Below are 72,089 nucleotides of genomic sequence, written 5' to 3'. Positions count from 1 at the left end.
GGTGTTGTTCCCATGTGCCTGCTGCCCTTGTCCTTCTAGGCGGTTATGGTCGCGGGTTTGGGAGGTGCTGTCGAAGAAGCCTTGGCGAGGAGCTGCAGTGCATCCTGTGGATGATACACACTGCAGCCACTGTGCGCCGGTAGTGAAGGGAGTGAATGTTTAGGGTGGTGGATGGGTTGTCAATCAAGCGGGCTGCTTTGTCCTGGATGGTGTCGAGCTTCTTGAGTGTTGTTGGAGCTGCACTCATCCAGGCAAGTGGAGAGTATTCCATCACACTCCTGACTTGTGCCTTGTAGATGGTGGAAAGGCTTTGGGGAGTCAGGAGGTGAGTCACTCGCCACAGAATACCCAGCCTCTGACCTGCTCTTGTAGCCACAGTATTTATATGGCTGGTCCAGTTAAGTTTCTGGTCAATGGTGACCCCCAGGATGTTGATGGTGGGGCATTCGGCGATGGTAATGCCATTGAATGTCAAGGGGAGGTGGTTAGACTCTCTCTTGTTGGAGATGGTCATTGCCTGGCACTTGTCTGGCGCGAATGTTACTTGTCACTTATCAGCCCAGGCCTGGATGTTGTCCAGGTCTTGCTGCTCGGACTGCTTCATTATTTGAGGGATTGCGAATGGAACTGAACACTGTGCAATCATCAGCGAACATCCCCATTTCTGACCTTATGATGGAGGGAAGGTCATTGATGAAGCAGCTGAAGATGGTTGGGCCTAGGACACTGCCCTGAGGAACTCCTGCAGCAATGTCCTGGGGCTGAGATGATTGGCCTCCAACAACCACTACCATCTTCCTTTGTGCTAGGTATGACTCCAGCCACTGGAGAGTTTTCCCCCTGATACCCATTGACTTCAATTTTACTAGGGCTCCTTGGTGCCACACTCTGTCAAATGTTGCCTTGATGTCAAGGGCAGTCACTCTCACCTCACCTCTGGAATTCAGCTCTTTTGTCCATGTTTGGACCAAGGCTGTAATGAGGTCTGGAGCTGAGTGGTCCTGTCGGAACCCAAACTGAGCATCGGTGAGCAGGTTATTGGTGAGTAAGTGCTGCTTGATAGCACCGTCGACGACACCTTCCATCACTTTGCTGATGATGGAGAGTCGACTGATGGGGCGGTAATTGGCCGGATTGGATTTGTCCTGCTTTTTGTAGACAGGACATACCTGGGCAATTTTCCACATTGTCGGGTAGATGCCAGTGTTGTAGCTGTACTGGAACAGCTTGGCTAGAAGCGCAGCTACATCTGGAGCACAAGTCTTCAGCACTAAAGCCGGGATGCTGTCGGGGCCCATAGCCTTTGTTGTATCCAGTGCACTCAGCCTTTTCTTGATATCATGTGGAGTGAATTGAATTGGCTGAAGACTGGCTTCTGTGATGGTGGGGATATCGGGAGGAGGCTGAGATGGATCATTTACTCGGCACTTCTGGCTGAAGATGGTTGCAAACGCTTCAGCCTTGTCTTTTTGCACTCACGTGCTGGACTCTGCCGTTATTGGGGATGGGGATGTTTGAGGAGCCTCCTCCTCCCGATAGTTGTTTAATTGTCCACCACCATTCACGACTGGATGTGGCAGGACTGAAGAGCTTTAGATCTGATCCGTTGGTTGTGGAATCGCTTAGCTCTGTCTATAGCATGTTGCTTCCGCTGTTTAACATGCATGTAGTCCTGAGTTGTAGCTTCACCAGGTTGGCACCTCATTTTTAGGTATGCCTGGTGCTGCTCCTGGCATGCTCTTCTACACTCCTCATTGAACTGAGAATCCCTACATGGTCAGTTTTCGGTAAAATATTAAAATGCCTATGTGGCAAAGAAGCAGAATGCAAAATGGTTAGAAAGGGTTAATTAGTTAGTAACTGAGATTGATACAAGTGGCCTGGCCCTCCTGCTGGGCCATATGTTTGCTTAGTCAGCAGGCCTGCATTGTCTTATCAATGATAGGTCTTTGATGTGAGTCAAGGACTGGTCTGAATGTCTCCATGTTTATGGCAGATCAATATAGGGAACGAGCTTAGCCAAAGTTGAAAGACATTCCAGGTTGGGAGATAAGGAACAGAAGGAACAGGGAAGAACATTCCAGGTTGGAAAGTGAGGAAGTTATCCCCTTTGATGTCTAACAGCAGCATGATCAGCACATGGACGATTTATGATTGGCCGGAAATAATGTAACCTCGCATGGCAACCTGTGCCCGGCTTATGATTGGTGTTGACCCTCGTTAAGTATGTTCCAACCCTATTGATTTGTATAAAAACGTGTGGATTTCTGTATGTTTTTGTTCTTGCTCTGCCAGCATAGAGGGACTCTATCAGGAGTCCAAATCAATGCTGCAGACTAAGAACCCTGCTATTAAAGATGTGTTGAACTTTAAAATGTATTCGACTTCAGTTATTACTGAACCAGACTGAGGGGAAAGAATCCGGATCGTCAGAACCAGGGTTGATCCCCTGGCTTGTTGGTAATGGTAGAGTGAGGAATATGCCGGGCCATGAGGTTACACATTGTGCTGGAATACAATTCTGCTGCTGCTGATGGCCCACAGCGCCTCATGGATGCCCAGTTTTGAGCTGCTAGATCTGTTCTGAATCTATCCCATTTAGCACGGTCGTAGTGCCACACAACATGTTGGATGGTATCCTCAGTGCGAAGACGGGACCTCGTCTCCACGCGGACTGTGCGGTGGTCATTCCTACCAATACTGTCATGGACAGATGCATTTGCGACAGGTGGGTTGGTGAGGACGAGGTCAAGTAAGTTTTTCCCTCACGCACCTGCCGCAGAGTCCAGTCTGGCAGCTATGTCCTTCAGGATTCAGCCAGCTCGGTCAGTAGTGGTGCTACCGAGCTACTCTTGATGATGGACATTGAAGTCCCCAACCCAGAGTACATTCTGTGCCCTTGCTGCCCTCAGTGCTTCCTCCAAGTGGTGTTCAATATGGAGGAGGACTGATTCATCAGCTGAGGGAGGCCAGTTGGTGGTAATCAGCAGGAGGGTTTCCTTGCCCATGTTTGACCTGATGCCATGAGATTTCATGGGGTCCGGAGTCAATGTTGACGACTCCCAGGGCCACTCCTTCCTGACTGTATATCACTGTACCGCCACCTCTGGTGGGTCTGTCCTGCCGGTGGGACAGGACATACCCAGGGATGGTGATGGAAGAGTCTGTGTTGTTGGCTGAAAGGTATGATTTTGTGAGTATAGCTATGTCAGGCTGTTGCTTGACTAGTCTGTGGGACAGTTCTCCCAATTTTGGCACAAATCCCCAGATGTTAGTGAGGAGGATTTTGCAGTGTCGATTGGGCTTAGTTTGCCTCGTGGTCCATCCGGTTTTATTCTTATTATGACTTTTTGTCGTGAGATTGTACATCTGATTGGCTTGCTAGGCCATTTCAGAGGGCAGTTAAGAATCAACCACGTTGCTGTGGGTCTGGAGTCATATGTCAGCAAGACCGGGTAAGGACGGCAGGTTTCCTTCCCTGAAGGGCATTAGTTAACCAGATGGGTTTTTACGACAATCCGGTAGTTTCATGGCCACCATTACTGATACTAGTGTTTTAATTCCAGATTTTATTTAATTAATTGAATTAAAATTCCCCAGCTACCGTGGCGGGATTTGAACTCATGACTCTGGATTATTAGTCTAGGTCTGTTCGATCACTAGTCCAGTAACATAACCACTATGCCACCGTACCCTACAGAAACTGGAAACAGGCCTTCAGGTGACTTCCGATAGACGATTGCCTGAAAGCATTTCTCCCTGTAGTTATAATTCAGTTGATCCAATTATAACTGGACAAAATCAATGACCCAGAATAGTTATATCAGTTGTAACAAGACAGCAAACTCAGAATGAAGCATGGACAGGCTGTTCCTTGTGGTAGTTACAGCTTCCTGCTGATAATTATATTTAAGTTTCTGGCACAAGGCACTACTTCAGGTTTACGGCTCGCAACAGACAATCTGGTAAATTTTAATTTAACCTGCCCGGCGGGAAACTGACACAGTCAGAGCAATGGAAAGTTAAATCGGGCGGCCGAGCAGGTTCAGTTAAAATTACCTCTGTTCATTTCTCCAATGATGTGGAGATGCTGGTGATGGACTGGGATGGACAAATGTCAGGAATCTTACAACACGAGATATGACTGGATATGACACTCGACTCGTCGATCGACAGTTCCGACGGGCCACAGCGAAAAATCGCATAGACCTCCTCAGAAGACAAACACGGGACGCAACCAACAGAGTACCCTTTGTCATCCAGTACTTCGCCGGAGTGGAGAAACTACGCCATGTTCTCCGCAGCCTTCAACATGTCATCAATGATGACGAACACCTCGCTAAGGCCATCCCCACGCCTCCACTACTCGCCTTTAAACAGCCACCTAACCTCAAACAGACCATCGTTCGCAGCAAATTACCTAGCTTTCAAGAGAACAGCGTCCACGACGCCACACAACCCTGCCACGGTAACCTCTGCAAGACATGCCAGATCATCGACACAGATACCACCATCACACGAGAGGACACCACCCACCAGGTACATGGTTCATACTCCTATGGCTTGGCCAACGTTGTCTACCTCATACATTGCAGGAAAGGATGCCCCGGAGCATGGTACATTGGCGAGACCATGCAGACACTGCGACAACAGATGAACGGACACCGCGCAACAATCGCCAGACAGGAGGGTTCCCTCCCAGTCGGGGAACACTTCAGTAGTCAAGGACATTCAGCCACCGACCTTCGGGTAAGCGTACTCCAAGGCGGCCTTCGAGACACACGACAACGCAAAATCGTCGAGCAGAAATTGATAGCCAAGTTCCGCACCCATGAGGACGGCCTCAACCGGGATCTTGAGTTCATGTCACGCTACACGTAACCCCACCAGCGAAAAAAGAGTTATCTGTTTTTAATACAACTGGTCATTCTCTCTCTTTCTCTTCCTTTCGGATGTTTCTCTCTCTCTCTCTCTCTCTCTCTCTGTCTTTGGGTTCTGACCGTTTGTATATTCAGTAGTCCTGTATGTAATGTCTCTCTGTCTGAACACTATTCGACTCCTTTGATTGCCTTGACAACGGGCAGTTGGAAAGATTATCTGTAATCACCAGGCATTGTTCTCTGACTATATATGCGGTAACCTTCATGGAATCCCACACTCACCTGACGAAGGAGAAAGCCTCCGAAAGCTTGTGATTTTCAAATAAAACTGTTGGACTATAACCTGGTGTTGTAAGATTCCTTACATTTCTCCAATGTTTGCAGACTTGTCTGCAGTCCCATGGAACAATACTTAACTATTTATTGATCACTGAGTGATTCAAAAGGGGGTTAGAATTGAAGGGTTTGGGTTCCTGACTATGTGTACAGAGAGGGACAGTCAAGGGAAGGAATTTTAAGCTGCCCATTTGGGATAATTCTGGTTACAACTGATACCCCATTCTATAATGAATTTCCTCCAACTGGAAAATGAGATACCATCCCCACATGGTATTCTCTCTATCTGGCTACACCTCATCCCATGCTTTGCATTTTTGTAGGCATCTGACTGTCCTTCACTTGCAACAAAATATTTGATGTACATTGAGACTTTATAACTTATCAGTCCTATAGATTTTTCACATATTTCAATTCCACTTCTGCTGACTCATGTGCCACAAACTTGGACAAGTGATAGAAAAAAGACAAAGTTGGTTTTGACAGTGACCAGCCGTTCCTAATTTTCTTTTAAAGTTCAAAAAGGATTTGAATTTGCATGTATGAAAGTGCGTAATTTGAAGTGGTTTAAATCTGCCACTATTTAGAGTGAGCAAAGATCTGATACTCTATAGTGGACTGCGTACACCTTTTGTGTTGACGGGAAATTGCAATATTTCCCTGATAATTAGTTATAGAGAGAAGCATTTCCAGATTTATAAACAAAGCTGCTGGTAATTTAAATTAAGTTGATTTATGTTTGCTATTGTGTTTGTACCTTTTTGTTTTCAATGTGTTTCTTTTTAAAAACTTATATGCCAATTAAAACTGTTTGTAAAGGTTAAAGTGGCATTGTACACTCCCAGGGAACCACTCCGGCCTGTGTTAATTAAACAGCAGGCCCTATTTATATTAAGTTGCCATAACTACCCACAGGGTTAGATATGGTGAGAAAAGGGTTTCTTAATTTTCACTAGGTGCAGACGATAAACAACCGCTGAAGTGAGGGAAGAACTTAAAACCATAACGATATGTTTTATTTAACATACGAGAACCTATGGTAAACAGATTGACAGTGCGTTTGCCTGAAGCAGTTCCTTTATTCTGAAGCTCTGTAGTTTCTCTCGTTTGCTTATTGTGATAATTTGCAGCCACTGCCTTCCCCCAAAATTCTTTGTTTCATTTGTCATACAGTACAGGCTGTGATTGGAAGATCAGAGAAGGGAAAGAGAAGCATTTGGTTTCTGCCGGCTGAGGAACAGAGGAGCACAAAACACCCACCAGCTGTGATTTACGTCTCTCTATGGAGCTGCTGCCTGTACAGCTCCTGCTCATTATTCCATTGCGATGAAATTTGAGTGAGAGTAGCTCTGAAGGGCCAATGGTAGCAGGGTGGTGTTGGGAGTGGGTAGGGGCGGGTGTGGGGGTGGGGGGGTGGAATCTGAACACTGATTGTATAGCACAGTATCTTGCAGGGAGAACCAATGAAGCCTAAACCTGGAGTGGATAGACCCATGAATTTCAGAGCAAGAGGAAAGGAAGCCCGAATCTAATTGAATAAAGGCACAGTATGGAGCTGAAGTGAGAGCAGAAGAGCTTCCTGCATGCATGGATGTGTTTAGCTTTGTGAAGATTGCAAAGCTGTCAGGGTAAGTGTTCTTCATTCATTCTGTGTGACACTATTCTGTGCAGCATTTATTTGCAATTGCAAAATACCCATCCTGTAGAAATCTGTGGCATGCATTGCAGAGCAGCTCAGAAAGACAGCCAAAGCTCTCACTGAGAAGTGACAGTTTTGAAGATACGATGCATAATTTTCAACAAGGCCAATAATTTTTCTGTGACTAATACAGTCCTCATATAATGGTTACACTGATTGCCTTAAATAGGCTGACAAGCAGTGAAATTAATAAAGAGGGAGTGAAAGAGTGTTTAAAAGGGAGAGGAATGATAGATTGTAGGATAATTGGAGAATTCTTTTGTTGAATTTCACTGGTGGTCAATCCTGAACACTAAGAGTCTTGAAGTCAGTGGATTATGAGGTATTGGTAACTACACTTCTTATCTGTCCTTTCCACTCTACAGAAATATTGATTTTCATTTTTATTTTTTTAAGTAATGTCGAATATTACAGAGATGTCTCGGAGATTGCAAATGTTGAATTGACTATCTTTGATCCCTATTGCCTGGCTCCAAAAGTTGAATTCCATTCAGCTAAGCCAAGCTACTTGTTTGACTGCCTCGTCCGCTGAATAATGCTTGGATGCTCATACAGTATCTGTGTTTATGTGCACATGAACAAGTATCGGGTTTCATCTGTCTGATTCCTCTGAAGCACGCACAAAAAGAAGGAACACAGCAGAATTTCCTGACAGTTTAATTGTTTAGGGGAAAAAACTAGCAATTACACTGTATGTCTGTGTGATTCTCTCTTCCCCTCCCCACTCCTCCCTACAACAGATGCACATTCTCTCTACTGGTGTCAAACCTGCAAACAGGCTGTTTATTTTGAGGCATCGTTTTGCATTCATTTCAAAAGATGCAATTTAAAGGGCCTTCAGTTTGCTGGATTTTCTTGATTTCTCTGCTGATGATAATTTACCAGAGATAATTTAGGTTTGATCACAGAAGCAATGAGCTGGCTGTAACACGAGCTTTCCTTTCTGTTTGGGAATATATTTTATGGTTTTCTCTGTCGGAATCAGCTTTGCCTCTCAAATCATATTGAATAATATATTTTGTTTTTACTGCAGTCCCCCAGATACGCATGTTATAAAAATAATAATGAAAATAGAAATGTTGGATTGTATTACAAAGATCCATACATGGAAAAAGGTAGTCAAAGGAAGGGTGGGGCCATTTGGGGACCAAAAAGGAGATCTTCTTGTGGAGGCAGAGGGTATGGCTGAGTACTAAATGAGTACTTTGCATCTGTCTTCACTAGAGAAGAGGATGCTACCAATGTAGCAGTAAAGGAGGAGGTAGTAGAGATATTGGATAGGATTAAAATAGATAGTGAGGAGATACTTCAAAAATTGGCAGTACTCAAAGTAGAAAGGTCACCCGGTCCAGATGGGATCCATCCTAGGTTACTGAGGGAAGTAAGGGTGGAAATTGCAGAGGCTCTGGCCACAATCTTCCAATCCTCCTTAGATATACGGATGGTGCCAGAGGACTGGAGGATTGCAAATGTTACACCCCTGTTCAAAAAAGGGGAGAGGGATAAACCCGGCAATTAGGCGAGTCAGCCTAACGTCGGTGGTGGAGAAACTTTTGGAGACAATAATCCGGGACAAAATTAATTGGCACTTGGAAAAGTATGGGCTAATAAATGAAAGTCAGCACGGATTTGTTAAAGGAAAATCGTGTTTGACTAACTTGATTGAGTTCCTTGATGAAGTAACAGAGAGGGTTGTTGAGGGTAGTACGGTTGATGTTGTGCATGTGGACTGTCAAAAGGCATTTGATAAAGTACCACATAGTAGACTTGTTAGCGAAAGCCCATAGGATTAAAGAGGCAGTGGCTGCATGGATATGCAATTAGCTAAGGGACAGAAAGCAGAGAGTAGTGGTGAGCGGTTGTTTTTCAGACTGGAGGGAAGTATACAGTGGTGTCCCCCGGGGGTCGGTGTTGTGACCACTGCACTTTTTGATATATATTAATGACCTGGACTTAGGTATACAGAGCATAATTTCAAAGTGTCCAGATGACACGAGACTCGGAAATGTAGTAAACAGTGAAGAGGATAGTAACAGGCTTCAGGAGGACATAGCCAGACTGGTGAAATAGGCAGACACATGGCAGGTGAAATTTAATTCAGAGAAGTGTGAAGTGATTCATTTTGATAGGAAGAATGAGGAGAGGCAATATACACGAAATGGTTGTTCTCCTTAGAGTAGAGAAGGCTAAGGGGAGATTTGATAGAGGTGTTCAAAATCATGATGGATTTTGATAGAGTAAATAAGGAGAAACTGTTTTCAGTGTCAGAAGGGTCTGTAACCCAAGGATACAGATTTAAGGTGATTGGCAAAACAACCAGAGGCGACATGAGGAAAACATTTTTTACGCAGCAAGTTGTTATGATCTGGAATGCCTGAAAGGGTGGTAGAAGCAGATTCAATAATAACTTTCAAAAGGGAATTGGATAAATACTTGAAGGGGAAAAATTTGCAGGGCTATGGGGAAAGAGCAGGGGAGTGGGACTAATTGGATAGCTCTTTCAAAGAGCTGGCACAAACACGATGGGCCAAATGGCCTCCTTCTGTGTTGTATCCTTCTATGATTCTATGGGAAATTTAACAAAAAGAAAATATCCATTAAAACCTCCAATTATGGTGATTTTGATTTGTTTGGAAAGTCTCTGAGAACTAAGCACTCTCGCAGCTGTTCTCTCGTATGACATCTATGGAAAATGTCTTTCTGCAACTTTGCAGCACTTCATTTCTGAAGTAGAATTAGACACGTGTACAGCGCAGTCTTCTCGTATTATTATAAATTGCTTCTGTCTACCAATGTGCAGAATATTTTTTAACCAGTTCAGGATCAAAATATTATTGTTTATAGCGTTATTTATGAAAGGATTGGAAAATTTTCTTCATGTTTGTACACACGTAGCTAATGGATTCCTGGGAGTAAGGAAATAAGTTAATCGAAGAGATAAAAACAACCCCACAAATGCTGGAAATTTGAAATAAAAACAGAAAATGCTGGAAATATATAGCTCGTCGCTTAGGATCGGTAAGGAAAAAGGCAGTTTGTGTTTTGGATAGGACCTTTCAGTAGAATGTGGAAGTTAATCAGTGTTCCTCTTTCAGATGCTGACTGACCTGTTGTATACTTCCAGAATTTGCCTAATGGAGGAGTATTCATTATTAGTTATGATGTCTTAGTTATTGCTATCACCTTGAAGCTGTTTGAAATTATAATATACCGTTGGGGGGGAAGTTTTATTCAGTTTTTGAGTCAGGTAGCAGCTGCCAGTATACTCCATGCCTTTGATTCAGGAGGGCATCCGTACTGACCGAGAAATGACTACGACATCAAGTTTATTAAGAAACAATTAGGAGGCAATTCAGTAACCAAAACTTGTTGTATTTCACTAATTCAACTTTCTGAGATCCCCTACAGTTTTGTGTTAAGGAGTTACAGAAAATGATTCCCCAAATTTTATGTGACAGAAGTCACTGATCGTGCAAAGGATATTGTAGTGTCGATTTTCCAATATGGGTACAGTTTACGCCCAAATGCTTGGACCCAAAGTGAAGCGTGAACTCAGTTTTTCCATGGTGATTATCATAATTATACACAGCTTTGGTGCAGATTTGGAGAGTTAAAGGGATGTAAATGATTAAAGGGAGATGTCAGAATAGGGGGACAAAATTTCTAATCGCCTTGGGAAAGTCTCAGAAAGCATTTCAACCCGTTAGCGGCTTATGAAAAGGAAAGAGGGCAAAGAGGTGACAGGCAAAGATAAGGGGAAAAGAAATCCAATGAGCAGGCTCAAGACTGCAGTCAAGTGATGGTGCAGCCCAGCATTCTTCCCCCTGTTTGATGACTGCTGATGAGTAGGTGCCACTGCATGAATTGGTTGCAAGGAACGTGGCCCTGTATGCTACATAACAGCACGATCCCTGTAGGTCAGCATTGTAGCATACCTGGAAGAAGATGAAAGTAGGTTTCAGATCACAGCTGACTGGTACTGCCACTAGGCTTTGCCAGGCCTATGCTGCATGGTAACTGCAGGTAACTCTTAACAGTAGATGGCACAGCTCCATGTTTGCTGAACCTGTAAATGCAGTTCCCCACAGTTATTGCCAGGTAGGTGTGACAATGATTGCTCATACGGTTGGTGGCATCTTGGTGGGTACAGCCAATCAGGTTATGCCAGCTGTTGATCAGACATTTTTCATGCAGTACCACTGAAAGCATAGCAGACTGTACTGGAGCTTCTTTCGAGGAAATATCCTTCATTCCTGTTAGTCAGACATTCATATACTTTATTTGTGCCATTGGGTCTTCTGGCTCAGTTTCCTCTGGAAATAAGAGTGCCTGCATGCATTAATCCTCTAGCCAAGTGAGGTACGTGCACCTTTTTCTGTAGATGTGGGTGTGTGGGTACCAGCGAATGGCACAGAACACCTCTGGTGCAGCTTGATCAGTATGGCATCCCTCTATTACTCTTCTTGCGAAAAGATCAGATAGGCAGGTTCCCATTCGGAAACCCATTGGCAGCAGTAATGTGCTGCTGGCAAAAAAATGATGCAGCACAACAATTGGCAGAAAGGCTCAAGACAACCTAAATGCCAGCAGAAAAAAAATGAACAAGAACAATGACTGAAATCCACTTACCTTAACATTATGGTATCCTTTCAATGAACCTCCTCATACTTACCATTGCCTAGAAACCCCAGACATCCATTTTACATGAGCATTGTTATGAATGGATGTCCTGCAAGCTCAAATGTCAGGAAATGGTGTGCAAGATATCTGCCCATATTTTAATATATGAATGAAGCTCTCATCTGTTTCAGGTGAGTGCTTCCTGTCTTCAGTTTCTTATGCATCAGAAATAGACATGTGGGGGGTGATTTTAAACCCCAAGAACGGGTGGGTTGGGGGCGGGTGGGAGTTGAAAATCGTTGTTTTTTGGGTCGCAACCGCAACTCAGCTTTATTTCCGGGTTTAACATCAGAGCGCAAAAGTACAGGCTTCCCACTGGGAATGCAAAGTCCGAAAAATTTGCGGTTGCGACCCAAAAAAAACAACAATTTTCAACTCCCACCCGCCCCCAACCCACCCGTTCTTGTGGTTTAAAATCACCCCCGTGGTGTAAATAGGTGGAGATCTGGAGCAATGGAAATCTGTTCTGTAATACCTGAAAATCAGGTTAACTCGATCAGAAAATCCAGGCTTGTGTCTTCAAATAGTTAATATACAAGATATAGGAAATATGGTGGACAGCTAAGGGATACAGAAAACATTCTGTGACAACCTGACTATATAATGCATGAGATTTAAAGATGCAAATGACCCATGTTGTGATTGGGCTACTGTAGGAGGAATTTTTTGGCCAACTGCCAACTATTGCCTTTATCACAGAAATGCTGTCACATTAGTGATTCTAATTTATTCATCTACAGAAGCGAAACAATACCCCATATTGTGAAGTGATATACTTAGACATGGCCTCTTTGTATGGTACATCACTAGGCCCAAAGTTGGCATGAATTGTTAAGTCCCAGGTAGTCACTTACCTGGGGAAGGCTACACTTGCCTTAGAGGGGGTGCAATGAAGGTTCACCAGATTGATCCCTGGGATGAGAAAGTTGTCCTATGAGGAGAGATTGAGCAGAATGGGCCTATATTCTCTGGAATTTAGAGGAATGAGAGGTGATCTCATTGAAATGTATAAAATTCTTAGAGGCATGACAGGGTAGATGCTGAGAGGCTGTTTTCCCTGGCTGGAGAGTCCAGAACTAGGGATCATAGTCTCAGGATAAGGGGTCAGCCATTTCAGATTGACATGAGGAAGAATTTCTTCACTCAGAGGGTTTTGAATCTTTGGAATTCTCTACCCCCGAGGGCTGTGGATGAGTATGTTCAAGACTGAGATCGATAGATTTTTGGGCACTAAGGGAATCAAGGAATATGGGGATAGGGTGAGAACGTGGAGTTGAGGTCGAAGATCAGCCATAATCTTATTGAATGGCGGAGCAGGCTTGAAGGGCCGAATGGCTTACTCTGTTCCTAATTCTTATGCTTTTTTGTAGCACTGAGCACGACTGTATTTATGTTCTGTTATTCAGTATCACGACAAATGCCTCTAAATTCTTCTGTCTGTGTATGATGAATGATTTCAAAGGTACATGAATGTGAAGTTGCTTTATGGCCACTACGTGCCCAAGCAACCCAGTCACATACCCCAAATACAGCTTCTCCTGATAATTTAAAGTCATTTTTCTTCCCAGAAATTCATATTATCCAGCAATTCAAATTAAGCAATTGCATTAAAATAGCGCAATTCCAATTCAAATTATCCAGTAACTCAAATTAAGCAACTTTGAATTAATAGAAATAGACTGTAAACATTTTTGTTCAGCTAAAATAGTCTTTTTGTTTTTTCCCTCATATTGTTTTGATGTTATTTTCCCCACTGCATTTGGCTCCCCCATGGAATGCAGCATTTCACCCCATGAAGATTAATGCACAATCTGCTCTCAGGAATTTGGTTGTCACTTTTCAGGCCTTTTTGATGATTTTTCCACCAAAAGGAAATGAGTTAAATTGTACATAAGTGATCCGTTTTAAATCAAAGTGGGTTCACACAAGTTTAAAATTCTCCTTATATCCACGTAGGTGTTAGCTGTGGCTCAGTTGGTAGCACTCTTGCCTCTGAGTCACAAGGTTGTGGGTTCAAATCCTCTTCCAGAGACTGTGTGATTATTTCTCTGCCGAGGTGTGATGAAGGGCAGTTAGAAAGATTATCGAAAATCACCAGGCATTGTTCTCTGACTATATATGCTGTGCCTATATGCATCTCTTCACTTCACCTGACGAAGGAGCAAAGCTCCGAAAGCTTGTGATTTCAAATAAAGCTGTCGGACTATAACCGGGTGTTGTGCGTCTCCTTACATTTGTCCATCACTGGCATCTCCACATTAAAATCTAGGCTGGTATTCCAGTGCAATACTGAGGAGATGCTGCACTGTTAGAAGTGCTGTCTTTTGGATTAGATGTTAAACCGTGGTCCCCCTCTTGGTTTTTTTGGTAAAAGATCCCATGGCACTATTTCGAAGAAGAACAGTGGTTCTCAGGTTGTCCTGACCAATGTTTATCCCTCAACTGACATCACTTTTTAAAAAAAAGTATTGATTATCTGGTCATTATCACATTGCTGTTTGTGGGAGCTTGCTGTGTATAAATTGGCTGCCGCGTTTCCTACATTACAACAGTGACTACACTTCAAAAAAGGATTTCATTGACTGTAAAGCGCTTTTGGACGACCTGAGGTCGTGACAGGCGCTATATAAATACAAGCCCTTTTTTCTTTTTTGTGATGCCATTACTGAGACAAAGAGGAGTTTAAGTGTTACTGAGTCAGTGTTAACTCATTATCTTGTCTCAGATTTTCTGCAAACATTCATGTCTATTTTCATTGGGACGAAGGAGGAAAGCTCCGAAAGCTTGTGATTCCAAATAAAGCTGTTGGACTATAACCTGGTGTTGTAAGACTCCTTACATTTGTCCACCCCAGTCCATCACCGGCATCTCCACACCTTAGGAGTGAGTGCGAGTAGGGTACTTGACACTGAGATATTGGCTGTGATACCTCCATCAGTGCCATCACAGTCTATATCAGTGCCATTCAGTAACCAGGCAATTGAAGGCCTACTATGTGAAATGCCCAGACTAACTTGATGTTTGTTTATTTCACTCCTTTCCATGTGTTTAGTGCATTTCCTTAGTGGCCTGGCTGGGTTCAAGAAAGAAACAACTTGTATTTATATAGCGCCTTTCACAAACTTAGGACGTCCCAAACATTTCATAGCCAATGAAGGACTCTTGAAGAGTTGTCACTGTTGTAATGTAGGAAACACGGCAGCCAGTTGACACCAAATTGGGGGGTTTAGTTACTGAGGAGGACTGCTACAAAATGCAAGACGTTAACTAACTTGCAGAATGGATATGTAAATGGAAAAGTAATTTCAATATCGATAAGTGGTGCATTTTGTTAGGCGGAATAAGGAGGCCACCAACTCCTTAGAAAATAAGAGTCTAAGGGCTACTAATTGGGCAGCATAGCACCTGTTTTGTAGGTGCTACGCGGCCTCCTAAGGACCCAAAATGGCATTTGGAATGCGCGCACACACTTCTAGCATGATGTGCGCTGGATGCCATATTGGTAAAGGCGTTTGCGCACGTGCAGATAATGAACACCAGCAGCATGTAAAGTAGGGAGAGTATGCGTTAGATCAGTGTGCAACACTGATTTAAAGGGACAAATGCAATTTTGAAAATCCACGCTCCAGCCATCTCACACAGCTGAACAAGTCGTAAACAGCATGGGGGACCCCCCCACCAGCACTATTTAAAGGGATCATGCAGCAGTTAGAGGTTCGTTGCTGGATTATTGCTTCTGGTTGCAGATGCATTGGTATCTGTTTTTGGAGGTCTCCTATACTTGAATACTAGGACTAGGGGATATAGCATGTTGGCCTTTATTGCAAGGGGGCTGGAGTACAAGAGTAAGGAATTGGTGAGACCTCACCTGGAGTACTGCGTACAGTTTTGGTCTCCTTATCTAAGGAAGGATATACTTGCCTTGGAGGCGGCGCAATGAAGGTTCACTAGGTTAATTCCTGGGATGAGAGGGTTGTCCTATGAAGAGAGGATGAGTAGGATGGGCCTATACTCTCTGGAGTTCAGATGAATATGAGGAGATCTCATTGAAACATATAAGATTATCAGGGGGCTTGACAGGGCAGATGCTGAGAGATTATTTCCCCTGGCTAGAGAGTCTAGAACCAGGGGGCATAATCTCCCGAGGCAGTGGAAAGCAGTAGGGGATGAAGTCAATGCCAGGGGCGTGGCATCACGAATGTGGATGCAATGTTAGAAGAAGTTCAATGCTTTGACATGAGTGGTCAAGGTGAGTGAGATCAACTGTCAAGTGGCAGTTCCTACTAACTGCATCGCTAGCCGCATCCACTGCTCCACAGCCCACATCACCCACATACTAACAAACTCTTTCAATCAGATGAGGAGGAATTTCTTCACGCAAAGGGTTGTGAGTCTTTGGAATTTTCTACCCAGGGGGCTGTGGATGCTGAGTCATTGAATATATTCAATACTAAGATGGATAGATTTTTGGACTCGAGGGGAATCAAGGGATATGGGGATCGGGCGGGAAAGTAGAGTTGAGTTCAGCCATGATCTGATTGAATGGCGGAGCAGGCTCGAGGGGCCGTATGGCCTACTCCTCCTGCTCCTATTTCTTAAGTTCTTATAGCCTGAAATTTAGAACCAGGACTTGCAGGAGTGAAGTTAGGAAATGCTTCTTCACGCAAAGGGTGGGAGAAGTTTGGAACGCTCTTCTGCAAATGGCAGTTAATGCTAGCTCACTTGTGAATGTTAAATCTGAGATTGATAGACTTCTGTGAACCAAAGGTATTAAGGAATATGGGGCGAAGGCGGGTATATGGAGTTAGGTCACAGATCAGCCATGATCTTATTGAATGGCGGAATAGGCTCGAGGGCTAAATGGCCTATTCCTGTTCCTATATTACGATGTTCCTATAATAAAGTTTCAGAACTCTACAGGGAGTGGGCTGGCTAGCTGACAGGCAACAGCTAGGGGACTGGCAGAGTGGCAGGGGTGGGACAGGAATGCTGTCATCCTGAGAGAGGACAACAGGCTCATGTTCCATGGAGCCACTGCCATTTGCTGCCTCCTGTTACACGCCACCTTCTGCAAGAAAGTGGAACGTATGTCGGTGAGTGTCCTGCAAGATGTTTGAGTGATGTGCCTGTCATGGTTGAAGAGCTGCCAGATGTGCATGACCTGTGAGTTGTGGGTGTGTGGTTTGCAACAGTGGTAATGTGTAAGGGTGAGAAGAAGCATCTGATTGGAAGAGTTGAGTACTGATTGAAAGAGTTTGTTGGTATGTGGGCTGTGGTGTGTGGAGCAGTGGATGCGGCTAGTGGTGCAGTTAGTAGGAACTGCCACTTGACAGTTGATCTCACTCACCTTGACCACTCATGTCAAAGCATTGAACTTCTTCTAACATTGCATCCACATTCGTGGTGCCACACCCCTGGCATTGACTTCATCCCCGATTGCTTCCCACTGCCTTGAGAGCATATGTCTGGAGGGCCTATTACTCCCCAGTGGATATAGGATGCCCCTCCTTCAGTCCACTTCTTGCACCAAGGCCTCTAGTGCATCATCAGAGAAACTTGGTGCTCGCTCTCTCACAGGCCTGGTACAAACTCAGATTGGCAGATTGGTGAGGTCTGACGAACAGATTGGAGGATGTGGGATTTAGTAGTGCACAACCTTTATTCAATGTTTTAACATAACTCAGCAATTTGTAAACGTAGGGACTGGACCTGCACCTGTGCTTTACATGTACAATGTCTGATCTCCGTTCGGTCTCCGCGTGGACCCGTATCTTATATTTTGCAAATAAGAGGTGCAGGCTGCCTTTAAGTGGTGTGAGCCGTTCGCAGTATCTGGTCCCCCTGTTGGTGAGCAGCCAATCACCAGCGCCGCTCGGCCTGGCTGCGCGCAGCTATCAGATAAATCACCAGATAGCACAATATTATCCAATATAACCCCCATAATGTGGTAGAGGTGCAAAGGGATCTAGGGGTACAGACTAGATAATCTGTTTTAGTGATGTTGGTTGAGGGATAAATATTGGCCAGAACACCAGGGAGAACACCTCTGCTCTTCTTCAAATAGTGCCGTGGGAACTTTTACATCCACCTGAGTGAGCAGACTGGGCCTTGGTTTAACGTCTCATCCGAAATACAGCACCCTCTCTATACTGTACTGAAGTGTCAGCCTGGATTATGTGCTCAAGTCTCTGGAGTGAGTCTTGTAGGCATGAATCCTGCTTCCTTTGAACTGCATAGTATTTTGGGACACTAATGTAAAGTGCCCCCTTTGTTTTGTTTTAAAGCACTGTGTTCATCATAAAGTGATTGAGCCACAAGCCTCTTGTGACTGCACATGACAAGAGAATGACATTAGCCATGTCAAAACATATCACCATATTGTTCGTGCTTCATGTTGACATGGTGAAAATGATGGATGATTCTCTTTGCCAAGTACCCTTTGATGAAGGCAGTGTCATTTTAAAACCAGTGTATCGTTCCACTTCCAGAATAACATAGGGTGAGCAGAATGAGTAACTTTTCATTGGTACAATAAAACATACATTATACTAATTCCAAGGGCAGCACAAATCGCAGGATTTCGGCCACCCCATGACATCCCTTTTTATTTACATCAATTTAAAGCCCCACAACTGGCAGGAAATGACACCGGTGAAAAGATGGGGCAGAATTCTGGTGAAAGCAGATCCAACCTCAACTTTCTGCCCATAAAATGAGTGTACCATTTTAACATCGCTACGACTTTGGAAACAGCGAGTAAATTCGGACCCATGTCTTCATGTAACACTGTATTAATTTTAACCATCCATAAAAACTTAAATGACCTTATGTAATGCATCTTTCTTTCTTTGGACCGTGTTGAAAGCTGTGAAAGAAAGAAAGACTTGCATTTATATAGCGCCTGTCACAACCTCAAGACGCCCCAAATTGTTTTACAGCCAATGAGGTACCCTTTTGAAGTGTAGTCCCAGTTGTAACGTAGGAAATGCGGCAGCCAATTTGCACACAGCACTTTCCCACAAACAGCAATGTGACAACGACCAGATAATCTGTTTTAGTGATATTGGTTGAGGGAGAAGTATTGGCCAGGATACTGGGGAGAACTCCCTTGCACTTCTTCGAAATAGTGCCATGGGATCTTTTATGCCAACCTGAGAGGGCAGACAGGGCCTCAGTTTAATATCTCATCCAAAAGACAGCATCTCCGACAGTTGCAGCACTCCCTCAGTACTGTACTGAAATGTCAGCCTAGATTATGTGCTCAAGCCCCTAGAGTGGAACTTGAGCCCACAACCTTCTGACTCAGAGGTGGGAGTGCTACCACTGAGCCAAGGCTGACACCTAATACTCCCATTTTACATGGAAGTTAAGCTGCCTCAACATCTATAAGTGTTAAAATGAGATAACCCCATGAACTACGGCAGGGTCAGCACTGCAACGTGTTGGCAGGTGGAAGTCTCACTTTTGGAGCACAACAATGCCATTAATGACCTTTTGGATTTTTGAGGCCAGAGTTTAATGCTTATTTATACCTTGTTTGCAATGAAAAAGAGGCTCGATCACAATGAATAGCCGAATATAAAGAAGCCGCCTTAGATAATGATGGTTGGAAGGTAACTTTTACTTGTAGTTCATTAGTCCAGGTCTGGTAGAAGATGCAGTGGAGTGCTTGAGTAGAACCTCCAATTGGCAATCAGCAGGGGCTATTGATTAGTGATCAACAGTAGGAATCCATTTCTTATCACAGCTTCTAATTGTTATACAGTGTTAATTTTATTTATATATATATATTATGGGATGTCTTGTTCAAAAATCCTCTGGTAAATTTTGGGGTTTTTCTGAGAGAAGTGTGATAGGATACTGTTGTATAAATTGCAGGTTCTATTGTATTTCCTGACTTAGCCAAATGATAACTACTAATTTTGCTGGCTTCCTGTAATATTCAACTTTATTGTAGTCACTGGAATGGAAATGTAGTGTTGCTATGGAAATAATATAAGGGGAACTGAAAGTACCTCTTTGGAAATATTGATAGGCATTTAAGAGGACCTGACAGCATGTTTCAATACACCCGACAGGAACTACTTACAAACTGATTTATGTCCACTCTGCAGCAAAACTATTTTCTGGGGCCTGCTTGGAGTCGTAGGCATCCCAAGCCCTTTCATGCACCCAGGGGCATATTAAAAAAAGACTTACATTTATATAGCGCCTTTCACAACCTCAGGACATCCCAAAGCGCTTTCCAGCCAATTAAGTGCTTTTGAAGTATAGTCACTGTTGTAATGTAGGAAATATGGTTGCCAATTTATGCATAGCAAGCTCCCACTAATAGCAATGTGATAATGACCAGGTGATCTGTTTTAGTGATACTGGGTGAGGGATAAATATTGGCCAGGACACCTGGGAAAACTCCCCTGCTCTTCTTTGAAATAGTACCATGGGAACTTTTACACCCACCTGAGAGGGCTGACGGGGCCTCGGTTTAACATCTCACCTGAAAGACAGCACCTCCGACAGTGCAGCACTACCTCAGTACTGCACTGGAGTGTTATTATAGAGTTAGAAATAAGGGGTAAAATGAACTATGAATTTTGGTAATCTGAGGGGGGGGGGGTCAATTCAGTAGGAAAATCTGAATCTTTATCAGCTGATTTAGACAGGAAATCATAACTGCAAAAGTGCTTGGATTCATGCATGTGCATTGAAAACATTGGCAAGATTGCACCTATGGATGTGTGGAATTTGGTGCGTGCATAGTTGTGATTTTTGAAGACCTTTAAAATGATTTCAACTGTGAGCAGCTTGATTTGGTTTCATACAGTGCAAGCTTTTTACACTTAATTCGAGTTAAGCATTGGAATCAGGCCTGTACGATGGATTTAATATTACTTATAGCATGCTCAATACTTCGACATGTTTCAATGCACAACACGTCCCACTCTCAAGTCTAGTCAATTAGAGCACAGTAAAATATTGCTGAAGAAGTCAATACCAAGTGTTTACATACATTAGCAATGGCCCAGATTTTCCTGGAGTCTTGTGCTGATACAACGGCGTACGTACGGCGTAATAAATTTCCTCCATCTTTCAGTGCAAAAGATGGAGGAAATTCAGACGTAAGTGACTTACACCATTTTTTTACACTGGAATTTCCTCAATCTTGTGCGCCGCTTCTACTGAGACCCTCTCTACCTCATTAACATAGTCTGCCCCTTGGAAAAGACAAGAGAACGTGATTTTCCTCCATTTAATGCCAACGTCTTCAGAGTTACGCCGAGAAATCTAGGTTGAGCAGGGCCCGAGGTCATGCGATACTGGTATAATTGATGAATCTCTGCGTGGGGGGGCAGTGCAAACTTTGCAGCTCCATCTTTGGAGATTAGCAACGATTTCAACTGCAGTTTTCTTTTGGTTGTTTCTTATTGACATCTGCAGTTTTCCTGACCAAAGTCCTGTGAGTTTCTGAACCTGAGATTTTTTGGACCCCCAACCCTCTCAACACATTCAGAAGGTCAAAGCAGGACCAACGGCCTTCCCAACGGGCATTCCGCTATTTCAGCATTTTACTAGAGGAGAAGCAGTGGGTGCACTTGTTATTAACCCATTCCCAGAGAGTGTTTGAGGTACGAAGGTTGTACCAGGACCTGTCAGAGGAGCAGGGCTTGTGGAGACTACGCTTCACGACAATTCTGCAGGTACACTTGAAGCCTCTGTCTACCTCCCACAGGACCTTATTAGTAAAGATAAAGGTGACCACAGCCCACGGCTCCGGATCTTCCCAATCATCCACCTGAGGTCTTTGCAATGTCAGCCAGGGAACTTTATTTGTCTGCATTCGACAGGTGACAGATGCCCTCTTCTGGAGGGCACGTGACTTCATCCAATATGGCACATACCCTGCAGAGCAAAGAGACACGGCCCTCAACTTCTACGTGCTGTCTGGCTTACCCAGGGTGCGGGGGGCGATTGATGGAACTCACATGATGCTTAAAGCTCCACTGAGGACGCAGTGATTAATAGGAAGTGGTTCCACTCGTTAAATGTGCAAACTGTCCATGATGCCCACCAAAGGATTGTGCATGTGGTGGAAAAGAGGAGGCTGAGGTTGCTTTTCCTCTCCAGGATGATCCCAGATAAGGAGAATGATGTTGTTTCAAAGCCCCAATGAATGTAGAGACAGCACAATGTAAATCCCTCTCGATTACAACATTATTCAGATTACAACTCACGAGTGCGCAATCCTGGAAAAAGCGTTAAAAAATGATCAAGCGCTAAAAAGGAGTTCACTGTGTATCGCGACCTGCAATTATTACTGCAGTACTATCTGTGAAAGCATCATATTATGCAGAACGGCTTCTTTGCACTGCAGCCTGCCACGGAGCAGTATACTGCATCTGTAGCGGAGACCTCTAGGTGATGAGTACAGTTGCAGCATCTCTCCAGAGTGCTCCCATTGACACTTCAAAACGCTCCTTAAAATCTACCTCTTTGAATTTGACCAAACTTTTGCCTGTCCTATTATCTCCTTATGTGACTCGGTGTCAAATTTTGTTTGATAATCGATCCCGTGAGGCACGTTGGGATGTCTTACTATGTTAAAGGCGCTATATAAATGCAGATTGTTGCTGTTGATATTGTTGCAACATTGGAGTCCAAAATGCAAGAAGCAATAATAGCCAGCTTGCACTTGCTTGTAGACAGGCTCTAGGGAACCGTCAGAAAGGGATTACCACATCTTTCAAAAAGCCCTATGTGCCTCTTCTGTTCTTGCTGCATCCCAGGGCCGAATTTAATGTATTCAGTAGCATGTTTAACTGTGACCTCATATGTAGCAGTAAGCCAATTCTTGCCAAGAATCCTGCTGTTGCCCTGAAGCATGTCAAAGATGTGAGTATCGTCATTACTTTTACCACTGCTGTTGGTGCAGTGTTGACGATACCTCCTTAAGTGACATGTAACTCACTGGCACATTGCTCCTCAGAGAAGTAGAGTTAGCTTTGTCCTCTGCAGAAATATGGGCCTCAATATTAATGGGAAGGCGGGAAGGGTGTGGGACGGCCTGGTAGCGGGTGACAAACCCAGCAAGACTGGGGACGTGAAGGCCCTGCCGACTTTAACGGCAGGGACTCATTTAATTAACTCTTTGCACACTCCTGCCTGACACCCGGCCAGATTGACTGCCTGGCTGGCAGGCAGGAGTACAAATTTAGTAGGAGGATGCCGCAGGCAGGGACTCGTGGGGACGATCCCCGGCAATCAGTGGAGCAGGAGATGGGGGGTTCCAGTGAGATCGGGGGCGGGGGGGGATGAAGACCTGGGTCAGAGAGGCTCAAGAACTCCTTGAGGGTCCTGGTGGGACCATTCCTGCTCTTCCTGGTCCACAAGGAGATCTAAAAGGAGCAGACCTTTAATACTTACCTTGGCTGGTCGCCATCTCCCGTCTTGGACCTTTGCTGGGCAGCCAACAGCATGGGACTCCCCCAGATGTTACGTTAATTTTGCATCACGGCCCCCAATATATTATTGGGCCACCGCTTTTGAATGTTAACCAGGCTCCCGCCTGCCTTTCGCAGGACCCTGGTCAATGGCCAGATTTGAGGTATTAAAAATTTAAACAGCCGGGAAGGCGGCGGGTTGGAGCCAGGAGGTAGAATTTTTAAATTTGAACCTCTCCCATGCACCATTCCCACTGGGCAGAGGGGGTTAAAATCGGGTCCATGCTGTTTTGAGTCATTGTGGGCCCGTCTTCTTCCTCCTGTGTTCTCAGGCCTCCCATGCCCTCCTCTGTTGCTACTGCTACCTTTTTCTTGTCCAATGTATCAAGTGTAGTGAGAGTTGCTGATGGATCCATGCTACTGTGTGGACTGAAATACTTGAGTCACTCCTTACAATGTCTTCTGCTCTGCTTCATGCTGGGCCTACATTGCCTCTCCGCTGCCATAACGCCACCTTTATAGTAGGCATCACTAACAAAATGTGCACTGGTGACAAAGCAAACTTGCATGTCCTTCTTTAATTGGCCCTTAACATTTGATTTGTGTGTTAAAGTGCGTTTATCCAGATCACTTTCCAAAGGAATTTTAGAAGCACGGGCAAAACTGAACAAAAACCACAGCAACGTACATTTATCTTGCACTTTTAATATAGAAAAACTTCCCAAGGCGCTTCACAGGCATAAGGAGAAATAGAACACTGAACCAAAAAAGGAGTGAATAGGAGAGGTTAACAAAAGCTTGGACAAAGAGATAGATTTTAAGGAAGGCCTTAAAGGAGGAAGGGGAAATGGAGGGGTTTTGGGAGAGAATTGCAGAGTATGGCATCTATGCACTGAAGGCATGGCCACCAATAATGGACAAAGGAAAGAGGGAACGTAAAAGAGGCCGGAGTCAGAGGAACGCAGAGTTCAGGAGAGGACTGTAGGGCTGGACGAGGTTACAGTTTTGGGAGGGATCCCATGGTGGGATTTAAACACAAGGATAGGAATTTTAAATTTGAGGCATTGGGGGACCAGGAACCAATGTAGGTCAGTGAGGACAGATGAAATGGGCATGCAAGATCACGTGTGGGCAGCATGAACTGAAGCTAACAGAGGGTGGAGGATGGGAGGCCAGCTGTTAGAGCTTTAGAGTAATTGAGTTTGGAGGTGGCAAAGGCACGTATGATGGTTTCAGCAGCAAGGGCACTGTGCAGGGATAGAGATGGGCGATGTTACAGTGGTGGAAGTAGGCAGTCCATGACATGGAGAGGCTATGGGATCAGAAACTCAGCTCAGGTTCAAAAAGGATGCTGAGTTGTCATCAGTCTGCTTCGGAGGGCGAAGGCAATGGCTTCAATGTTCCTGATGTTGACCTGGAGGAAATTACACCTTATCCAAGAGTGGATGTTGAATATGTAATCTGACAGCACAGAGACAGTGGAGGGATTGAGAGAGGTGGTGGAGAGGTAGAGCTGAGTGTCATCAGCATGCGAGTGGATGCTGACAGGGTCGGCTGATGATGTCACCAAGGGGCAGCATGTAGATGAGGAAGAGGAGGGGGCAGGATGGATCCGTGGGGGACTCTCGGTGACGGTGTGGAAGTGGGAAGAGAAGACAGTGCTAGAGACGGTCTGGCTACAATCGGAAAGGAAAGAGTGGAACTAAGCAGGAGCAGTCCCACCACACTGGACAGTGGAAGAGTGGCATTGGAGGAGGATGGTGTAGTCAACCACGAAAAAGGCTGCAGAGAGGCAAGTAGTTGTGGAATATAATGGCAGATCCTGGAAGCAAGGCTTCAGCCTCTTCTCCCTGGTAAGGGAAGTTATGTCACATGGGTAGACTCATGGAATGAGAAGGGAAGAAAATAAAATAATGAATCGTAGCAAAACTTAAAATCTGCTTACTTACCATGAATTATTTAATTATATGCCCTAGGCCTCCATCTATCTATTCTTAAACTAGTCTCTGGTCACCATGTCCATGTTTAGGCCTTTTCTCAGCCCTGTCACTGATGGCACAGCTGATGTGGAAATTCAGATGCAAATCCTACAGATCTACATCACAGAGCGTTAGTTATCCCAATATCATAATTCGAGGAGTAGGAGGTTGTAATTTAATCTTTTGATCTTCAATATGTGTTCAGTAAAATTCAAAACTTTTTCTTTATCTTTGCAGTACTTGCAACTTAATGAAAGAATTAATTTTCAAAATTGGAGAAAAGCAGTTCAGATCAAGGCACAAAAGAGTGTGGGGGGATGAGAAGGGAATCATAATTATTGGAATAGCTCAGAGGCTGCAAAGGAAAAAGTGTGGAATGAAAAAAGGCCATTTAATCTGTCATGCCCGTTTCTTTTACAAATCATCTGCAAATAGCCTTATTATGTACCCAACCTAACCCATTCAGGTTCCTGAAGCAACAAAACCACTGATGGAACCTCCAGGAAGGTACAGTTCTTCCTGACCCAATGAAAGTAGTTGAACAAAACTCCAGGATATTAATCCCACTCACACTATTCAATTCTAACCATATCATAGATGGCAGATTCATGGGCCCTGCAGCATGGGATGCATTGAGTTCCATTGAGCACTTGATTACCTGTATCTATCTTGGCTCAGAAGATCAAGATGTAGAATCAGTTTGGGTGGAGCTAAGAAACAGCAAGGGGAAGAAAACATTGATGGCAGTTGTTTATAGGCCACCAAACAGTAGAGGTAATGTAGGGCACGGTATAAAGCAGGAAGTTAGATGTGCATGTAACAAGTTGTAACACTTGCCTGGATGAGTGCAGCTCCAACAACACTCAAGAAGCTCGACATCATCCAGGACAAAGCAGCCCACTTGATTGGCACCCCATCCACCACCCTAAACATTCACTCCCTTCACGCACTGTGGCTGCAGTGTGTACCATCCACAGGATGCACTGCAGCAACACGCCAAGGCTTCTTCGACAGCACCTCCCAAACCCGTGACCTCTACCACCTAGAAGGACAAGGGCAGCAGGCACATGGGAACAACACCACCTGCACGTTCCCCTCCAAGTCACACACCATCCTGACTTGGAAATATATCGCCATTCCTTCATCGTCGCTGGGTCAAAATCCTGGAACTCCCTTCCTAACAGCACTGTGGGAGAACCTTCACCACACGGACTGCAGCGGTTCAAGGCGGCGGCTCACCACCACCTTCTCAAGGGCAATTAGGGATGGGCAATAAATGCCGGCCTCGCCAGCGACGCCCACATCCCAAGAACGAATAAAAAAAAAGGGTAATACAGTACTCATGGGGGACTTTAATCTACATATAGATTGGGCAAACCAAATTAGCACTAATACTCTGGAGGACGAATTCCAGGAATGTATACAAGATGGTGTTCTAGATCAGTATGTTGAGGAACCAACTAGGGAACAGGCTATTTTAGATCTAGTATTGTGCAATAAGAAAGGGTTAATTAATAATCTTGTTGTAAAGGAGCCCTTAGTGAAGAGTGACCTTAATATGATAGAATTCTTCATTAAGTTTGAAAGTGATGTAGTTCAATCCAAAACTAGGGTCTTAAATCTAAACAAAGGGAACTACAAAGGTATGAGGCGCAAGTTGGCTGTGGTTGATTGGGGAACTTACATTAAAAGGTATGATGGTAGAAAGGCAATGGCTAGCATTTGAAGAACTAATTCATAATTTGCAACAAATATATATTCCTTTAAGGCACAAACACCCATTAGGAAAAGTAGTCCAACCGAGGCTAACAAGAAATTAAAGATAGTATTAAATCAAAGGAAGAGGCATATAAAGTTGCCAGAAAAAACATTAAGCCTGAGGATTGGGAGCATTTTAGAATTCAGCAAAGGAGGACCAAGAAATTGATAAAGAAAGAGAAAATAGAATATGAGAGTAAACTAGCGAGAAACATAAAAACGGACTGTAAAAGCTTCTATAGGTATGTAAAAAGGAAAAGACTGGCGAAGGCAAATGTGGGTCCCTTACAGAGAGAGACGGAAGAATTTATAATGGGGAATAAGGAAATGGCAGAAAAATTAAACAAATACTTTGTGTCTGTCTTCACTGAAGAAGACACAAAAATCCTCCCAGAAACACTAGAGAACCAAGGGTCTGGCGAGAATGAGGAACTGAAAGAAATTAGTATTAGTAAAAAAAAAATTACTCGAAATTAATGGGACTGAAAGTCGATAAATCCCAAGGACCTGATGATCTACATCCCAGGGTTTTGAAAGAGGTGGTTATCGAGATAGTGGATGCATTGGTTGTCATCTTCCAAAATTCTATAAATTCTGGAACAGTTCCTGCAGATTGGAGGGTAGCAAATGTAACCCCACTATTTAAGAAAGGAGGGAGAGAGAAAACACGGAACTATAGACCTGTTAGCCTGACATCAGTAGTAGGGAAAGTGTTAGAATCTATTATAAAGGATGTGGTAACAGGACACTTAGAAAATAATAATAGGATTTGGCAGAGTCAACATGGATTTATGAAAGGGAAATCATGTTTGCCAAACCCATTGGAGTTCTTTGAGGATGTAACTAGTAGAATTGATACAGGGGAACCAGTGGATGTGGTGTATTTGGATTTTTAGAAGGCTTTCAATAAGGTCCCACACAGGAAGTTGGTGAGCAAAGTTAGAGTACATGGAATTGGGGGTAATATACTGGCATGGATTGAGAATTGGTTAACAGACAGAAGGAATAAACAGGTCTTTTTCAGGTTGGCAGACTGTGACTAGTGGGGTACCGCAGGGATCGGTGCTTGGGCCCCAGCTATTCACAATCTATATCAATGATTTGGATGAGGGGACCAAATGTAATATTTCCAAGTTTGCTGATGACACAAAACTAGGTGGGAATGTGAGTTGTGAGCAGGATGCAAAGAGACTTCAAGGGGATATAGACAGGCTATGTGAGTGGGCAAGGACATGGCAGATGGAATATAATGTGGAAAAATGTGAAGTTATCCACTTTGGTAGGAAAAACAGAAATGCAGAATATTTTTTAAACGGTGAGAGATTGGGAAATGTTGATGTTCAAAGGGACTTGGGTGTCCTTGTACATGAGTCACTGAAAGCTAACTCGCAGGTGCAGCAACCAATGGGAAGGCAAATCATATGTTGGCCTTTAATACAAGAGGATTTGAGTACAGGAGTAAAGATGTCTTACTGCATTTATAGAGGGCCTTGGTGAGACCACACCTGGAGTATTGTGTACAGTTTTGTTCGCCTTACCTAAGAAAGGATATACATGGCATAGAGGGAGTGCAACAAAGGTTCACCAGACTGATTCCTGGGATGGCAGGATTGTCGTATGAGGAGAGATTGAGTAGACTAGGCCTGTATTCTCTAGAGTTTAGAAGAATGAGAGGTGATCTCATTGAAACATACAAAATTCTTACAGTGCTCGACAGTGTAGATGCAAGGAGGATGTTTCCCCTGGCTGGGGAGTCTAGAACCAGGGGTCACAGTCTCAGAATAAAGGGTAGGCCATTTAGGACTGAGATGAGGAGAAATTTCTTCACTCAGAGGGTGGTGGATCTTTGGAATTCTCTATCCCAGAGGGCTGTGGAGGCTCAGTCATTGAGTACATTCAAAACAGAGATCGATAGATTTCTAGATATTAAAGGCACCAAGGGATATGGGGATGGTGCAGGAAAATGGCATTGAGGTAGAAGATCAGCCATGATCTTGTTGAATGGCGGAGCAGGCTCGAGGGGCCAGATGGCCTACTCCTCTTATGTTCTATCTATACCTACTGAACCTTCAGTGTCATTCTGAAACAGATATTTTTAAAGGAGTTAACATGCCTTCAGTTGTTTTTCCTGGAAGTCTATTCCATATATCCACAAATATACTTAGTTTGACACTAATACAACCAAACAAGAGGTGTTATCATTTCTAACAAACACAGAAGGCTTCTTTCTTGTGAAACATATTTGATGAATAACAGCTATATGCCTTTATTTATAAAGTACTCCTCTCGAAGGACCGACTGACTGCATAAGGCGTAGATTGTTTTTCTCTCTGACTCAGTGCTCTGCACCTGATAGCCAACAGAGCTATACCAGTGGAAAAATGTACCTTGCAAAACGCAATAGCGTTCATCACATGAATATGGGAACTGCACAACCAAGGCACAAACTTTTAAATGAATGAGGAATTTTAAGAATACCCCAAAACAACCTATTATAATAGTCTTTATAAATAAAGCACTGAATTAAAGTAGAAGCATTCAATGAATCGCAGGGCAGGGCCGTAGCAAATTATTTCAGCAGTCAGAAAAAAATGGCAATAAATATGAACCAACAATTCTGTGTGGTATATTCCAATCTAGTGAACTCCCGCACACAAAAACATGAATACCTTCACCCACTGTTGACCAAACTAGCTTTCTACATTACTGTGAAATACTGAAAGTGTAAATCAAACAGCAGACAAGCTAAATAACAACTTTACGAGATATAGTAAATTGGTATATTTCCTTCCTATTCTCTCCTAAACTCTCTGTGGCTCAGAGAGTCATTGCTATTCTTACACACAGAGTGTTGATTTTTGTTCAGCCAGTCCTTCTTCCAAGACCCACTGCAGAATTCAGCTTAGTTTTTAACTTTAATATTTAAACTTAGTTACATACCCTCCCCCTTTTGAGAGAGAGTGCAAGGCCTTTTAGTAAACACTGGCTGGATACAACACCAAAACATTACATCTCCTCTTTTTTTGACAAGTACATCAGTTGGATCAATCACAAATATCCATAGGTAGGATAACTCAAATTTTTCCCAAATAGAAAAATATAACTATTTATGAGTATTATAAATCTTTTGCGCACAGCCTAACATGATACTGCCTTATTATGCCTTCTAGAAACATTTAAAAGCATTTTACATACAAGTTAAGATGTTGTGACTGTTTTGTAAACAAAAGCAGTGGCGATTTTGAGACTACCAAACATCCACAAACAGCAATGAGATGAATGAGTAGTTAATCTGTTTTGTTGTGATCTTAATTAAGAAGAGAATGATCCCAAGAACTGCCTTCTGTTCTCTGAATAGGTCATGGGATTTTTAATGTCCACCTCAAACACCAGAACAGGCAGGCAGGGCCATGTTTTAAACTTTCTGGGTCAGGGATGAAATACACTACAAAAAAGATAAGAAAAGTGAAAGGGGAGAAAAAGATCTTTGATAAAGGATTCTTAACGCAAGAACATGAAAAGGCACGAAACGAGAAAAGACTATTTGATCCATCAAGTCTGTTCTTTCTACAGGCTGTGGGGGGAATTTTCAACATCTGCCCAAAACAGGCATGAAGTCGGTGGAGTGGTCACACTGCCTGCCCGAAGCCAACGTCAGGAGATCCGAACCATCATATAATTCAAGTGAGCTACTGAGCGAGCGCTCAATAAGATTGCCAACCCTCCCAGGTTGTCCAGGTGTCTCCCGGAATTGAGGGTTGCTTTCCCGGGCACTGCTGCTAGCAAACCAGGAGAAAAGCAGAACTTTGCCTCTATGCATGTCAGACAGACTCGAGAGGGGAGAAATTAAATTACCCGTGCGAAGACCTGAAAAAGAGATTTGTCCAGATCATGGGGGCAATTGATTGACAGGAAGGTAGAGGAGCAGGGCCAGTGTAACGGACTATGGCAAAGGGCGGCAGTGATGGAAAATATAGGTAATGTGAGGGTCAAAGGTTTTGGAACAGTGGAAGGTTCCACCTTGGTGGAGGAAAAAAGTTTAGCTGTAACCCCAAAATAGCTCAGGAAATGGGTTACACAGACTTTCTTTGACTTATAAATTATGTTGTAATTCATCTAACTAAAATCTTTGTATTCTACAAAACAAAAAGACTGAAATATTTTATGTGGGGCTTGATGATCCTTCGGCACTCAACTAAGGTAAATGCAATTAACATTTGCAACCAGTAAGCAAATGCAACATGATCAAATGTCACATGATCCATGTCACATGGTGTAAGGGAAGCATTATACAAGCTTTCTATGTAATATTGCTAACCTTGTTGGGAAAAGCATTATATAGGCTTTTCCTGTGAACAAGGCTTTCTGTTCTCTGTTATTAAGCATCAACATGATTTTGGTCACCTTGTGTAGAGAGGCCTCCTTGAGTAATGAGCATCCTGTGTCATCCTTATCTCATGTGCATAAGATGGGTAAAGGGAGTTGGCCATAGTTTAGTAAGAATACAGGATGCTTTGTGCAAAGATAAGTGTCCTTGATAAGTCAGAGACAACTAATCATATGGGAGGCAATGATGTCAGATGTTGGGTGTCATCTAGAATGTAAGGGAGTAAAGTGGATGGTAGAGTCATGAGACAGGGAGGATGATTGATGGGAGGCCCCTTATAGAACTAATGTGTTAAAAATGTATATAAGATGAGAATTAAATCGTATTTGTTAGAATGTTCTCGGAGTGAGGCTGGACACGCTCAAGTAATATCAAGGACCTTCGAGGGGTGCACCTTGGAACCTTGTATGATAAACTTTGCCAGGTTGTATTCGAACATCTAACTAGTATGTTTAATTATACTATTGTATTTTAACATCTTTGCTACTTATTATAACTTCTTAATAAAACTGTTATACATTGGAATAAAACACCTTGGAATCTTTTTGATTAACTCCTGAACCAGTGAAATAGATCACTCATACATGGTCAAATGCCATCTGATCCATGTCACATGGTCAAATGCCACATGATCAAGTGTCATGTGATCAAAGCTCCCGGAATACATCCAACCAGAGTAGCAACCCTAGCACTCAACGACTATGGGTGGGGGGGGGGTGGAGGGAGGGGGCTAATTCCAGCGGCTCCATAGGCAAGCTGAGTTGGAAGTGATTAGTAAAAGAGAGAGGTGCATTCCGGTTTCTGGCCCCACAAAAATGCCCCCCGGCACCCCCCCCCCCAAAAAATAAATTCTGGGCTTTTTCTGGAGCAACCTCCAGTGGTTCCATTAAGGACCACTAATTAGGCCACTCACCGCTTGGCACACATGGTCACTGCATGCGTGGCGCACATGGTCCTACAACAGGCATAGGATCCCGATTCGCATATGTAAGCAGTCGCCCACCTGTTTCAGGCGGGCTTGCTGTGGACTCATTTACAGGCCTGGCAGAAAATTGCATCAAGTGGGCCTTGGCTGTCCAATGGGCGGCTGAGATGCCCCCATCCCTGGTTTGCAATTGCGAGCCACCTATTTTTCAGGAGAGAAATGGCTGGCTGGCTGACAGTAGGAAATTGTCCCCCATGTACAATATAACTCTCAAGTTACCCGGTTTTGGTAATAAAAAAAGCTGATAATTTCGGGTTTTGCGGCCCAAATTTTAGTTTTTCGTTTTTCTTTCTCTTGCTCTCCGGTTAGATAAATGAAGTGTAAAAAGAGAATAGCACGCAGAAGTCCAACAGCCAAGCTAGCTGTAAAGAAAAAGAGAAAATAGGTAGAGAAAAGGTAAGAAAAAGAGGAAGACCAGGAAAACATGAGAGAGAAAAATGGCACTTTTATATTGCATTGAAGGATTTGTTTATGTCAGTAATGTCAGTGACGAGCAGAGCACTAGCCACCACCACTAGTGTGATTGCATTTTTCAATCATCAAAATGCAAATGGTTGTAAGGCAGACAACCAAACTTTGTTTTCAGTTTTAAAGGCTTACCTTTTCTTGGGGTTTCACTGCAGCCATTTCTTACCAGTGGTTTACCAACAGGGCACAGATAAGCATCTGCCTGTTTTATATTGGACTTTTGGTAGTATCCGTGCACCGGGAAGGCACCTTACCAATGCCAAAAAGTGCAGTATAAAATCAACATACCTGAACTACAGTAAGACTCAGATCCCTTGCAACAGCAATAGGTTAAAGAGATGGGTTATCAGGGAACACAAAGATTTACAAATTATGGTATAATATAGGCTTGAAATTTTGGGCACTGCACCTTGGGTTGGTCTTGGAGGGGATACAGCCAGATTCATCAGAATTATACCAGTGCTTAGAGGTTTATATTTTGAGGACAGGTTGCATAATCTTGACTTGTATCCCCTTTAGTTAAGAAGGTCGAGGCTGAACTAATCGAGGTGTTTAAAATGATAAAGGGTAGATACAGAGAAACTATTTCCTCTGGTGGGGCCATCCGGGACAAGGGTGTATAATATTTTAATTAGAGCCAGGCAATTTAGGAGTGAATCAGGAAGCACTTTCTCACATAAAGGGTAGTGAAAATCTGGAACTTGCTCCCCCAAAAAGCTGTAGATGCTGGGTCAATTGAAATTTTCAAGACTGAGATCAATAGATTTTTAGTTAGGTAAAGGTATCAAGGAATAGGGATATAAAGCAAAGGCAGGAAAATGGAGTTGAGGTACAGATCAGCATGTTCTAACCGAGGGGATGAATAGTCTACTTCTGTTCCTATCTTCCTACGTTGAAGTGATAATTGCAGTTGAAACAACTGTCCCCGATTTTGATCATTTGCCGCTGATTTCTGTGCATCATGTCTAAGGTAAGTGAGTTCACTCCATCATCATCTCTGTGCAATTAATTTAATCTCCTGAGGAATGGTTCGATCAAGTTTTTCCTTGTCCCTCCACAAAGGTAAATCAAGCAAAACTTCCCTATCACAATAATGTATTGTGGGAGCCCTAAAAAACCCCACATAGAATGGACAAAAACTGCAGACAAAAAAAAGGTCCCAGTTCTCCATCTAGTGGTTAGTTTATATGATCAGTGTAAATTAGCATTTTTAATTCAACGTAAGAGTCATAATTTACATACGTCAGCCTTGTCACGAATTCTGCGGTCAGTCCATAAAATAACAAAGCAAACACATCCTTCATTCCTGATTTGGCTTCTTCGATGATTCTAGGCATTTTCCAAAATTTTGCATGCCTTTCATGTACAATGTTTTATTTCATTATATAGTTCAAATGGACATTATCTGTTGCCTGTGTCTGTAGACTTAACTCCTTTAGGGCCCCTTACAATTCTCTCCATTGCCTAAATGTACATATTGTGATTATTCTAGAAAAGGTCAAAACAGCGTAATGTAATTTTCACACAAACCCAAGACTTGTGGTCAACATAAATGCTGAAAATAGGTCAGCAAAATTAAAAGGAAACAATTCTACTAATGTGAGGAAAAGGTTTGATCTTATTGCAAGGCTCAGAAATTATGGACAGCTTCCAACTGATAATGCACAGCAGCCATTGGAATGGTGCCTCTGATTCAAAAGGAACTCAGTAAATCGCCCATCTCCACCCTTGCCTCAGCCCATCTGCTGCTGAAACCCTCATCCATTCTTTTGTTACCTCCAGACTCGACTATTCCAATACTCTCCTGGCCGGCTTCCCAACATCCACCCTCCATGAACTTGAGCTCATCCGAAACTCTGTTGCCTGTATCCTAACTCGCACCAAGTCCCATTCACCCACCACCCTGATGCTCGCTGACCTACTTTGGCTCCCAGTCCGGCAACGCCTCAGTTTTAAAATTCTCACCCTTGTGTTCAAATCCCTGCATGGCCTTGCCCGTCCCTATCTCTATAACCTCCTCCAGCCCTACAACCCTTCGAGAACTCTGCGTTCCTCCAACACTGGACTCTTGTGCATACCCGACTTCCTTTGCCCCACCATTGGAGGCTGTGCCTTGAGCTGTCTAGGCACCAAGCTCTGGAATTCCCTCCCTGAACCTCTCCACCTCTCTTCTTTTAAGACACTCCTAAAAACCTACCTCTTTGTCCAAGCTTTTGGTCACCTGTCTTAATGTCTCCTTCTTTGGAACGGTATCATTTTTTTGTCTGATTACATTCCTGTGAAGCGCCTTGGGACATTTTACTACATTAAAGATGCGAAATAAATTCAAATAGTCGTTGTTTGTTTGTTTGTTTGTTTGTTGTTGTAAAGTTTTCACTGGCTCCTTTAATTCTGAGTAATGCTTTAGAAAATGTACAGCCCAAAACACTACATCTGTAGAACTGATTCACACCTATTATGTAATTAAAAAGCACATGGCTGACCTACTTTACAACAGCTACTTAACTTCAGCAGCTACATCAGTATATAATGTTGTTCAGATGTCTGTCTGCCTGCATGTTTATTATAGCAGTAGATTTACCTCGGAAATAGGATTTGTGAGAAAGTTAGATCTCACATATGCATTTATGAAATTGTAACTATTTTGAAATTTAATGAATACAACACAGTCCACTCCCACTGTCAAAGGTGTTCCTTTTAATTGCACTTTTTCTGAAGATTTCAAAAACTCTTTTTCTAGAAGCTTTTACATGAAGAACACACTTTGAAAGCCATTGCAAAGATGCTGTATTTTATACTTCACAGTTTGTTTCAATTCAACGGTAGATAATGTGAAGTAGTTTCTAAGGTTCTTTAAAGCTTCGCTTTTCGTCACTTCAATATTAGCAATGAGCTAATTGGACAAATGTTTGCTAACATTAAAATATAACTGCCATTCAGAGGCTGATCAGCAGTTTTGTGCAAGCAAGCACATTTTTCCTAACCAGAGTGTGACATAGATTTGACAGTATAACTCAAGTCTGCTGTACAATAACCACAATCAACAACAGAAACTTGCATTTATATAGCGCCTTTAATATAGTAAAACGTCCCAAGGCACCTCACAGGAGCGTTATCAAACAAAATTTGACACCAAGCCACATAAGGCGATATTAGGACAGGTGACCAAAAGCATGATCAAAGAGGTAGGTTTTCAGGCGCACCTTAAAGGAGAAGAGGGAGGTGGAGAGGCTTAGGGAGGGAATTCCAGAGCTTTGGGTCTAGACAGCTGAAGGCTCGGCCGCCAATGATGGCGCGATGAAAATCGGGGATGCACAAGAGGCCAGAATTGGAGGAGCGAAGAGATCTTGGAGGGTTGCAGGATTGGAGGAGGTTACAGAGATAGGGAGGGGCGAGGCCATGGAGGGATTTGAAAACTAGAAATGAGAATTTTAAAATTGAGACATTGCCAGACTGGGAGCCAATGTAGGTCAGGGAGCATAGGGTTGATGGGTGAATAGGACTTGGTGTGAGTTAAGATACGGGCAGCAGAGTTTTGGATGAGTTCAAGTTTACAGAAGGTGCAAGATACTATCTCACCTTGCTATCCTCCCCAAATGGGACAACAATGTCCTGTTCCAAAGCTTGCACTGCACTCTGACTTTAGTTAGCTTCTTGCTTGCCTGTTGTAAGCAAAGAATGATTCTAAATAGTTGATTCACCATTTTTACAAACAGACTTCTGAAGTAAAAGCAGGAAAGTAATAGTAGAGCATTAATCTTGATGTAGTTTTGCAACCACAGATTAGATCGTAAATATGAGGACCAAATACAGTGAGACCTTTTTTGATCCCTCCCATTCGGCCTCACATGTTGCTTGTTAATGTTTTTCATAACAGATGCAGTTTAAATCAGTTCAGTAAGTAATTTATAAATGTTAAGTGTTAATTCCTTGTAATTGTGTTCTTTTCATAATCATTTGATCAGTTAGGTGATTTGATTGATTTGCAAGCAGTCTTGGATTGGTACTTTTTTCTTCCATTAGAAATCATTGGAACACAAGGAAACGACGTCATTTTGCTTACAGCAAGATGCATTTTCCTGCCATTTCACACAGCTGGTCACTTAAGAACTTTTGCAGGATGCACTGCTGTGAAAATGGGATTTCTAAAAGGCATGATTGAGGATAGTAAGTGGCAGGCATCCTATTCTTTTCAGTAATTCCCAAAGGATTTTACATTGTGTTGAGTTGTATATAAACTAAACAAGTGCCACTTGTAACTTTGGTATTTTAAAGTTGCCTGGTAGCAGTACCAGTGAAAAAGGTTAACATAGGCTGAGCTTTCACCCTCTGGGAATGCAATGTAATTTCAGAAAGCTTGAAGTCTTTTGCTTCTGAATATGAAAAGATGGTGTTTATATGCTTAACACATATGTATTAACTTTCTTTGTCTGCTATTTTAATAGAGGTGCTAACCTATTTATTTTAAATGGGTTAACCTTCCTTTAGGGCCTTTGAATTGTGTATCTCATTTGGTATCTGGTGGATCAGCCACACCTTCACTGCGACTGACAAAAATAAAAGTAGACTTTATTGTTTTAATGCACAGTAAATATCGTTCAAAATGTTGATTATCAATGCTTTGGAAAATGAGTCAAGTTGAAGAGGTGGAAAGCTCATCAGATTTGAATTGATCCTATGGCCTGTTGGTGTTCAGATGCGATGGTTCCATTAGGATACCATTATAACATGGGGCCAAGATTCAAGTTTCAATTCTTCATTCTGTTTTGTGTTTCTTTTGATTAAAATAATCAAGAATATAAAATAATGTTTTAGTGTTGAATACATTAGAACTAGCACATTTTCCAGATCATTCCATGTACAGCTATGGTTACAGCAAAACACATAACTTTGCTGTTTAAAAGCAGAAGAAAGCCATGGTGGAAGAAAAATGGACAGGGCCTATTATTGGGCGGGTGTAGCGTAATCCGCCCCTGCACGGGCACGATGTGACTTTCGTGAAGCCTGAGGACTTACCTTCAAACAGCGTTCCAAATCATGGGGATTCACTGCAATTTGCACTTTCCACCAGCAGGCAGAGCCTCAATCTCTTAAAGGCAGTCTGTCTCTGAAAAATCTCTTAAAGGTAGCTGGTACCCGCTATTTGCTGAAAATAACAGTCTGCTGTCTGCACGGAGTCTGAACGGAGATCAGACATCGCACGTGCAAAACACAGATGCAGCTCCCATCTCTATGTTTACAAACTGTTCAGTTATGTTAAAGCATTGAATAAAGGTTGCGCACTACTAAATCCCACATCCTCCAATCTGCATGCCAGACCTCACCAGTCTGCCGATCTGAGTTTGTACCAGGCCTGCAAGAGTGCGTGCACCAAGGTTCACTGATGCACTAGAGGCCATGGTGCAAGAGGTGGACTGAAGGAGGGACATCCTATATCCGCAGCGGGGGGGGAGAAGAGGCCTTCCAGACATATACCCAAAAGGCAGTGGGAGGCAGCGGGGGTTGAAGTCAATGCCAGGCACACAGCATCATGGACATGGATGCAGTGCAGGAACAAGTTCAATGCTTTGACATGAGTGGTCAAGGTGAGTGAGGTCAACTGTCAAGTGGCATCTCCTGCCAACTGCACCACTAGCCGCATCCACTGCTCCAAGCACCACAGCCCCCATCACCCACATACCAACAAGCTCTTTCCATCAGTACTCAACTCTTCCAATCCGATGCTTCCTCTCACCCTTACACGTAACCACTGTTGCAAGCCGCCCACCCACAACTCGAAGGTCATACACACTGGCAACTAATCAACCAGACACATGTCCTGCTTTCTTGCAGGAGAAGGTGGCACATATCAGGAGGCAGCAAGTGGCAGTGGCATTTAGCCCTTCGAGCCTGTTCCGCCATTCAACGAGGTCATGGTGGACCTGTGACCCAACTCCATATACCCGCCATAACCCCATATCCCTTAATACCCTTGGTTCACAGAAACCTATTAATCTCAGATTTAGAATTCACAAGTGAGCTAGCATCAACTGCCGGTTGCAGTAGAGTGTTCCAAACTTCTCCCACCTTTTGCGTGTAGAAGCATTTCCTAACTTCACTCCTGCACTTCCTGGCTCGAAATGTTAGGTTATGTCCCCTAGTCCTGGTTTTCAAGTATAGGAGACCTCCAAAAATAGTTACAAATGCCTCAGCAGCCAGAAGCAATAATCCAGCCACTAACCTGTAAATCCTGCATGGTCCCTTTAAATAGCGCTGGTGGGGGTCCTCCAGACACTCTAAGACAAGTTCAGATGGTCAGGGTTAAGATTGTGCATTGAGTTGAGCGTTAAATCCCAAAATGGTGTCTATCACTTTAAATCAGCATTGCACATTGATTGTATCCATTTTCTCCTTACTTTACATGCTTCCAGCGTTCTGTATTTGCACATGCGCTAATTTCTACAACAAGATGGCGTCTGGCGAACATCACGATGGAAATGTGAGTGCGCTGCCAAGGTGCCATCTTGGATGTTGGAGAGGCCGTGTCGTACTGAAACAACAGGCACTACACGGCCCGATTTAGCACCCAGAATGTCTGAAATTAGAGCTTTCCCAGAGTTCTATCTCCGTAGATAAAACTTTCAAAACGTGTATCTTAAACATTACTACATGATCCGTTATATATTTTAGTACTTTGATTGTGTTTTTTAAATAGCGTTTCCAGCAGAAGAATTCAGGTTCTACCTCAGCACCTTCCAAAAATAAAACCCGGAATCTATCATTAATGTTATGAGCTTAATTTCATTTCCTCATTTATGAACCATCCCTCATGTTGATGAATTGAAGGCAAAGAATGATGTAATAAAAACACTTATTCATCGTCTGTACCTACTGTTGGATGTTGGAGAGTTAAGAATTAATAGTAACAATGAACTATAATAACCACCAATGAACTATAATAACCATAACTGGGTGATGGACCAGCAGGTTGCCTGGTAACATAAGGAAAGATGAAACATTCAACATGAACAAGGGGATTCTATTCCCTATCAATGTCATTGTATCAACTGGAATGCAAGGGAGTGCTGCCTGGTGCGGACAACAACCATGAGTGAGTAATATAGAAACTATAGTCTATAGTTATAGACAGAATATGGGATGCTTTGAACTTGGTGTCCTTGATAAGGTCTGGAGACAGCTAACAAGGGAAGTAGGAAGAGTTGAAAACCTGAAGGCATGAAAATGATGTGGAGATGCCGGTGATGGACTGGGGTGGACAAATGTAAGCAATCTTACAACACCAGGTTATAGTCCAACAGTTTTATTTGAAAATCACAAGCTTTCGGAGCTTACCTCCTTCGTCAGGTGAGTGAGGTTCTAAAATCGCATAGCATATATTAGGCTGGGAGACGGTCACAGCAATCAAAGGTGCCGTTGGTGTTCAGACAGGTTAGCCACGGAAAAAATTACATCCCAGTATACTGAATACACAATGGGTCAGATTACACAGACAAAGAGAGAAAGAGACCCGAAAGGCAGAGAGAGAGAGAGAATGTCCAGTTGTATTAAAAACAGATAACTTTTTTTTCCGCTGGTGGGGTTACGTGTAGCGTGACATGAACCCAAGATGCCGGTTGAGGCCGTCCTCATGGGTACGGAACTTGGCTATCAATTTCTGCTCGACGATTTTGCGTTGTCGTGTGTCTCGAAGGCCGCCTTGGAGAACGCTTACCCGAAGATCAGTGGCTGAATGTCCTTGACTGCTGAAGTGTTCCCCGACTGGGAGGGAACCCTCCTGTCTGGCGATTGTTGCGCGGTGTCCGTTCAGCCGTTGTCGCAGTTTCTGCATGGTCTTGCCAATGTACCAGGCTCCGGGGCATCCTTTCCTGCAACGTATGAGGTAGACAATGTTGGCCGAGTCACAGGAGTATGAACCATGTACCTGGTGGGTGGTGTCCTCTCGTGTGATGGTGGTATCTCGTGTGATGGTTCGCAGCAAATTACCCAGCTTTCAGGAGAACAGCGTCCACGACACCACACAACCCTACCACGGCAACCTCTGCAAGACATGCCAGATCATCGACACTGATACCACCATCACACGAGAGGACACCACCCACCAGGTACATGGTTCATACTCCTGTGACTCGGCCAACGTTGTCTACCTCATACGTTGCAGGAAAGGATGCCCCGGAGCATGTTACATTGGCGAGACCATGCAGACACTGCGACAATGGATGAACGGACACCGCGCAACAATCGCCAGACAGGAGGGTTCCCTCCCAGTCGGGGAACACTTCAGCAGTCAAGGACATTCAGCCACCGATCTTCGGGTAAGCGTTCTTCAAGGCGGCCTTCGAGACACACGACAACGCAAAATCGTCGAGCAGAAATTGATAGCCAAGTTCCGCACCCATGAGGACGGCCTCAACCGGGATCTTGGGTTCATGGCACGCTACACGTAACCCCACCAGCGGGAAAAAAAGTTATCTTTTTAATACAACTGGACATTCTCTCTGCCTTTCGGGTCTCTTTCTCTCTTTGTCTGTGTAATCTGACCCATTGTGTTTTCAGTATACTGGGATGTAATGTTTTCCGTGGCTAACCTGTCTGAACACCAACGACACCTTTGATTGCTGTGACCGTCTCCCAGCCTAATATATGCTATGCAATTTTAGAACCTCACTCACCTGACGAAGGAGGTAAGCTCCGAAAGCTTGTGATTTTCAAATAAAACTGTTGGACTATAACCTGGTGTTGTAAGATTGCTTACATTTATGCGTGAAAATATTATGGTATGTTGCTTTTGTAGTAAACAACACGTGTATAAAAAGAGTTTCAGTTACAAGGCTAAAGCAGGTAGCTGGAAAGAGAGAAACCGAATGTTACCCTTGATATAGATTGAACACCTGTGCTGTTCGATAAGGTCTGTTCCATAAACTTAACTGTCTCTTGCTTACTCGCAGCGTGATGCTGTGAACCATAGAAGGAAGGAGGTTGACTAACACCTACTTCCTAAAATTCTATTCAACTTACAAGTAACAGAGGTTTAGCACCTCCAAAGTTAGAAAAAAAATTACATAAAAAATGTCATAAGAACATGAGGAATAGGAGCAGGAGTAGGCCATATGGTCCTTGAGCCTGCTCCGCCATTCAACCAGATCATGGCTGATATTCGACCTCAACTCCACTTTCCTGCCCAATCTCCATATCCCTTGATTCCCCTAGAGTCCAAAAATCTATCGATCTCAGCCTTGAATATACTCAATGACTCAGCATCCACAGCCCTCTGAGGTAGAGAATTCCCAAGATTCACAACCCTCTGAGTGAAGAAATTCTTCCTCATCTCAGTCTTAAATGACCGACCCCTTATCCTGAAACTGTGCCCCCTAGTTCTAGACTCCAGCCAGGGGAAATAATCTCTCAGCATCTACCCTGTCAAGCTCCCTCAGAATCTTAGATTTTTCAATGAGATCACCTCTCATTATTCTAAACTCCAGAGAGTATAGGCCCATTTTACTCTGCTACTTTGTCTGGGAGTCTCATCACCTAAATTTGCATAAAATCCAAAATTCTATATTTGGGCAGTATTATATTTGTTGCCACAGTAATGACTCACATTTAATCCATTTTTAATCTTCATGACTTTCTCCTAGAGAAGTGTTCCTTAATGTTTGGATTTCTGTTTCTCTTTAGGATGTATCACCAAACAGAACAGCTCCCGTTCCTTTAGGGCCTCACTGTTTCAAACAAATCACAGAAAAAAAGAATTAACACATTATAAATCTCACCATCTGCGTTGTCCAATTGAATCATGGCATAACAAGGAGAAATCTCCTTCTGCCAGTGAGTTTGGAGAGATTTGTTTTGAGTGAAATAATGTGTTTGTTTTATAACCAAGAACATTTATTTTGTCAGCCATCTTGCCCAAACTGCCATCAGCAATTGTTTTGTGATTTGTTTGAACATTGAAAATTCTGGGAAAGTATAATACTTCTACAGAAATTTCCAATGAATTTAAACAAAAAGTGCAAATGGCTGAATGAATTCTGTCAAGGCTGCTTACATTTTTATTTTGTGTGTGTATAAAACAATATTACAGAGTTCAAAGTCATGTAGATTCCCTTACTCCTGTCATTTGAATGCTGGCTATTAGTCTTTGGATAATATGGCAGTAATACAAGGGGACTTATTGGCAACATACTAACATAAGAACAGAAGAAGGCCATTCAGCCCCTCGAGCCCGTTCCTCCATTCAATGAGATCATGGCTGCTGATCTGTATCCAAACTCCATTTACCCGCCTTGGCTCCATGTCCTTTAATACTCTTAGCTAACGTCCTTTCAGGAAATGTCCCTTTAGATTGGAAAATTGCAAATGTAACTGAATTATTCAAGAAAGGTAAGAGAGAAAAACCAGGAAATTATAAATCTGTTAGTCTAACATCTGTTGTGGGGAAGTTATTGGAATCTAATAATTAAGGACAGGGTGACTGAGCACTTAGAGAAATTTGAACTGATTAGAGAGAGCCAATGTGGATTTGTAAAGGGTAAGTTGTCTCCAACTAACCTAATTGAATTTTTTAAGGAAGTAACTAAAGTAATAGACAGGGGAATGTCTATGGATGTAGTTTATACAGACTTCCAGAAGGCATTCGATAAGGTTTCACATAAGAGACTGTTAGCTAATATTCATTGAAACTCATTGAATTGAAGGCAAATTATTGACTTGGTTAGGAGATTGGTTAGGTGGTAAAAGACAGAGAGGAGGGATAATGGATATGTATTCGAATTGGAAGGAAATGACTCGTCGTGTCCCAGAAGGATCTGTGCTGGGGCCTCAACTATTCACTATATTTATAGATGACTTGGATAACACAATAGAGAGCCATGTATCCAAGTTTGCCATGACACAAAGATTGGTGATATAGTAAGTAGATGGAAGCATAAAATTACAAAGAGATATTGATTACTAAGTCTAGTATGTCCTGCCCTCTTGTTGGTTCTCGAACATATATCACTGGAAAACTATCTTGAATGCACTCAAGAAATTTATTATCTTTCCATCTTGAGCTACTCTGCTCTTCCCAATCTACATGAAAATTAAAGTCTCCCATTAAAACCACTCTGTTTTTGCTGCAAACCTCTCTAATCTCTGAATTAATACATTCTGCCACTTCATTGTTGCGATCAGAACAAATGTCACAGTAAAAAGGGAGGCAGTTGAGAAACTGAATGGGGTGAAAATTGATAAAGAGGAGGTACTAGAAAGGCTGACTATTCTCAAAATAGATAAGTCACCCGGTCCGAATCGGATGCATCGTAGGTTGCTGAGGGAAGTACACGATAACATCAACAAGTTCCATCCCACCATCAAACTCACCATGGACTACTCCTCAGAATCGGCTTCATTCTTGGACACACGAATCTCCATCAAAAACGGACACCTCAGCACCTCACTCTACCGCAAGCCCATGGACAACCTCACGATGCTCCACTTTTCCAGCTTCCAACCTAACCACGTCAAAGAGGCCATCCCCTATAGACAGGCCCTGCGAATACACAGGATCTGCTCAGATGAGGAGGAACGCGATGGACACCTACAGACGCTGAAAGACGCCCTCGTAAGAACGGGATATGATGTTCGACTCGTCGATCGACAGTTCCGACGGGCCACAGCGAAAAATCGCATAGACCTCCTCAGAAGACAAACACGGGACACAACCAACAGAGTACCCTTCGTCGTCCAGTACTTCCCCGGAGCGGAGAAACTACGCCATGTTCTTCGCAGCCTTCAACATGTCATTGATGACAATGAACACCTCGCTAAGGCCATCCCCACGCCTCCACTACTTGCCTTCAAACAGCCACCTAACCTCAAACAGACCATCGTTCGCAGCAAATTACCCAGCTTCATCTGACGAAGGAGATAATCTCCGAAAGCTTGTGATTTTAAAATAAATTTGTTGGACTATAACCTGGTGTTGTAAGATTCCTTACATTTGTCCACCCCAGTCCATCACCGGCATCTCCACATCAAAGCTTTCAGGAGAACAGCGTCCACGACACCACACAACCCTGCCACGGCAACCTCTGCAAGACATGCCAGATCATCGACACAGATACCACCATCACACGAGAGGACACCACCCACCAGGTACATGGTTCATACTCCTGTGACTCGGCCAACGTTGTCTACCTCATACGTTGCCAAAAAGGATGCCCTGGAGCATGGTACATTGGCGAGACCATGCAGACACTGCGACAACGGATGAACGGACACCGCACAACAATCGCCGGACAGGAGGGTTCCCTCCCAGTCGGGGAACACTTCAGTAGTCAAGGACATTCAGCCTCCGATCTTCGGGTAAGCGTTCTCCAAGACACATGACAACGCAAAATCGTCGAGCAGAAATTGATAGCCAAGTTCCACACTCATGAGGACGGCCTCAACCGGGATCTTGGTTTCATGTCACGCTACATGTAAACCCACCAGCGAAAAAAAGTTATCTGTTTTTAATACAACTGGTCATTCTCTCTCTCTCTCTCTCTTCCTTTCGGTTTTCTCTCTCTCTCTCTCTCTCTGTCTTTGTGTTCTGACCGCTTGTGTATTCAGTAGTGTTGGATGTAATGTTTCTCTGTCTGAACACCATCCACTCCTTTGATTGCTGTGACTATCTCTCTGCCGAGGTGTGATAACGGGCAGTTGGAAAGATTATCTGTAATCATCAGGCATTGTTCTCTGACTATATATGCTGTGCCTTTATGGAACCCTGCACTCACCTGATGAAGGAGGAAAGCTCCAAAAGCTTGTGATTTCAAATAAAGTTGTTGGACTATAACCTGGTGTTGTAAGACTCCTTACATTTGTCCACTCCAGTCCATCACCGGCATCTCCACATCATGGAAATTGCAGAGGTGCTGGCCATAATCCTCCAATCCTCCTTCGATGTGGGGGTGGTGCCAGAGGACTGGAGAATTGCAAATGTTACACCCTTTTTCAAAAAAGGGTTTAAGGATAAACCCGACAACTACAGGCCAGTCAGTTTAACCTCGGTGGTAGGGAAGCTTTTCGAAACGATAATCTGGGACAAAATTAATAGTCACTTGGACAAGCGTGGATTAATAAAGGAAAGCCAGGTGAGTGCAGGGTTCCATAAAGGCACAGCATATATAGTCAGAGAACAATGCCTGGTGATTACAGATAATCTTTCCAACTGCCCGTTATCACACCTCGGCAGAGAGATAGTCACAGCAATCAAAGCAAATCGTGTTTAACTAAAGTAATTGAGGCTTGATGAGGGCAATGCGGTTGTTGTTGTGTATATGGACTTTCAAAAGGCGTTTGATAAAGTGCCACATAATAGGTTTGTCAGCAAAATTGAAGCCCATGGAATAAAAGGGTCATTGGCAGCGTGGATACGAAATTGACTAAAAGACAGGAAACAGAGAGTAGTGATGAACGATTGTTTTGCGGACTGGAAGAAGGTATATAGTGGTGTTTACCAGGGGTCAGTACTAGGACCGCTGCTTTTTTTGATATATATTAATAACTTGGACTTAGGTGTACAGGGCACAATTTCAAAATCTGCAGATGACACAAAACTTGGGAGTGTAGTAAACAGTGAGGAGGATAGTAATAGACTTCAGGAGGACATAGACAGGCTGGTGGAACGGGCGGACACATGGCAAATAAAATTTAATGCAGAAAAGTGCGAAGTGATACATTTTGGTAGGAAGAATGAGGAGAGGCAATATAAACTAAATGGTACAATTCTAAAGGGGGTGCAGGAATACAGAGACCTGGGGGTATATGTGCACAAATCTTTGACGGTGGCAGCATAGGTTGAGAAAGCAGTTAAAAAAGCACACAGGATCCTGGGCTTTATAAATAGAGGCATAGAGTACAAAAACAAGGAAGTTGTATTGAACCTTTATAAGACACTGGTTCGGCCACAACTGGAGTATTGTGTTCAATTCTGGGCACCGCACTTTAGGATGGATGTGAAGGCCTTAGAGAGGATGCAGAAAAGATTTACTAGGGTGGTTCCAGGGATGAGGGACTTCAGTTACGTGGATAGACTGGAGAAGCTGGGATTGTTCTCCTTAGAGCAGAGAAGGTTCAGAGAAGACTTGATTGAAGTGTTCAAAATCATGACAGGTTTAGATAAAGTAAATAAAGGGAAACTGTTCCCATTGGCAGAAGAGTCGAGAACCAGAGGACACAGATTTAAGGTGATAGGCAAAACAACCAAAAGCGACATGAGGAAAAACTTTTTTATACAGCGAGTAGTTATGATCTGGAATGTGCTGCCTTAAAGGGTGGTGGAAACAAATTCAATCGTGGCTTTCAAAAAGGAATTGGATAAATATTTGAAGGGAAAAAATTTACAAGGCTATGGGGAAAGAACGGGGGAAGGGGAGTAACTGGATTGCTCTTACAAAGAGCCGGCACAGACTCGATGGGCCGAACGGCCTCCTTCTGTACTGTACCGATTCTATGATTCTATGATTAGGAAGCCTGTGGACAACTCCCATTACAGTTTTAAATCCTATCTTATTCCTCAATTGTAACCATAGAGTCTCCCGTGGTTGCTTTCCTTTACCCATATCCTCTCTTACTAATATTGTAAAAGTATCTCTAATCAATAAGGCTACCCCTCCTCCTCTTCCAGTTTCCCTATCCATTCTAAAGACCCATGTCTCAGTACTGGCTGAGTAAATAAAACATCATTTCAAAAATGAAACATTTGTTCACTATTAATTTACCCACTGTATTTCATGAAATTATGGACACAATCGGATTAAAAACCTGGTTATTACTATTTCATGCACAATGCCTGGATTTCTTCTTATTGAGACACATCTCTAGATGAGAGCTTAACAACTATCTGCATTCTACACAATGAACCACTGAGCTGGGGTGACTTTTGTCCTAAGTGTTCACCTCTCAGGGCCGTGTTTCAGAAAGGATACTCTTTGATTTCACAGTTTTCCATTATGACCAGACAGAGTTTCAGAATACACACCGACACTGAGGCAGCCAGCTTTTTTGTAAAATATTGTATTCTGTGTCTCAATTGGTCGAGTTCTGTCCATCTAAATCAGAAAAGAATGTTCATGCGCAGACGGTAAAAGAAATAAAATGCTTTTCATCGGAGAGAATTTATGAAATGTTTCTCTGGGACTTGGGTAAAATTCTGCCATTCTCTGGGCCTTTTTAAAAGCAGTTGTCAAGATCGAATGAAGTAAGCAAAGGTGTAAATGTATTTCATTTTTATCAAACTGCCGAGTTCAGCTTGCAGGCTTTTTTTGACGATTGTCAGTCCTCGTAATACTGAGCTGTATTAAGTGCGAATGGATACATTGTGCAGTGCAATCTGGGTAAGACTTCATGGCTGTGGCCAGTTTCTGTTTTGATGCAGGCACTGAGTGCAAAAAGTAGAAACTTTCATTCCTGAGCATTGACATCCCTCACCTGAATGAGTCAGACATTTGTTTGAAGTACTAACATTTACATTTTTTATATTACACTATGATTTATCTCTAAGGAAAAGTAAAGTAAAGTAAATAAGACGTTCCAGTTTTAAAGACAGAGAAATGATTAGTGTTTTGAACAAGGTACATAGGTCTATAATCATTCTCAATAACTCTGCTGAACTGTGATGTGGAGATGCCAGTGATGGATTGCGGTGGACAAATGTAAGGAATCTTACAACACCAGGTTATAGTCCAACAGTTTTATTTGAAAATCACAAGCTTTCGGAGATTATCTCCTTCGTCAGGTGAGTGAGTGCTCCCTCACCTGACGAAGGAGATAATCTCCAAAAGCTTGTGATTTTCAAATAAAACTGTTGGACTATAACCTGGTGTTGTAAGATTCCTTACATCTGCTGAACTGATTAAGCAGTGTTGTATGGCAGAAGGGTTCCAATATGGAGACAAATTACTCTGTTCAACAGAGAAACAATATCAGTAAATTAATGTCACATGGTTGTCACTAGATGTACAAGTAAACTTGAAATGGTATTGCTGTGAAATTATTTATTTTTTCTAACAAAATCAGTGTAGTTTGCTTGTTGACCTAGATGCAGACTTTTGATTATAGCACAATACAGATGTAGGAATTGGGAACATTTACTTTACATTTTGTGTGATATTGCTTGAGGCTATTATGTATGGTTTTCTTTTCTCTTGTGGTTTGTTTTATGCATCATAGACGTTTAGCACAAACTTTACACTGGGGAGCTGATGGCTGTTTAATGTTACTTGAAGCTTGAAGATACAGTCCGAGATTTTCTGCTTCAGCACTCAACAGACCACGATTTCCACCCATCTACTTTAATGGATGGAAAACCATGGGCTGGAGAGAACGGAAGCAGGAAACCCTGGCCACAGTCTCTAAAGCCTATATAAAACTAGAGAATAACATTTGGTCTTAACTATCCAGACTGCAGAACGATCTTCTGCATCTCTATTTACCTCTTCAATCTCTCTCGCTCCGTTCTGGCACCACACTATCTCTGAATCTCCAAACTTCTATCTCAAGCTCTTTCTCAAAACATTCTACACTTCCCCATTCTCAAACTCTCTCTTCCATGGTTTTTCTCTTTGCACTCTCTTTCATCACACACATTCCCTCTCTCCTTTAATTTACTCCTTCTTTTTCTCGTGCACACTTTTAAATTGTACTTTATTTTTCATTACTAAATATTCGGTGTCCTGGCCAATATTTATCCCTCAACCAAACATCACTAAAACAAATTATCTGGTCATTATCACATTGCTGTTTGTGGGAGCTCGCTGTGCATAAAATGACTGCCATATTTTCTACATTACAACAGTGATTACACTGCAAATGGCTGTAAAGCACTTTGGGACATCCAGAGGTTGTGAAAGGTGTTATCTAAATGCAAGTCTTTCTTTCTTTTACATTTTTACATTTCTTTTACATTTTTGCTCTTTTTAAGAATTCTGAGCTCGTCAGGATGAGGGATGTCAGTGCTTGGGAATAGATTAATTTCCATTTCAGGCATACAGTGTTAGTGAGATGCAAGCCCAGGCCAGGTTAGATGTAAATTAAAGGTCTCCCTAATCTGCCCAAATAATATAATTCATGGGGCAGTAATTTGCAAGGACAGAGGTGTCGAGATTTTTTGAAGATGGGAATGATGCCTACATGGGGCCCAGGACGGGAAGTTGGGTGGTCAGCAGTTCAGTGAGCACGAGCACGAGGTGTGTCTCATGGACAAGATGAACTTGGAGAACGCATGAGGGAGATAGGAGAGGAACTAGAGAAGATGTGAGTTCAGGGCAAGGGCAAGGCAGAACCTTGGGGGAGGTTTAGCTTGGTGGGCAAGGCAAAGGGGGAATGCAGTAGGTTCAGCTGAACGGATGGTCTCAATCTTAGTGACAAAGAAGTCCATAAGCTCCTCACACTTGTTGGAGGTGGAGGGGGCAGGGAAGAGGGGTGTAAGGAGGTGGTTGGTAGTGAAGAAAATGAGCCGGGGGTTATCTTTGCGTTCCAGAATGATCATGGAGACTCAGCAATTTTGGTAGAGGAGAGAAAGCCTGATAGTGCTTGATGTGATCCAGCCAGATCTGGTGATGGATAGCTACACCAGTTGTGCACCAGGTATTGTCAAGGTCAGCATTTCAGGGAGCGGTGGGGCCATTTCAGGAGGAGCAACCGGGGTGGAAGAGAGTAAATGTTTTAGTGGGGACAAGGGTATCAAAAGTGGAGGTGAGAGATTGATTGAGCAGATCTACAGCTGCAGAAATATTGTGGCGAATGGAGGGCCAAAGGATAGACAGTTGGGAGTTTGAAAGTGCAGTTTTAAGTGATTTGGGGGAGAATTTTTTCCAGGGGTGGACACAGAAGGTAATGGGGTTGGAAGGGAGTAAGAAGATATGGGTGCTGAGAGGTATAAGATAGTGGTTGGAGATGGTTTTATTTGTGGTCAAGATGATGAGATTAGAGAGGTTATGTGAGATGGCTCGGCTGAGGGGGTGGCCATGAATATGGGTAGGAGAGTTTATATGGGGGGAGGGCAGTAAATTCAGAGGAGAGAGGGCAAGCTGAGTTGAGGTGGAGATCAAAATCTCCGAGGATGAGGAGTCACTCAATGCAGAGACTAAGGGAGGAAAGGAGGGAGGATATCACAGTGAGAAACTCAGATTGATGCTTGGGGGTGCAGTAGAGATTGAGAATTTTAAAGGGGAGGAGAGAGAAGGAGAACAAGGTAAGGTGTTCGAAGGAGGAGAAGGTGTCAGAGAAGTCAGGGAGGGACCAAGGTGTGATTGGGTGATAAAGGCCACACCTGCAGGGGCTTGAATGAGACAGGTGGTGGAAAGTATAGCCAGGTGGGTAGGTTTCAGTAAGGGGCAAGATGTCGTCACCCATGAGCCAAATTTCCATCCTAGCCATGATGAAAATGTAATCATCTACAATAAGGTCATGGACGGCAAGGACTTTGTTCACAAGTGAACGGACATTCTGGAGGGAAATGTGGAGAGGGAAGTGTTATTGTTGATCTGATGGCAGAGTCCAAGGGGTCAGTGGTGGGTGGAGTGAGCAAGATGGGCAGGAGGTTGGCAAGGTTATCTCCCAGAGGGTGCATTCATGTATCCCAGGCTGTTAAAAGAAGCAAGGGAAGAAATAGCAGAGGCTCTGACCATCATTTTCCAATCCTCTTTGGATACAGACATGGTGCTGGAGGATTGGAGGACTGCTAACGTTGTTCCATTGTTTAAAAAGGGAGCGAGGGATAGACCGAGTAATTACAGGCCAGTCAGCCTAACCTCGGTGGTGGGCAAATTATTGGAATCAATTCTTTGGGACAGGATAAACTGTCACTTAGAAAGGCACGAAGTAATCAAGGTCAGTCAGCATAGATTTGTTATGGGAAGGTCGTGTCTGACGAACTTGATTGAATTTTTTGAGGAGGTAACAACGAGGGTCGATGAGGGTAGTGCATTTGATGTAGTGTACATGGATTTTAGCAAGGCTTTTGACAAGGTCCCACATGGCAGGCTGGTCAAAAATGTACAAGCCCATGGGTTCCAAGGGAGAGTGGCAAGATAGATCCAAAATTAGCTCACTGGCAGGAAGCAAAGGGTAATGGTCGACAGGTGTTTTTGTGACTGGAAGGCTGTTTCCAGTGGGGTTCCGCAGGGCTCAGTACTAGGTCCCTTGCTTTTTGTAATACATAGTAATGATTTCGACTTAAATGTAGGGGGCATGATAGTGAGGAGGAAAGCTGTAGACTGCATGAAGATATCAATGGACTGGTCAGATGGGCAGAAAAATGGCAAATGGAATTCAATCCGGAGAAGTGTGAGGTAATGCATTTGGGGAGGGCAACAAGGCAAGGGAGTACACAATAAATGGGAGGATACTGAAAGGTGTAGAGGAAGTGAGGGACCTTGGAGTGCATGTCCACAGATCCCTGAACATAGCAGGACAGGCACATAAGGTGGTTAAGAAGGCATACGGAATACTTTCCTTTATTAGCCGAGGCATAGAATATAAGAGCAGGGAGGTTACTCTGGAACGGTATATAACACTGGTTAGGCCACAGCTAGAGTACTGCACACAGTTCTGGTCACCACATTACAGGAAGGATGTAATTGTACTAGAGAGTGTACAGAGGGGATTTACAAGGATGTTGCCAGGACTGGAGAATTTTAGCTATGAATACGGATTGGATAGGCTGGGGTTGTTCTCTTTGGAACAGAGGAGGCTCAGGGGTGATTTAATTGATGTGTACAAAATTATAAGGGGCCTGGATAGAGTGGATAGGAAGGATCTATTTCCTTAGCAGAGAGGTCAATAACCAGAGGCATAGATTTAAAGTAATTGGTAGAAGGATTAGAGGGGAGCTGAGGAAAAATGTTTTCATCCAGAGGGTGGTGGGGGTCTGGAACTCACTGCCTGAAAGGGTGGTAGAGGCAGAAACCCTCAACTCATTTAAAAAATACCTGGACGTGCACCTGAAGTGCTGTGACCTACAAGGCTATGGACCAAGTGCTGGAAAGTAGGCTAGGTGGCTCATTTTCGGCCGGCACGGACATGATGGGCCGAATGGCCTCCTTCTGTGCCGTAAGTTTTCTATGATTCCATGATTTTTCTATGATTCTATTTAGTGAGTTCATCAGTTTTTATAGTAGATGAGTAGGCATTTATCTGTTTCCAGTGCAGGTCTCAAGCTGGGTATGCATTTAAGTTACTGAGTCTCATGGGGGATTACATCTGATCTCTGCCAGTCAATTGACGGATGTGCTTCAAGTCCTTGGTAATTTTCCAGCCTGACTGGCTCTGCCATATCAGTTTTCCCTTCATTCTCCCATGACTTGTCGTGAGAGTGACAGCAGAGAGGAGGATTTCACTGCAAGTTATGGGTTTTGTCAATTCCCTGCTTGAATCTGTGGAAGACCAGGCTGTCCATGGAAATAAAGTACACAATTAAGTGCCAGCTTTCTAAATGCCCCATTGCACAAATATCATATTTGAACGGTCGTGCTAATCCTGTTTTAAGGCTAAAAGTATTTTCAACAGTTTGTGTGACCTGTCTCTGAAATATCAAAACTGTTATTTTTTAAATATTGTACTCAATAAGGTAAAGTACATCAGCCCAGGAGAATTCATTTCTTTTTTTGCCACCCATTGCTGGCATCAGACACTCTTAAGTTAGCAGCATTTTAAGCTCAGCAGAGTAAAGCTCCCATTTCCTCTCCCTACCCAACAATGCATGTTAACTGCAGCCTCCGCAAACAGTTTCCATTTAACACCAATCTTCCTGGGGCCTCTGAGTGAGATTGACTTGTGTGCTGCCAATTAGTAATATGTTTTCAGTGATATCCAGAGGTATTTGTGAATCTGCAATGAATCAGACCCACGAAGACGTGGACAAGCCTTCAGCATTTAATTGCAGAACTGTTTGGTATCAAAATAAATCGGTGCCTCAATTCTAGACTCGAGGTCATTTGGTAGAACACAAGGAGAAATAGTTTTTCTAGGTTTGGAGATAGACCTGTATCTCTTCAATGGCAAAATGCTAAGATAATAATGAGCCATGTTTTTGATTCATTATTGGGCTGGGGGAGGGAATTGTAGTGGTTTGATTGACCATGGCCTGGATTTCATTGACATGTGATAACCCCGTTATAATGTGATCACAGCAGCAGTGGGAATAATGGCAATTAGATGCAGATACTTTAAGACTTTAATGCTTTTCAAAAAGCATTTGATAAGGTACTACATGAGAGACTTATGGCAAAGATCACATTGAATTAAAGGGAATGTGGTCACGTGAATGTAGAGATGGTTGGAGGGCATGAGAAATGTGATGAGTGGTGTTCCACGGGGACCTGTGTTGGATCCACTCTATATTTACTATATACATAAATGATCTGAACTTAAGAATTGAAAAAATAATATTGAAATCTGAATGGTATGGCAATTGTGAGAAGGATTGTGAAAAGTTGCAGGATGACATAAATAGGTTAACAGATAGGCAGATAGGTGGCAGTTTTATTCAAGGTAGAAAAATATGAAGTAATACATTTTGCAAGTAAAAATAGGGTAAGGCAATGCATTTTTAATAATATTTTGAATGGGAGGACCAGAAAGATCTGCATGGCCAAACGCACAGGTTATTAAAGGATGGCAGCCCCAGTAGATAAAGCTATAAAAAAGCAGAGTTCTTGGTTTTGTATCTAGAAGGCAATGTTGAACTTGTACAAGACCTTAGATAGGCTGCAGTTGGAGTATTGTGTAGTTTTGGGTCCCCCATTACAGGAAGGATATAAAAGCAATGGAAAAGGTGCAGTGTGGATTCCAAAGGATAGTACAAGTGATAGAGTTACATAGAGTCAACAGCACAGAAACAGGCCATTCGGCCACACTAGTCTCCTAGGAATTGGAGTAGACCATTCAGCACTTCAAGCATGTTCCGCCATTCAATCAGATCATGGCTGATCTGTATCTTAACTCCATCTACCCGTTTTGGTTCTGTAACCCTTAATACCCTTACCAAACAAAAATTTATCTGAGTTTTGAATTTTTCAATTGACCTGACCTCAACAACTTTTTGGGGGAGAGAGTGTTCCAGATTTCCACCACCCTTTGTGTGAAGAAGTGCTTCCTGACATCACCCCTGAATGGCCTAGCTCTAATTTTAAGGATATGCCCCCTTGTTCTGGACTCTCCCACCAGAGGAAATTGTTTCTCTCTTTCTACCCTATAAAATTGGTTAATTATCTTAAACACTTCAATTAGATCAACCCTTGATCGTCTATATGCAAGGGAATACAAATCTATTCTATTCAACCTGCCTTCTTCATCTAACATTATCAGCATATCCTTCAATTCCTTTCTCCCTCATTTTCTTATCTAGCTTCTCCTTAAATGTATCTATGTTATTCATCTCTTTTTAGTTACATAGTTACATACATGGGCCAGGATTTTGACCCGGAGCCAGGAAGGTGGCAGGGGTCGAATCGCGGATGGGAAACCCGGGAGTACGGGTTTCCCCGATGTTCTTACGATTTTGACGTAAGGACGTCTTTTATTTATTTTGTCATCCGACATTCGGTCTGATTGACAGGCTGGTCTCAGCCGGATGGGAGCAGAGCAAGGAAGAAAACATGAAAAGGTAAGTGTTCAGGTAAGTCTTAGATTGTATGTGTGGGGGGGTGGCATATGGGGACATGGCTGGGCACGGGAGCATGGGTGGGAGGTCAGTCATCAGAGGTCAGTTACCGGGGAGTCAGGCATGGGGGGAGGGTCAGTCATCCAGAAGGTAGGGGAGGTCAGGCATTAGAGGTCAGTCACCTGGGGGTCAGTCATGGAGTGGGGGAGATCGGGTGTCAGTCACCGGGGAGTCCGTCACCGAGGGGAGGTGTCATCACGGGGGTCCGTGATCATTGGGGGTTGGGGCATTATGGTCGTTAGGGGGTGGTCCACGATCATTTTGTGGGGGGGGGGTGGTGTGTCGCGATCATTGGTGGGGGTCGCTGCAGGTAGGCTTGTTGGGCCTGGAGGAAGCTCCTGTTTCTCCAGGCCCACTAATTGTGCCAGAAAGGCTCTTATTTGCAGTTTCGGACCTTCTTGCCTCCTCTCACTCGGCGTGAAGGAGAAGGCCCAGGAATCCCAGCCTCCTTGAAAGGTTTTAGTGCCTTCCGAGAGCAGGGTGGTTGCCCACCCCTCGTCCCGCTCCGGTGAAAACCGGAAATGGCAGGTTGGAGGCAGGTCTGAAATTGTTGCAATTTTCAATGTCCCCCCTGCCCCAACCCACCTGTTTTTCCCAATTAAAATCCTGCCCATAGAGTTTACGGCACAGAAACAGGCCATTTGGCCCAACTTGTCCATGCCGACATTTATGCTTCACACGAGCCTCCTCCCACACCTCTTCATCTAATCCTATCAGCATATCCTTCTATTCCTTTCTCTCTTATGTGCTCATCTAGTTTCCTCTTAAATCCATCTATGCTATTTGCCTCAACTACTCCTTGTGGTAGCGAGTTCCACATTCTTACCACTTCCTGGGTAAAGACGTTTCTCCTGAATTCCCTATTGGATTTATTAGTAAGTATCTTACATTTATGACCTCTAGTTCTGGACTCCCCCACAAGTGGAAATATTTTCTCTACATTTACCCTATCAAACCTTTCATTAACTTAAAGACCTCTATCTGGTCACCCTTTAGCCTTCTCTTTTCTAGAGAAAAGAGCCCCAGCCTGTTCAGCCTTCCTGATAAGTATATCCTCTCAGTTCTGGTATCATCCTTGTGAATCTTTATTGCACCTTCTCCAATGCCTCTATATCCTTTCTATAGTATGGAGACCAGAACTGTGGACAGTACTCCAAGTGTGGTCTAACCAAGGTTCTATACAAGTTTAACATAACTTCTCTGCTTTTCAATTCTATCCCTCCAGAAATGAACCCCAGTGATTGGTTTGCTTTTTTGATGGCCTTATTAACCTGCGTCACTACTTTAAGTGATTTGTGTATCTGTACCCCTAGACTCTTTTCTCCTCTACCCCATTTAAACTCTTATTATCCAAGCAGTATGTGTCCTCCTTATTCTTCCTCATAAGATAACTCCCTCATCCCAGGAATCAGTCAAGTGACCCTTCTCTGAACTGCCTCCAAAGCAATTATGTCCTTTATTAAATAAAGAGACCAAAACGGCACACAGTATTCTAGATGTGGTCTCACCAATGCCCTGTACAACTGTAGTAAAACATCTCTACTTTTATATTCCATTCCCCTTGTGGTAAATGACAACATTCCATTTGCCTTCCTAATCACTTGTTGTACCTGCATACTAACTTTTTGTGATTCATGTACTAGGACACCCAGATCCCTCTGTACCTCAGAGTTCTGCAATCGCTCTCTATTTAAATAATATACTGCTTTTCTATTCCTCCTGCCAAAGTGGACAAGTTCACATTTTCCCACATTATACTCCATGTGCTAAATTTTTGCCCACTCACTTAACCTATCTATATCCCTTTGCAGACTCCTTTTGTTCTCTTCACAACTTACTTTCCTACCTACCTTTGTCTCATCAGCAAATTTAGCAACCATACATTTGGTCCCTTCATCCAAGTCATTGATATAGATAGTAAATAGTTGAGGCCCAAGCACTGATCCCTGTGGCACTCCACTCGTTACATCTTGTCAACCTGAAAATGACCCATTTATGCCTACTCTCTGTTTCCTGTTAGCTAACCAATCCTTTATCCATGCTAATATGTTACTCCCTACACCATGAGCTCTTATTTTATGTAGTAGCCTTTGATGTGGCACCTTGTCAAAAGCCTTCTGGAAATCCAAGTAAACCTCATCCACTGGATCCCTTTATCCACGTTGCTTGTTACTTCCTCAAAGAGCTCTAATAAATTAGTCAAACCATGACGTGGACCATGGCAGCTGGATGCTCCCTCTCCCTTTCCAAGTTCCTCTCCAGTTGCTGTGAGATAGCCTTTACCTTTGTGCCAAGTAGGCAACATACCCTCCTGGTCGCTCAGTCGCGACTGCAGAGGCCATTATCTATCCCCCTAATTATCGAATCCCCTATGACTACAACCTTTCTATTCTATTCCTTCCCCCTCCCCCATCTTGGATTTCCTCCTGCTCTACGATGCCATGGTTAGCATTCTGGCTGTCCACCCCGCATCCTTATCCTCACAGATAGAAAGTACATTGTACTGGCTGGATAGGACCAGTGTCTCCCGGACCTCCTTCTCTACCTCCCCTTGGTTCCCGTACCTTGCTGACTAATCGTCACACTCTCCCCTTCCTGTACCTGTGCTTTCATCTGACAAGTGACTGTATTCTGGAGATAACTATCCAGATAGTCCTCCCCCTCCCTTATGTGTCGGAGTGTCTCTAACTCGCACTCCAGCTTACGAACTCTGAGCTGGAGTGTCTCAAGGCAGAGACATTTCCTGCAGACCTAGCAATCTGGGACAGTCTCGATGTCCACAAACTCCCATGTACTGCAGTCCCGACCCACTGCCTGTGCTGCCATCTCTAATATTTATTTATTTATTTATTAGTTGCCAGTAATTTCTAGAACTAATAGAATCACTGGATGTCTAGTATTAATTAGCTGATGGATTTGTTTGATTTGAATTTAATTAGTTATTAATTACTCTGATTATTTATTATTTATGTGTAGCAAATACTTATTTAGTGCAAAGTGGTTCCCTCTACTTCATTTATTTTGTCCCTTTAGATCTATTTAGGCTATTTAGCATCTTAGGTTTATTTGTTTACCTAAATGATATTATGCTCTTAATACTCAAGATAAATGATAAATTAAACATTCAGCTCCAATTCCTCCAGCTCCGCCGCTCCTCGCTCTGTGTTGACTATGAAATTACTTTTTGAGTCTCCCCCTCTGTTTGTCTGGTATCTGCTGCTCTGGTTCTCCCGATAGGCTCTGCTGCCAGCTCTCGAGCACTGTTTAAATCTGCCGCTCTGGTTCTTCCGCTCAGGTCTGATGGGTTAAAAGGTTAAATTATGAGGACAGGTTGCATAAGCTTGGCTGGTATTCCCTTGAGTTTGGTTGAGGGTGATCTTTTCGAGGGATTTGATAGGGTAGATACAGAGAAACTATTTCCTCTGCTGCGGGAATCCATAACAAGAGGAATAATCTTAAAATTAGAGCTAGACCATTTAGGAGTGAAATAAGGAAGTACTTTTTCACACAAAGAGTGGTGAAAATCTAGAACTCTGATCTACGTTACAATAGTGACTACACTTCAAAAGTGCTTTGGGATATCCTGAGGTCATGAACGGTGCTTTATAAATGAGAGTTCTTTCTTTCAAAAGGCTGTGGATGTTGGGTCAATTGAAATTTTCAAGACTGAGATCGATAGATTTTTGTTAGGTGAGGGTATCAAGGAATATAGAGCAAAGGAGGTGCAGGTCATCCATGATCTAATAGAATGGCAGAACAGGTTCGAGGGGCTGAATGGCCTACTCCTCTTCCTATCTTCCTGTGTTCCTATGAAAGGTCATAGATTTGAAGGGACAATTGAGAAGTTATTCCTTTTTTCACTAGAGCTGAAAGGGTTAAGGGATGATTTGATGGACATCTTCAAAACTGTGAAGGAGTTTATGATACTCACCCATGATAAGAATTTTTTCAGTTAACAAATTTTTTAACACAGGACTTTGCAAAATTAAATGGGAGAAATAAGTTTAACTCAGAAGAGGAAAGGCAGTGATTAACGCATCAAAGGAGGAAGAAAACCGTAGATTAAATATCAGAAATATTGTTAGAGTCAGAGTTACATTGCTGGAGAGTTGCATTCCTGACTAGAAGATATCAGTTCAAATCAAAGAATCAACTGACAGTTGTACTCAAGTCTGTCCTCGAGGCTGTTTTGCCAAATCAGCAGGTCATGGGGACATAAAAACATAAGAACATAAGAAATAGGAGCAGGAGTAGGCCATGCGGCAACTCGAGCCAGCTCTGCCATTCAGTCAGATCATGGCTGAGCTTCTACCTCAACTCAACTTTCCCACCCGATCCCCATATCCCTTGATTCCCTTCAAGTCCCAAAATCTATCAATCTCAGTCTTGAATATACTCAATGCATCCAGAGCCTCCTGGGGTAGAGAATTCCAAAGATTAACAACCCTCTGAGTGAAGAAATGTTTCCTCATCTCAGTCCTAAATGGCCGACCCCTTATCTTGAGACTATGACCCCTGGTTCTAGACTCTCCAGCCAGGGGAAACAACCTCTCAGCATCTACCCTGTCAAGCCCTCTAAGAATTTCATACATTTCAATGAGATCACCTCTCATTCTTCTAAACTCCAGAGAATATAGGCCCATTCTACTCAATCTCTCCTCATAAGACAACCCCCTCATCCCAGGAATCAATCTAGGGAACCTTAAAGGCAGGTTTATCCTTCCTTAGGTAAGAAGACAACAATTGTTCACAATACTCCAGGTGTAGTCTCACCAGAGCCCTATATAATTGCAGCAAGACCTCCTTATTCTTATACTCCAATGCCCTCGCAATAAAGGCTAACAAACCATTTGCCTTCCTAATTGCTTGCTGTACCTGCATGATAACTTTCTGTGATTCTTGTACAAGGACACCCAAATCCTTCTGACTACCAACATTTCTTAGTCTCTCACCTTTCAAAAAAATATTCTGCTTTTCTATTCCTCCTACCAAAGTGCGTAATTTCACATTTCCCCACATTGTACTCCATCTGGCACCTTCTTGCCCAATCACTTAACCTGTCTATATCCTTTTGCAGCCTCCTTGCGTCCTCCTCACAGTTTACTTTCCCATTTAGCTTTGTAGTCAGCAAACTTGGATACATCACACTTGGTCCCCACATCAAAGTCATTGATATATAGATTGTAAATAGCTGAGGCCCAAGCACTGATCCTTCTGGCACTCCACTCGTTACAACCTGCCAACCTGAAAATGACCCATTTATTCCTACTCTCTGTTTTCTGTCCGCTAACCAATGCTCAATTCATGCTGATATATTACCCCCAATCCCATGAACCCTAATCTTGTGTAACAACCTCTTATGTGGCACCTTATCGAGTGCCTTTTGAAAATCCAAATATACTACATCCACTGGCTCCCTCTTATCAACCCTGCTAGTTACACCATCAAAAAATCTAATAGATTTGTCAAACACGATTTCCTTTTCATAAAACTGTGTTGACGCTGCCTAATGGTATTATGATATTCTAAGTGTCCTGTTACTACGTCCTTAATAATAGATTCTAGTATTTGCCCTACTACTGATGTCAGGCTAACTGGCCTATAGTTCCCTTTTTTCTCTCTCCCTCCTTTCTTGAATAGCAGGGTTACATTTGCTACCTTCCAATCCACAGGGACAGTTCTAGAATCTAGGGAATTTTGGAAGATCAAAACCAATGCATCCACTATCTCTGCAGCCACCTCTTTTAAAACTCTAGGATATAGGCCATCAGGTTCAGGGGATTTGATAGGAGGGAAGGCATTGGATGAGGACCATCCTGTCAGAAGATTAGTATTGATAATATTGATGTACGTAGCTGCCAGTCAGGCTGCTATTCATATAGCGAAGAGAAATATCTACATGTGGAGCTGAACTAGCAATTATATTACTCCCAATCCCATTTATATATGCAAGGAGGGAAATTGGGATTTAACAAAAATAAGGAATGATAACAGGAAAGAAAAAATAAGATTTATGTTTCTAAACTAAAAGAAAATGATATTTTTGAAATGTTTTGTTTGCCACATGGTCCATGAAATTCTCTGATGTATAAAAACAACATTCCTCATATAGTGTTATCCCTGAAGCAGATGCTACTAATCTGTTTGACTTATTCAGTTGTGATATGCAAGATAGAGTTTTAATTCAATTTGATCTCTAGATTGTACACACTCATCCATTCGTGAATAAGCTGTAATTATTAAACATTGCAGTTGATAAACAGCATTAAATTATTGAGTTGTGATTGCTCCTCACAAACTCTAAAATACATTTTTGATTGTGCACTCAATGATTCCTGATTTTAAGCTGCAATTATTTAGTATTACAGATGATAAGTAGCATTAAATTATTGAGGTGTGATTGCTCCTTTCAAGCTTTAAAATACATTTTTTGATTATACATCACCTTTAAATCTGATTATTATGATTGTTTGCAGCACCCCCCCTCCAACGAGCTCTATACCACCAGACCAACTTGGCCAATAACTTGACTTGAAGAGCAGGTTGACATGTCCTGCTTATGTAAACCTATTCAGTGGTTGGTTTAGCTGCTATCTGCATCTGCTGTGTGCTAGAATTGGCAAGGCCATGTTTGCTGCTAGCACTGCAAAGGTTAATAAAAGCTACATGCCCCTAGATCCGTTATGTCCGCCTTCACAAAGCATCAATTCCTGAAAATCAATAATTAAATAAAACAAAAGGAAAGACAAGTGAGTCTTACAATCCATCACTTCCTGTCAATAACTAAGGTACTGTAATCATTTACAAAAAGGCAATCTCATTGTTAATGGGACAAAAAGATTGGCAGGTAGGCAAAAAAACGTACTCTGAAACTAAATCCTTTCAAATGAGGTAACTGGTATGGCTCCCAAAATCAAAATTTCAGTTAGGAAGAGCATACACCTAATAGTTTCTACCCCCAAACTAGTTTGAACTGGCATGAACTGGAATTTAGAGCAATGTGGTTCTAGTCTGTGCCAAAGCACAGCCGAGTGTGACGAGGTATTGCGGGCAAAGAGATTACCTGCAGTTGGTCACAGAAAGATCCTTCTTCATTCCTTTCCAAATAATGCTTTAATTTAATGTCAAGCTCCCAAAGGTGTCTCACGTGATTTGTGACTGAGCTGTAATGATCTGGTAATGAAGTTGTGCTCTATCTAAATTGTGAGTTCATCAACCTCTCATTAAAGCCTTTTCAAGCTGGCATTAAAATGGCTGGATAGATGAGTTCACACTGAAGAATTAGTCAAACATTTGCAATTTCTTTTAAATGGTTTTCGGATTTCAGCATCCAACTCATTAAGTTCATTTTCTATTAGTTTTGGAGATCCTGCATTAACAATGACTGCATTAATAAGATAGAGCAACACATCAGACACTGTACAAGGCTTTGCTAGCATTATTTTTTACTTCTGATTGATGATGAATTCAACACTTAAGGAAATTGCCAAGAACCACTGTAAAAGGAAAAATTGGATTAGAAATATATTGCAATGCAGTCATTATTTTCTCTGTTTTCTGAATCTGAATGTTACATTGAATTACATTGAGTTACACCAAAACTACAGCACAGAAACAGGCCATTCGGCCCAACTGGTCTATGCCGGTGTTCATGCTCCACACGAGCCTCCTCTCTCCCTACTTCATCTAACCATATCAACATTTCCTTCTATTCATTTCTCCCTTGTGCTTATCTAGCTTCCCCTTAAATCTATCTATGCTATTCGCCTCAACTACTCCTTGTGGTGGCGTGTTCCACATTCTTACCACTCTTTGGGTAAAGAAGTTTCTCCTGAATTCTCTATTGGATTTATTAGCAACTATTTTACATTTATGACCTCTGATTTTGGACTCCCCCACAAGAACCTGTTCTTGTTGCACAGAATTGTTGTGATAAAAGGCTGCTTTGCTCTGCTGATCACTTAGTGCATAATTATACTCAGTGCTTTAATTATACTGTCCGTACCGACCAAGAAGACCTCGGGCTCCTTCCCGGTCTGTGCTGAGTTAGAGATATAGGAAGATAGGAACAGAAGTAGGCCATTTAGCCCCTCGAGCCTGTTCCGCCGTTCAATATCATGGCTGATCTATGACCTAACTCCATATACCCACCTTAGCCCCATATCTCTTAATACACTTGGTTCACAGAAATCTATCAATCTCAGATTTAAAATTAACAATTGAGCTAGCATCAACTGCCGTTTGTGGAAGAGAGTTCCAAACTTCTACCACCCTTTGCCTGTAGAAGTGTTTCCTAACTTCACTCCTGAAAGTCCTGGCTCTAATTTTTAGGCTATGTCCCCTCATCCCAGAGTCCCCAACCAGTGGAAATAGTTTCTCTCTATCTAATCTATCAGTTTCCCTTAATATCTTGAAAACTTCGATCAAATCATCCCTTCTAAATTCCAGGGAATACAACCCTAGTTTGTGTAATCTCTCCTCGTAATTTAACCCTTGGAGTCCAGGTATCATTCTGGTAAATCGACAGTGCACTCTCTCCAAGGCCAATATATCCTTCCTAATGTGCGATGCCCAGAACTGAACACGGTACTCCAGGTGTGGTCTAACCAGGGCTTTGTACAGCTTTAGCTTTACTTCTACCCCCTTATATTTTAGTCATCTAGATATAAAGGCCAGCATTCTATTAGCCTTTATGATTAGTTTCTGTATCTGTCCATGGCATTTTAATGATCTGTGTACATGGACCCCTAAGTTTCTTTGGACATCCACTACTTCGAGCTTTTCACCATTGGAAAGTACTCTATCCTTTTTAGGTCCAAAATGGATGACCTCACACTTGCCTACATTGAAATCCATTTGCCACAATTTTGCCCATTCACTTTATCTATTAATATCTCTCTGTAATTTTATGCTTCCATCTACACTGCTTAAAATGCTGCCTATCTTTGTGTAATCGGCAAACGTGGATATGCAGCTTTCTATCCCATCATCTAAGTCATTAATAAATACAGTGAATAGTTGAGGCCCCACGCAGATCCCTGTGGGACACCACAAGTCACATCCCACCAATTTGAGTATCTGCTCAATATCCCTACTCTGTCTCCTGCCGCTCAGCCACTTTCCTAACCAGGTCAGTAATTTGCCCTCAATTCCATGAGCTTCAACTTTAGCTAACAGTCTCTTTTGAGGAACTTTATCGAACACCTTCTGGAAGTCCATATAAACAACATCCATAGACATTCCCCTGGCCACTACTTTAGTCACCTCTTCAAAAAATTCAATCAGGTTCGTCAGGCATGACCTACCCTTTACAAATCCATGGCTCTCTCTGATTAACTGAAAATGTTCAAGGTGTTCAGTCACTCTATCCTCAATTATAGACTCTAGTAATTTCCTGACAACAGATGTTAGACTTACTGGTCTATAATTCCCTGGTTTCCCTCTCTCATCTTTCTTAAATAGCGGAATTGTATAATTTTTGAATCTAAAGGAACGTTTTTTGACTTGAGAGAACTTTGGAAGATTTTAGTTAAGGCTTCTGCAATGTTCTCACCTACTTCCTTTAAAAGCCTGTGATGGAAACCATCTGGTCCTGGAGATTTGTCACTCTTTAGTGCCATTATTTTCTTCATTACTGTTAATTTGTTTAAATTAATTATGGCGAATCCCCGTCTCTGATGCAAAATTAGTTTCCTCAGGGTATCCAGCATGCTACCCTCTTCCTCTACTGTAAATACTGACACAAAGCAATTATTTAGCATGTCCGCCATTTCCTTATTTTCATTTACAATATCACCATTATCAGTTTTTGAGGGGCCCACATTGCTCTTGAACACCCTCTTTTTCCTAATATAATTGTAAAAAATTGTGTTCATTTTGATATCCCTTGCAAGTTTCTTTTCATACTCCCTTTTTGTAGCTCTTATTATCTGTTTTGTCACCCTTTGCTATTCTTTGTATCTCTCTTAGTTGCCAGGATTTGTCCTATTTTTTGCATTTTTGTATGCTTTTTCTTTTAGTTTTATGTTGTCCCTTATCTCTTTTGTCGTCCATGGCTGTTTTTTTTGGCCCTTATGGGTATAAACTGGTTCTGTATCACATTAAATTCTTTTTTGAACATCTCCCACTGATCTTCTGCCATTTTATCCATTAGCAGATTTGTCCAGTTTACTGTGGACCGTCTCTGTCTCATCCCATTGACGTCGGCCTTACCTAAATTTAGAATCATAGTAGCTGTTATGGGTTTCACCCTTTCAAACACAACATTGAGCTCGATCATATTATGATCACTATTAGGTAAATGTTCATGCACCATTAGGCTGTTAACTAAATCTAGCTCATTACTCATTATTAAATCTAATATGGCCTGCCCCTTCGTTGGTTCTAGGACATATTGTTACAGAAAGCTGTCCTGAACACATTCAAGAAATCTGCTACCTTTCTAATACGAGCTTGTCTGCTTATCCCAATCTATATGAAAGTTAAAACCCCCCATTAATACCAATCTGCCTTTGCTACATGCTTGTCTAATCTCTGCATTTATACATTTTGCCACTTCACAGCTGCTACCAGGGGGCCTATATACAACTTCCACTACAGTCTTAAATCCTTTTCTATTTCTTAATTCTACCCATAAAGTCTCCACTGCCTGCTTACCTGTTGATATATCCTCTCTTATGATTGAAGTAATTTCATTCTTAATCACTAAGGCCAGTTGCTGAAGTGCTACAGTTGGCCTCACTACTCCTGGGCTGGGGAGACAAACATTATCTAGAGTTGCTGCTTTTAACTGTTGTCCAAAGACTAGTGGTGGAAATAGTGGATTTCGGATAAGGACGGGCTCAGGCTCAGGCTCAGGCTCGATACCGTCCGTAATAGAATTGTCTGCAACACTTGGGCCCTGCAATTGCACAGGCTGCAATCCTGGCAGTTATGCCAAGATCGAGCCCATCAATATCTACCAATGCTGACTATGTCAGAGTACGCACGGTTGGTAGGAAAGCACCTAGATTGTATAGACCAGGCAGGTGCCTGCTGCTCTTATGGGGTGCCTGCATCCCCATCAGCCAAAATTACCTCATCTTCGGGACTCCAGACTAATTCCATGCCCTGGATCTCCCCCTTCCCCCCCCCCACCCCCCACGTGGGGCCCATTGGTGCCCTTCTGGAGGCCAGGACACCTCATCTCACTGGGCATACCAGCCTCCAATCTTATCAGGGTCTCACTGATGCCAGGGAAACTGGAACTCTTTTAGCAAGGTCCCAACCTATGAAATGCTCCCCCAGAATGTCTCAGTGAAGGCCGGGACCCAGTATAGCCCAGATGGTCTGTGCAATTTTGCAGTTTTTATTAAGAATCACCACTTTGATGAAGTACCAGAGGGCCTAACAACATTTGTGATGACATTTGCATGAGTCAATATATTCAGGAGAGGGTGAGAAAAAGACTACCTTCATTTTACAAGTCACTTAAATTTGAGTGTAGATGTCTTACTTAATTGTACTGTTTGAAACTACAGTTGACAGAATGCTAAATGTTGTTATTTGATGAAGGACAGACAGAAGTGATTGAGAATACCCCTACCCCCCCCCCCCTCCCCCAAGATGCTGCAAGATGTGTTGGGTGTCAGTTGACTGCCAACTTCATTATATCTGCAAAAAGGAAGAGTTGAGTGTTAGTCTGAGTCTGGGCAGTGACTCTTCAAAGCTGCAAGGGAACTGGCGAAGGAACTCGAACAGTAGCAGAGGATATGACTGAATAGTAATAATAGCCTCGATCTGTACTGTGATGGGAGTATTGAGGACATAAGACGAGCTGGAAGGCTCGTCTAATCAACAGTTTTGGCTATCCTCAGTTTTCTGGTCCATCGCTTAATTAGCAGAAGGTCCAAATGTATTTTTCTGGTAAAATACTGCACTGGTTTAATACAGCATAAAAATAGTGCCAGTTTACCCTATCAGCTAATCGGAGGTCTTTTTGAGGTAACATTTCTTCCAATAAAAGTTCATACTTTTACTACGGTTTTAACCCAGAATATTTTAGCAAAAGGAACTTTAAAACAGATGAATTGTTTGTGATACATATTCTGATTTGCCTTAGCCAAATTTCACATCAGTGAATGTACTACCAACCAGTTTAATTGAAACAAACTTTTTTCATGTGAATCCATGTATTATGATACTTCCATATCTGCAGGAATATAGTAACACCAGTGTAATGGACTGTACTACCCATTGATTTCATTGGAACAAGCAGCATTGTAATTAGGAACATTGGGTTGCACAGAACTGGAACAGACTGCAGTCTACTTAGCTAGGTTCAAAAACTAATATCGCTAATATCCCTCAAATATCGATCTATAGTAAATGTACATGTACAGTTTGGGGATTCATTAAAGAGGTATTAAGGTAGACAATCAAACAAATAGTTCTGGAAATCAATGCTCCTCTGTTTTAAAAACTATATTTCCCTGCCTCTTTAGGTTACCTGTCCTCCCATACACAGAGAGAGCAGGCTTGCAGTTTTTGCCCCTTGCTTTGCTTAATGCCATTCTGTACCAATCACCAGGACATATTGATTATTCTATTATTTTCCCTCCTGGGAAAATGACTCGTCCATTTCTGTGCCTTCCCAGAAAAGGATTCTTCTATTATATTGTCCAGTAAGACAATTAATCAGGTGACAATTCCCCTTTAACCATCACCCTCCGCCCCCCCGACCGACCCAGGCCGTCGGTTTTTACTGGCAGGCTATCAAATTAATGAGACCTTGGTGGCTACTAATATTTATTTTTTATTTGACTTGTTTAGTGCTCAATTTTAGCATCTACTAAGTACAGTACTTAAAAAATAATCTGACCCACATAAAAAAAGGGCTATCATTTATAAAATGAAAACACTTACCATAAATAATTTTATTTTTCTATGGAACCGGATATTTTAATTGTTTTTTTTTGTTACCTCTATTCTTTGCTGAAGAAAATGCAGTCTGATCACCACCTCTTTAAACAGGATCTGCAGCTGCATCAGGCAACCTCCTGCTAATATAGCCACGGCCCACGACAAAAAATGACAGGTTAGCAGTTTAAGTAAATGAAACCTGCAGCTGATTTTTAACAGGCCTTGTTAATTGCACTTAATAACGTGGTGTGCCACAGCAGGAGATGATCGAAGTAAATCTGTGTCATTTGAACCGTGTATCTATTTATTAATAACATACTTGCTTCCTGACCCATTAAAGGGCCATTATCATCTAGCGACACTTTGCCAGGCTTCTAAATGGAGGCGTGGTCAATGACATGACTTGGGAAGGTATTATCATCATCATGCAACCAATTACATCAGCCCATCTGCAGGCTTATACAGCCAGTACTGACTGCAGGGAGCAAAAGCATTATCTGGAACCTTATATTTCCTTTGCTAGCATGTGAAGTTTATTATCAAATTGAATTTTGGTCGTTGTGAAGCTGTGTTTCATTTAAACTTTGCTGTCAAGCAGCAGGCTGCTATTTTCTTTAACAATTTTAGATTTTTGAATCTTAACCATTTTTAATAAATCTGTACAATACTACACAGATCTAGCATTTCACTGATGGCTGAAAGTTTAGAATTTGACCTTAGAGTGAATAAGAGCTTCTGGGTCACCACAGTGCCCTTTAACCCCTGGAACTTGGGTCATGCTGGAGGTATGAAAATCTTCCCCTTTTGGTAGCTGTTTGGAAGCTAGTGAAATTATTTCAAGTAGTTTCAATCTTAGTGTCTAATGGGTGTGAGTCCAAAGCACAAAATGGACCTTAGGAAGCCTGATGTATGAAATGGAAAATGCCAGTGCAGCAGGGGTGCTGTCTTGAGATTGGGGTTAAAGTGCATAGTTGGTCTGACCTGGAAGTGCTTAATGATAACACTGAGTAATAAAAAAGGAGAAGCGCTTAATTCCCTAGCACAGAAATCCTTAACCTTAATGATTACAATTTCAATAGTATAAAGTCTTGTAGTGAAAACACAGGCTTTTGTAATTCAGCACCAGGTTCACTGCCTGATGCCATTAGTGGCGTGGCTCAGTGGTTTCAAACGTATCTCTGCGGGGAACCCTTTGCAAATATTTACACAATCGTGTTAACACATATTCCGAACTTCTGAAATATAATGTCAGTTACCCGAAGGAGATACTGCTATCATTATACAAAACCTGTTTTAATAGTATAAAGTAATAGCAATAATGTGTTAGTAAGTCAATATATACAGAAATAATTAGATTTTGGAATGATGTATGCTTTCGAGTGTGTTGTAAGGGTGCAGTTATACAGCCACTTTTGTGTCCTGCAGAGTGGTTTCCACTCTAGAGTCAGGTGCCAATCTGTGTGTGATTCCTTTAAAGAGACTGTTTCACATCAGTTGGCTTTGACCCTAAATGGAATATAACTGCCATTCAGTGGCAGACCAGTTTATAAAATGGTGTCTTTTGGACCTCCTGGACACTTTGTAAAACAGAAAAGCTCATGAAGTTGATTTGCAATTCCAGGTGAAAGGAGATTTATGAATTCTCGGTTATTTGTCTCTTTCCATTACCCACCAGGTGAGGGAGGGTTCCCCCTGCCCATTATGGAAGGTAATCGCAGTACGATTGTCATCAGTAATTATATTTACAACAGACTTTTGTATCTGCATTCTGAGCATGTTCAATTCCACTTATCTCATTTATAAACAGACTCTGCACTAGCTTTCTTTCTGGGGTGAGTGTTGATGAACCGACTGGAAATACTGGCATGCAGAACCAAATCTAGCATCGCAGACACACGTGGGCTCAATTTTGAAATGGTGGCGGGTTCGCAGCGGGGGGAGGGGGACGAAGGTGCGTGTGGCAAACCCGAATAAACAAAACATACTGTTTCCAAAGCGATCGCATCGTAACTGATGGTGATTAACGTGCTCTCAGGGTTTCGCGCTGGCTGCCGTCAGGAGCTGCAAAGTGGAGGGGGGGGAGACACAAAGAGAGAGAGCCAGACGTCATCCAGCGCTGGAACAGAAGACCGGGGTGGGGGAGGAGTGGAAGATCGGGTGGGGGGGGAGGAGAGGGGAAGATCGGGGGGGGGGGTGAGGGGAAGATCGGGGGAGAGGGGTTGATCGGGGGTGACTAAGGGGAGTTCGTGGGGACATCGGGGGATGAAGAGGGGGAGGTTGGGGGGACACCGGGGGGTGGGGTAAGAGGGAGACATCGGAGAGGGAGACATTGGACATCGGAGCAGGGTTGATAGGTCAGTTGATTTTGTGTTTTAACTTCGTGCAGTGGTTTTTTATGTAATTTATTTTGTTTCTTTTTGCCTGATCCGGCCCTGGTTTCACCAGGCATGAATCAGAAGCCGTGGGAAAGCCACCCAGGTAAGTTAAAAATCGTTCTAACTGCCTAATAAATCACAGGTAAAGTGCCTTAAGTATCTCGATGAGGTACATTTGGCTCTTTAACTATCATCCCATCGGCTTTAATTGCCGGCGGGACTTCTGGATTCGGGACGCCCGCGCACACAGGTGCATTCATGGGGAACTCGAAAGTCGGCGGGTTGGAGCCGGGCTCTGAACCCGAACGGGATTTCCCCGATTTTCAGAGCCCCCCAACACATCCGCAGGTTCCAGGGAAAATCGCGCCCATGGATCCAAGGTTCAATCTGTCCCATCCTATCCAGGCTACTGGCAGTGGAATTATTGTCTGGGCAGGATTTACCCAAGGAAGCTGAGTGATGAACCACCAGGGTCAGCCTGTCTTGGCTGATAGGAAAGCAAATTTAATTGGAACGACATTTAAGGCAAAAGCAGGATACTTTTCATTTCTATTGTGAAGTGTAAGGACAGCTTATGCCAGGACTAGTGGGTGTCACAGAAAAGGAAATTCATTACGAAGGCAATTAAACAGCAACTGAATGTATTTTGAAACCATCCACTCCTTCCAACATTGGTTTAAAGATGCACACACACATATAGATTAAAATTGTACTGAGTGCTATTTTCCACACACTTGTTAACATGCACATATAAAATTCTTACGCATGCTATGTTACTGAAGTTGCTACGATGATTGTTTCAGAGTTAGCGACTGTGTTACGAAAGCACACGTAAGAATTTTACATAAGCACATTAACCTAAACGTTGTGTTCAGTGGAATTTCAACCTGATTGACTCGAGATAGAAAATTACTCAGAATTAGGTTATTGTAGTCAAATTTGTTGAAATCGTTAAGTGTAGATTAGTTCCATCACAAGTAATCTATTCTTAATCTGCAATATATTTAGTAGAATTATGTTTTTTTGTCCATTAAGAAGTAAATTGTGTGCGTTAGAATAGGTTGCCTGAGTTCAATTTTAAATCGATCTTTTCCGAGGATTTATTAAATCATTTCCAAGCACCGCATTCTGCCAAAGTCCCCGCCGACGAGCATGCAAACTGCACCGATAGCGGCGAGTGTGCCAGCGGAGAATGTGCAAACCGCCTGCCCCAGGGAAGTCTGACAGGTGAGGCATTCGCGAAGTCCTGCTCCATCTGGGTTACAGGGGGGTGCGGGCAGAGCGGGATTGCAGGTTTTCAGGCTGGCTTGAAAAGTGATAATGTTCCTCCGAGGCTGTGGTTAGGGCAACATTGCGGGCCAGAGCAGACCGAGCTTTATTTTGCAGCTGTGTCGTGCTAACTATGACTTAGGAGCGCCTGAAGCTGTAAGTGGGAGAAGTGCAACAATGCACCAAGGATATAAGCCCACCCCCCGCCCCAAATTGGGTTGTGATATTGGTCTAACGGCCGGGAT

Source organism: Heptranchias perlo, chromosome 11 (assembly GCF_035084215.1).
Source record: "Heptranchias perlo isolate sHepPer1 chromosome 11, sHepPer1.hap1, whole genome shotgun sequence".
Taxonomy (NCBI): domain Eukaryota; kingdom Metazoa; phylum Chordata; class Chondrichthyes; order Hexanchiformes; family Hexanchidae; genus Heptranchias; species Heptranchias perlo.
The sequence above is the reverse complement of the archived record's forward strand: the minus strand, read 5'-3'. Positions refer to the sequence as shown.